Source organism: Parasteatoda tepidariorum, chromosome 4 (genome assembly GCF_043381705.1).
Source record: "Parasteatoda tepidariorum isolate YZ-2023 chromosome 4, CAS_Ptep_4.0, whole genome shotgun sequence".
NCBI classification, from domain to species: Eukaryota; Metazoa; Arthropoda; class Arachnida; order Araneae; family Theridiidae; genus Parasteatoda; species Parasteatoda tepidariorum.
This window is the reverse complement of record NC_092207.1, coordinates 48,303,992-48,376,080: the sequence shown is the minus strand read 5'-3', so window position 1 is coordinate 48,376,080 and position 72,089 is coordinate 48,303,992. Positions and strand designations below refer to the sequence as shown.

The following is a 72,089-nucleotide window of genomic DNA, read 5'->3' as shown; positions in this document are numbered from 1 at the left end:
AAAAACCTTAAGTACTTTTTTCATCAATTTTTGCTTTAATATCTGTTAATTAGTTAATAATTTTTTAAATGACTTATGTAAAATTGCAAACCCAATTTTCAATCATTCAACTGTCTTAAGCAAAAAATATTCTTCAAAAAATTTGGATATAGTGAACCATCGGTTATAGTGGACACATTACTGAGTTCGTCGACGGTTCACTATATTTTTAATGTATTCAATATTTTTAATGTATTCTATATTTTTAATGTTCAACTGTATTTTTAAAATTCANAAAGCCAATTTTCAATCATTCAACTGTCTTATGCAAAAAATATTCTTCAAAAAATTTGGATATAGTGAACCATCGGTTATAGTGGACACATTACTGAGTCCGTCGACGGTTCACTATAGCGGGGTTCAACTGTATTTTTAAAATTCACATTTTAAAAATACTTAAACCTTTAAAATTCAAAGTAAATAATAAAATGGTGTAAATAGGTGCTAAAGAAATAAATAAATAAAAAGAAAGAAAAATTATTAATTCATTAAAAAGAATAAAAAAACTACATTTAAATAATTTTCTACACATGGAGAAAATGGAATCCTTTCTCTGACTGCTAAGGAACATATGGAATTTTCGGTAAGTTTGCCAGTACACATGGAAAATGTTTACAGTGTACTTTTTGTTTATTTTGTTAGTAAACTCTTTATTGCATTAGATTGCCAAAACTATTCCCAAGTGGTAATTTGAATTGATGAGCTCATTCATTTTTCTCCCTTTAAAAATTACTAGCTAGCTAGTCTTCTTTTTAATTTATACAGGTTTTATTTAGCTATTTTAGAACTTCTTTCAGCTTATTTTGCTTGTATGGGGACAAATTGCAATAAATAGTAGCAGCCACTATTTCCTTTTAATGACTAATACACCATGTTTTTTTTTCTTAAACCAGCTAAACACATACTTTAAATTTAGAATTCTGCTGCAGGATGTGGAATTATAATCAAGCAATGATGTATACAAACGTTCAATGCAGAGCAAATGGTCCCATTATGAATGTTACTAAAAACTTACAACTAAGATTCTTTTTTAACAATTATAACATATATATAGTGGACTATTTTTTCTAACCCAAGACAAAGAAAAGAGTGATGAATAGTTTACAATTAAAAACAGTAGATTTCAGGACGAGAGATCCCCACCACTCTGTAATATAAAATATTTAGCAGTCCTATTGGCAATATAAAGAAAATATACTACCAAATAATATTCTTTTTAATTATATTTTATTGGAATCTAAAATTTTGATATTCAATACTAATTTTTTTACTTTACACAAGGAGTATATACGTCATACTTATACAATAGAGATTTGCTCTAATGTGTATACTCGTCAAACACACATAACTAGTTAAAAAGCATTAATACTGATCACGGATAAATATTCAAGATGATTACATCTTTTTCTAAAGTTATGATTCATTTTAAAGCTTGACCAGTTTAACTAGATATGATTTTAGTTTTTAAATACTTTGTCTTTACACATCAAATTTGAATGCAGAGAATTTTAATAACTGGTATACACATATCAGTTCATAATTAAGAAATCCTAATACTGAATTTACCTGTGTACAGCAGTGTGATTTCCTGTATCCTTTAAAGAAAATTTTTATTAATAAGTACTCTATTTTACTAATACGAAGTAAATTTTAAATGTAAAATTTAATTAATAAAAACTCATTTGAAAAAAAAATTTTTTTAAAAAGAAAACATTTAAGATAGAAAAAAAATCAATGCAGATAAAAATATTCCTAAAATATAAACTTTAATGTTTAAGTTTAAAAAAAAAGAAAGAAAGAAAAACATGTGAATGTATTAGATTTTTTTCTACTAAAATATTTCAGTGTGTAGAATTTTCTTCGAAGATTACTCCAAAAATTCATAAAAATAAGCTTCATGGGGAAAAATATGCATAACATTAAATAAATAACAAAGTAAACTACATAAATACTCACAATATGTTTCTGATAAATATTTTCAATTTCTTCTAACTCTAGAAAAGTGAACAGCTTTAGATAGTAATTTATTTCCGTATCGGGAAGCCTCATAAAAAACTGAAACAAAATAGCAAAATACATATGTTTCGAAGTGTAATATAAAAAATTATAACAGAAATATATGAAAAATAATTCATTTACATTCAATTCAAGGGGGTGACCCCCTCAAGACATTAAGATTGAGTACTAGTACGTGAAGAGCCTATCATCAGATCAAAAGTTATTCAGTATGATTATTATTGTGTACGATACATCAGTCTTTACAATAGGATAAGATTAGATGTTTACTTAAATCAGATTAGCAAATATGAGGTGCTTATAGCTCCTCCATTGAAATTTATTAAAACAAATTAAGGGAGAACAACACAGTAAAGTTTGCGATAATTGAAGTTGTTGTTGTTGTTAATTTACGTCGCACTAGAGCTGCACATTGGGCTATTGGCGACGGTCTGGGAAACATCCCGAAGGATGATCCGAAGACATGCCATCACAATTTTGATCCTCTGCGGAGGGGATGGCACCCCCGCTTCGGTAGCCCGACGACCTGCGCGCGAAGTCGAGCACTTTACGGTAGCACAGTTTAACGAGGACCAATACCGCACACCCTCGGTCCCTACGCAGACTGATCCAAGTGGTCACCCACCCGCACACTGACCGTAGTCAGTGATGCTTGACTTCGGTGATCTGCTGGGAACCGTGTCTTAACGATCAGTCCACTGCGGGACTCGCGATAATTGAAGAAAAAAAAATAATAAATAAAAAAATAAAAAAAAATTAATAAATAAATAATTGAAGATAATTGAAGAAAAAAAAAATTAGATGCATTTTTCAAGTTTATAAAATTAAGATTATTGTACCAAAATATTGAACTGGTTTTCAAAAAAATATAAAAATTACATAATAATTTGCCGAACACGACGTTCATCTTGAGATGCGCTGTGACATGCATGAACAAGCGAAATTGCGCTCTAAGTTGATTAATGAATTTGCTCACTCCTATCCTTAATACTATCATTTTAACTATTTTATAGCAATAATTTGTTTAAATTATTGTTAAAAAAAGAATTAATAGCAATTCGAATATAAATAGTTAAAATTTTGACTAGTACAACTGTAATAATTTTAAATGAAGGTTGCAAAGGATTATTGGTAGTTTTGAAACAACTAGAAATGAGTGTAGGTCCAGCAGCCAAAGAACATGCTCAAAATGAAAATGACTGCAGAATTTCTGCTGCTACTTTAAAAATTTATGAGGTGTCACATGAGGGTAAATTTGCAAGAAAAAGAGCTAAACTAGCACTTAAGACAACCGAAAATGATGAAGAAACATGTTATGGACCTGGTGTTGATGCATTGCAGTTAGTTTGAAAATTTCATATACTTATATGGATTATTGATCACAAAAACTTATTCGCAATTTGCTCAAAACTGTTTCTCGTACTTACTGTAAATCTAATTAGAAATTTTTTTAATAAGTTTCATTTAAATTTTGACACAATGTACATATAGGGATTTTATAATTGATTAGACAGGTTTTAAGTAATCCATGAAAGTGTTAATTATTTTGTCTTTTCTTAATTTTTTTTTTAAAGACACAGCCATTTCCCGAAAAAATTTATTTTTTAAAAAATCCTACGAGCAATAGAAACTACATTCATGCAGTTTTAAAAAATCAAAACAAACGATGATTTTTTTTAACTTACAGCAAGTTATGATAATTTAAAAAATAATTTATAAGCATTCTATTGTATAATCTCTACTTTTTTTTTACTTTTTCTATTTGTAATATAATAAAATGAAGATTAAAATGTGTACAATGTACAATGTGTGAAGATTAAAATGTGTATAATAAGATTAAAAAGAAATGTATTAAGTTAAATTCATTGCAATCATTGAAGAATCTTTCTTTTTTATCTGCTTCTATTGCGTTGTTCCCTCCCTAGCTGTAAAACATGAATATTAAATTAAATACCTGATAGAAGTCAAAAGGAGAAGTGCGATGAGATGATAAACAAACAGCATTCCCTGCACTTTTTCCAAATTTGTCGCCAGTCTCAGATTGGATAAGTGGCAGCAATGCTCCTAATTTAAACAAACCAATAATATAACTATCTAAAAATATCTAAACTTATCAAAACTAAAACCAATTAAAAAGAAACATAAATTGATATCTAAATTTAATAACTAAATAAACATCTGGCTTATATTCCTAACAAGTAATACAAAAGTCTGCCATTTATTTTGAAATTTAAAGCTTAAATAAAACTCGAAAATTTTAAAACTATTTATTGATGCGTAAAAAGCATACATGCATACATATATATATATATAGAGAGAGAACAAGAAATTTATGCAAAAATATTTTAAAAATTATGCGACAAGGGTCTGATAACATGTTAAAAGTATTCAGACTGATTGCAAATGGCCTAAAAAATAAATAAAACAATAAAACTCATTTTTTAAAAAAAATATTTCATTTCTTATCCTGTTTTAATAAAAAAAATTTATTGTTATTGTAAAATTTTTACTACCTTCTATTTATTTTTTATTTTTCAACATCAAAGTAATTGCTAAAATTTATTAAAGTGAAGCTGGTACAGAAGCTGAAATATGGTTGAACCATTTGTTTAAGATTTAAAATCAAATGCTAGTTGTGAAAAGAAGGGATGGTCAGGGTAGGAGGAATTGTCTTAAAATTGAAAAAGCTGAAGTCGCATGAGAAAAAGACTAAGTACACATTTATCAGGCAAATGAAGACATTTAGACAAAAAATAAAAATTATGCAATGATGCAAACAATTATAAATTATGTAGTTTTCTGCTTCTTTGCACAACTCAAAAGGCATACTATATACAGTACAGGACCCCAAATCCGGCTCTCACGGGACCAACGAAATTCCATATTTCGGAATTTGCCAAATTTCGGATCTCTTTAGGAAATTCCAATATGACGAACATATATTATAATTCAATTATACAGTTAATTTCAGAAATTCATGTTTTGATCGTAGATTATCAGGGATGAATTTAAAATTGTCCCATCTTAAGAAATTTTATTAATTAAAATAATAAATCTATATAATATAATCAAGGAGAAATAATCCAAAGTTGAAATAATTGAAGAAGAAATAATCTGAATCCTCCAAAGAAGAAATAATCGTTTCTAGCGAGATCATTGTTCTCGTTTTTACTCTTAGATAACATTTTGTTTTAACGAAAGATGCTCACCTCACAGAAAAAGAAAAAAAAATAAGCTAACAAGGAAGTACAAAAAAAAAACAATTAATGCTAAGAAACTAACAATGAATAACTACGAAAAACAAGCTAACAACTAATAACGATAAAAAACTAGCAAACAACTAATAACGATAAAAAAAACAAGCTAACAACTAACAAAAAAAAAATTAACACCCAATAACTAATAAAAAAAAAGTTGCAAAATAAAGAATAAATAAATCGAATAAAAAAAATGCAAAAGTGATAGAATTCATTTTGTACCCCACATGGTAGTTTCAATGTCAACTGAGTGTAGCCAATTTGTGGTCAAACAGGAGAGGGAAATGTGGGGACAAACACAGATGTCAAGATTGATTGATCAGTTTCTCCCAACTTGCATTTCCTTATTTTGTTCATTGGAAAGGTAAGTGTTTTTATTTTTCACTTTGTTTTAAACTGCTTTAGGAACAGATGTTTTGTTTGACACATATTTATTTTTTTTCTTGCTTTTTTTATTTTCAAAAGATAAAATAAAGTTATTTACTTCAACAGAATAAAATTCCAAATAAAAAGAGAATATAAATGATGTTTCATTTTTTGGTCTTATCAATAAAAATTTATTTAAAAAAAAAATTAGATTGGATTAAGTGCCGAATTTTAGGTCCTGTCGGATTAGGAGTCCCATACTGTATACAAATACTGCCTGCCTATAGCCGCTGGTGGATTCGCTTAGACAAAATGACCATTTCACCGTTCCACATTAGTTATCTCAACCTTAAGTAGCGTTGCTTTGATTTCATGTCATGAATATTTTAAGTAGAAATTGGAGACTTAGAAATTGTTCATGAGATAGTCATCTGGATAGCCTACACATACTCACAGTTTAACTGTTTCATATAGTTGCTAATCTGCAAAAACACACTGCTACATAGTTCCATAGCTTTTCATTTACATTTATTTTTGCACATGGATTATGTATGCATGTGTTAAACATTTTCCCTAACCTCTATAGTTTTGTGTCATTGAAACAAAAAATAGCATGTAGGATACACAATTACAAATAATTATTTTTCTTATTTAACATATTATTTAATAGATAGAATATCTAACTGAAAGCTTGATCTTAATATTAAAAAAAAATTGAAAGAATGATACATTACAGAAAAAACTTCAATAATTAATTTAAAATGTGCAAAAAATTAAAGGCTGCAGAAAAATTAAGATCTACATTTGCCTCAGATCTTATTTTTATTTTTAAACATTCAAGAATCAAAATACTGAAAAATCAAGTCAAAAAGTGATCCCTAAAAACTATATTTAAAAATATGACAGGAAGCCAGGATAAGGTAAGACAGAAATTTAAAAAACAAAACAGGAAGACAAAAATGGATTAAATCTACAGTTAAATGTCACAAAGTTCATAAATTGAATGTACTCTAACAAACTTGAATTTGAAAATGGATTGATTCAATTGCTTCATAATTAAAGTGAAAAACTCTTGAAATGTTTATAACACTCAAAACTATTTAACTTAAATATAAATGTTTATAACTTAAAAACTATTATATTTAAAAATATTTATAACTTAAAAACTATTAATATAATATTAAATTAGAGTCCAGAAAATGATGATACATCAACAAAAATACAAAAACTGAAAATAGGTACAAGTTACAATATCTGATTTCATACACTATTTATTCCATGCAATAATAAAAATCAAACACAACAAAAGAAAATTAGGAATGTATACCATACACTTGTTGATAATGACAACCAGATATGAGATTGTATCCAGAAGTAATGTTTCCTAACTGATCATTGCCACCAAACTAAGCAAGTAAAAGAAAAGAATAAAGAACAGTAAATAATAAAAAAACAGAAAATACATATATTGTACAAAGGTTATTTCCATTTATTTAGCATAAAATACATACCGTTTGATAAAAATAATCACCTGAACTATTTTTATTGAAACATAAAAATGAAGTCCTTAAATTAAATTATTAATTTTTTCAAAGAAATGAAAAAAAATTGATTTCTTACTTGATATTTACAATTATGCTCTTGAAACAAATGTAGCCAATCATATGACTGAAAAACTTGGTAGCTAAACTCAGTAAAATTTATACCCGCTTTACTTTCCATTCTAGATTTCACACTAAAAATAAAAAAGTTTAACTAGAATTGTAGTTTTTTTATAACTAAATCAGAAATTGTTTTAATGAAAGCATTAAATTACGATGCAATATAAACAGCAAAATATTGCGAAGAAATTAAAACTAAAATTATAGATAAAAGAGCCCTAATTAAATATCATTCCTTTGTTATAAATACATTTCATCATAAACTAAACAAAAGCAATAAATCAACAATGGCAATTCAAAAAATCAGCTTTATAAAAATATTCTAATTTCTGAGAATATTTAAAACTTATAGTTTTTTCAAAGAAAGTTTTTATTTTACGGAATCTAATTTATCAAACTTTTGAGAATATTTTAAAATTTGAAAAATTACTTGTAGGTAATTTAGAATAAAGAATTAAAACTTTTTTTTTAAAAAAATGAAAAAAGTAAAATACTTAAAGCAAATTGAATAGGATGTGTAGTTGCATACTCAAAAGCAAAATCATAATTTATATATCTCTATGAAACAAAAAAATAACAGCCTAAAACTGTTTTGCATCATTTTTGTTCTAACAGCAGGCAATGTACTTTTCGTTCTCGACCTCAGTAGATGCCAAAAGCATTGCTTAATTAACGTTAACCGATGGGCATCTGCAGACCTAAGTCAAGGAGGCACGTAACATTACCCATGCCACCTTGCCACAAATCCAATTATAGGGTGAGTCACAGTCACACAACTGAAGACAAGACTGAGAGAAACATCCATGTCTTAAGTGGGATTTGAACCCGCAATGAATGGCTTTGCAGTCAGACACATTGGCCAGCTGTTTCTCGTTGTGGGGGCATTTTTATTTCCAGAAAATTAAATGCTATGGTTCCTTAATTAACAAACAAAAGAGATCCAGATTTGGTTAAAAAATTGATCAGCATAAAATTAATTTAAGTATATTTTATCTGTAAAATAATTTTTCTTTTACCTCTTATTAACAATATTTACTTACTTAGTAATTCCTTATTATTAATATATTTTTGATTCTTTTATTCAAAATAAAGAAGAGAATTAAAAAGAAATGTTCTTTCATTAAAAAGATATCTTAAAATATTACGCTATTATAAAAACTTTACTTTGTTATGTTTTTACGCTATTATATTATGAAAACTTTAACACAGTAACAGATAAACAGTTTTAAAATTATGAAACAGTCAAAAAAGTTATATCTGCTTTTATAATAATCTTTACACAAAATTGTTTACAGTTAACATATTATTTATATTATAAAGCTTTCATTTAAATAATTTAATTTATTTATCACTATTTTTTTTTCCATTCCTGCACAACTGCAGAAATAATAATACTTCAAAGATGCACAACGATGTTACAGATGGTTCTCGGTTAGAGTAAAGAACACAAATCTTGCTACTTAAAATCATTACAGAAATGCTTAAATTTTTAGATACCTTGTTCTTGACAGCATATCTCCAACTCTAATCTGCCTTCCAGCTTGAGTAAAAAAGTCTACAACGCTTTTGTTACCATACCACTCACTGTTTCTAAATAAACTGGAAAATATAAGAAATATTAATATGAATCTGGAAGATGAAAAAAAATTCATTCTTAAAGCATATATTTAAAAGACATTAAAAATTATTTTGTATATTAAATGACTGATCTGATGTATTGCTCTTAAAAATGATAAGTTTACGCAATTTTAGTTCAGGTGAGAGAGACATTTGTTTATTATGCCTTCAGAATAATAGTTCTCAAAGTTATTATTACAAAACATTTGAAAAAGAATAGTTAAAAACATTCGTTAGGATAAATTTTATTCTAAAATGTTTTATAACTTTAAAGAAAAAATTATCTTAAAAATGTAATAAAAATTATAAAATGAAATTTTTGAAACATTTACAGGATTTAAATAATACACAAGATATAAACTTTAAATCAAATACGAACTAGAGTTATCCAAATTTGAAGAGATGCACCTTATAAATAGACAACTTATGCAGGGTAAAGTTTCATAACTAGGCACATTTCAATATTTTATTAAGCGACCATTAGTAAAACAACAAGAGAGAAATTTTATTCCTTTTTTATTTAAGTTTCAAACAGAATAAGTTACGTTTTATAAATACCAGTAGAATTTCTTCTTCCAATTTGAATTAATGTCAGTTAAAACTAGATTATATCAATATCAACAATTCATGTGTTAAAAATTAACCAAAAATGAATACTATGCATCATAAATTGTAGGATGCAAATTCTTATTTTGTATGGACACAATTTTATTTTATTATCTATATCACAATGGTATGGACACAATTTATTATCTATAAGTCATTATTAATTTTTTTTATCTTCAAATGAGAATAGGAAAATAACGAACATTTCTTCCCCCTCCGATGCATGAGATAAGCATTTTTTTAGATATAACTTTGCAAAAACAATTTTGCAGTAAAGAAAATCTAAATTTTTTTTATTTCCAAAAAGAAAATTCTTTCTGCAAAAACTCTGTAACGATAACATTCTGCAAAAATTTTGCCGAAATAATCACAAGAATATCAGTGTAACTAAATATTAACTTTCATTAAAACAGAAACAAAGTTTCCATGGTAAACTATTTATTTAAAAATATATTTAACTTGAAATATGCAGACACATTGCATTTTGATGAACAGAGTAACAAAACAGCACAGAATAGTAAGAATAAATTTAACTATTTTCAACAGAAGCGTAAGTTCTCTCCTACGACAGATAAGGAATGAAAAAGGTTACGCCTGATCAATCAACAGCAAATGAGAAAAAAAAACGGCCAAACACTCGCAGTTCCTGATATCAAAAACATAAGTTGAATGCATGAGAGGGCTACGTCACAAAAAACGGGTTTCACAAAACTGAAGATCTAAACTTTATTACAATTGATCAAAATACAATTTTAAAAAAACTTTTAGTATTTATTTATCTAACAGACATGTTGCTGTGATTCTGCCATGGGGGATGTCTGCTATAAAGAATTTTTGTAATACCTAAATATGGAATTATGAATGTTTAATAACTTTTAATTATATTATGTCAACTATCTTCTATTTGCAGAAATATTTAGTACTAAAAGAGACAAGACAGCAACAAAATATTTTTAAAATTACTATATTTCTCACTTGTTTCTTAAAATTTTCTTCATTTTATAAATAAACCTTATAATGTTTACCATATTTTGAAAAATGCTCCAAACGAAATGCCTTACATTATTAATATCAACAGCATTTTTAGTTGTTTAAAGTTTTCAATTTTTGAACAAATGACCATATGTTTTAAATAGTGACCACTGTTAAAAATAGTACAACTGGCCAGTAGCAAAATGTTTTTATTTGATGTGCCACATTTGATGTAGACTTCTTAATAAGTCTTTACTCATTATTTTATAAATTCTGTTGAAGTGGAAAGTTTAAAATTTATACATGGAAATGTTAATACAATTCAATGAACTTACATCAACTCTCCTAATTTAGTTTTCCTTTTAGCCCTTGGATATAAATATCTTTCATGATTATCAAATATCTTTAGAACATTACTCTCAATTGCATCACAGTTGGCCTTAATTACATCTTTGGAGAGTATTTTCCTGTCTTCTTTGTGTTCACTAGGATCACCAATTTCTGCAGTTGCATCCCCGATCTATATAACAGAAAAATGGAAAAAACATCTTTAAGTTATAATCTAAAAATCTCCAAGTATTTAAAGTTTAATTTTTAACTCAAAGTTATTATTTTAAAAGTAGTTTTTAAAAAAATGCATATTTTTAACATTTAAAAATAACCAATGATACATTATTGATATAATATAATTTTTAATATAAAAGCAGTTTAATAGCAATTTTTCAAAACCCTGACTCAAAAAATAAAAAAACAGGCATATTTAAACTTAGTTACTTTTGTTTTAACTTAAATTATTAGCAAAAGAAATTAAATAACAATTTATTTTATAGATTAAATTTCACATCACATTAACTTATAAATATTTTTAAATTATATCAACATTTTAAACTATATTAGAAAATTACACAAGTATAGCAAATTTAGAAACAATACATTAGTAACTTAGTGTACAAACATAACAAGTTTGTCAAAAACATATATTTTTGGTTCATATCATTGTTCAAATTCTATTGAAGAAAGAATTGATTGAAAAGCAATCAGAAAATAATTTTATTATTTGAGGTAACTTTATTATTTTGAAAAACAAATATGTATTACAAATATAAACATGTTTTGCTTAAAATAATAAACAATAACTGTCAGACGTACACGTAGCATCTAAAAATAGTTCTTAAAGTGAATATTTTTATACAAAAATATGAAAGTAGTGCAAAGTCGGTTAGCTACTGACATCTTAAATATGTAACTCCATTGATTTCATATAAATTTCAATTCTTCAACCAAATAAAATTCATGTTTTCTTTCTACTCCTCAAAACAAATCATTACTAAAGAACTGTTAATTTGATTTTAATAAATACACACTAAAATAATATGCTTACTACTAAGATAGTTTTGTGACCAGCTCTTTGCCAATGGAGAAGAGAAACTATAACTAGGAGATTACCAATGTGTAAACTGTCAGATGTAGCATCAAATCCAGCATAAGCACTATAAGAGCCTGGAATATCAGCTATGCTATAAAATATTAAAATAAAATAATTTTAATTGTATATCTATATCTGGGGTGAAAAATATTGTTACTAAAGAGTGTATCATACTAAAGCATATGCCAATGAATAAATAAAAGTTAGCTATGTTTATGCATCATTCTAAAATCATAGTTAAACACTAAATGGTAATATATAGTTTTACATACAAGTAGAATGCTGATTATCTGAGCCCTCCCCCCCCCTTCCCTATCATTCAACCCTTTCTTTCCCTTCCAACAGACAGTTCCCTATTATACAGTTGATGTTATTGTTACTCAATGGCAATTTAATTTCTAGACTTCACCCTTTCCCCCTTCTCAAACACACATAGTTCAGTTAAAAGGAATTTCTGCTGTGAAAAACAAATAAAACAACACTACATGATTGTAAAAAAGGAAATTAAAAGTCATAGCAAAGAGGAAGAGAGTAAAAGAGTCCAAATAAAAGCTAAAAGTTGCTAAGTTAAGTTTTGAATGCCCAAGATCACTCAATGTCCTTGATAACCACTCACTGGTTAACCCTCTTTATCAAGAGAGAATGTAGTTACCACAAAAGGATTGAAAGAGAATTCTGAAGTAAACAAACTAAATAATAGACTGAATGCCTTGACTATTCAATGAAATAAACTATATCTATTTTGTTAAATGTTTTATCAAACAAAAATAGTGGGTCAGAATATACATAAACAATTTTAAACCATTTGGTGGTCATATTATATAATTCAACTTGGTCACATTATCGGAATTAAGATTGAGATAACATTGCATTGAGGTTGCAAAAACTTTTACAAATTATTAAAAGACATTAAATTTTTAATTGAAAATTCTGCTAATCAAAATATAAATTTTAAGACCCCTCAGTAAATTAAAAAAAGGTAACTGAAGTTTAATTAAAATGTGAAAAGTAAATTAGTAGTTTAAAAAATATTAAGGGTGAAATTAATTTAACTAGGTATTATAATATTTTCAATAGGGTTAATAGATAAAAACATTTTTTAACAAAACCTTTCTAAAAAGTTTAATATGCTTGAAGTACACACAAGGCAACAAATGTTTATAATTTATTCAGCAAAAAAAAAGAAAAGAAATCCAAGCCATTTTATTCAAAGGCTTTAGAAATCGATAATCTAAGTTGTTTTTAATACTTATTAAGATTAAATCAGAGCAAAAGAATTTTAATTAAGTCAAAATTGCTAGAGAAAATATTAAGTAAGGAATAAATATTAAGTAAGGTCACTGCAAAATGAAAAATGCTTTAATTTTTCATAATATTTATAATACCTATTGGTTGGGAAAATTTGCTTCACTAATCCTCTTCTTACTAAGCCAGAAAGAAGATCATTGCAACTGTTTCTCGTTGAAATGTGAGGAAATGAAAGTCTTAAATAACTGAAAAACAAAAATTTTAACTACATAACATTTGACAACAGAAACAGAATTTAACAAACCAGACAACAATTTTAACAACAAATTAACAAATTTATTTTCACACCAATTATCCAAAAAAGAATAAAATATTATTTCTATTCATGTGTTTAATTATTACTAAGATCAAGTCTTACAACAGTCATTTGTATACTTTTATCAATTAAAAATATTTTCCAGAGAGTTTCCAGAGACTCCAAAATTGAAAAAGAACTTTGAGCTTTTAGTAAATATTTCATTAATTGAAGTATTACACTAGTAAATATTACACTAGTTGAAAAATATAGAAATCAAATTTCTGATACTGATTCTAGATAAACTGTATACAAATTTCTATCATTATTGTAAAAATAAAAGTTTTATAGAAATTTATTGCTTCTAAACAACTTTTGGGAGAAATAAAACAATATGTAACACATTTACTATCACTAACATAGCTACAACAAGAAGCAGGATTGTGATATTTGGATCACATTGATGAGAACCAATTAGATAAATATTAAGGAAGTAAGATAATATATTAAGGAAATAAGAACAATGATAAAAGATCTTTTTTTCCCCAAAAGGATATTAAATTTTGAATAATGAACAAATTATTTATTACAATGAAAGCACTTTTATAATATTGCGATATCATAATCTAGGTTAAAATAATCCCTGAGAGAAAATAAAAATTCACAGAAGGGTCCAACTCAAAGGATATAACTTATAGCCACAAACATGCATGTTTCTTTTTTCTTTTTCTAAATTTGCAAGTTTAAAATCCGTTTGGCATGACAGATCATGATACAGAAATATCTCTGAGTAGAGTCGAAGACAAAATTATGTTTCAGAAGATTATACCATATCATAATCTGCAACAGAATAATCTCAGTCTTGGCAACTTCTAGACAGAGGCTCACAAGAAACTAGAAAAAAAATCACAGAAGGAGATCAACTTAAAGGGTATAACTTATAGGCACACTCCAGGCCAACCTCTACATGTCTAATATTAAATAATTTTCAAGTTCAAAATTCATTTAGTGCCTCGACAATTGCATTTGACTGATTCGACAGTGATACGGAAATAGTATCTAATCTACTTTCTAATAACGAAAATAATTAAATAAATATAAATTTCACTGTTTACACAAACAAAATAAACAGATTTCCATATTATTTATGAAACGTATTTCGTCTTTACATATAATTGTTTTCTTCCAGATGAAAATGCTACGTCACCCTTTGGGGAACTGCCCAGAAATTGCCAAGACATCGAGATAATTCAGCCGCATATTCCAATAGAAAAATCTTCCCAGCAGACTAAGAACAAAATTTAATATAACCTCCATCCCATGCGAATTTTAAATCAACATTTAATCCAATATTCCATGACTTTCCAATCAGCAACAGGAATCTAAGAAATTTATTAATTATAAAAATGTGTCAACAATATTTGTGAACAGGTTTACTTCTATATTTATACTTCTCCCAACTTCCATACTTTCAAGTTGTAACTGTTACAAAAAGTGTCTCCAAGAATAAAATTGAGATTTGGTGCCATACTAGAGCAGAAAAAATGAAAAGAAAAATAGTAATAAATCGGAAAAGAATTAAAACCATTGTGTGAACTCATTATAGATAATTGGGTTCATCCAACTCAAAAAATAAAGAAAGAATTTATTTCCTTACCATTTTAATAGTGGAACTCTACACGAGAGCAAAGGCATGGCCAAAGTAAATTTTTTATTTATTTACAAACAAATGCTAAACGTTACAGTTGCAACTATTATCAGAATACTTTATGATTTATTCCTGGGCGATATCTGATTTGTGCATCTTAGCGATCATAACGTCATCTGGGAAGAACACTGGTTCCATGTTTAATTCTTTCCCATGCTTTTTTAATTGTGAGTACGAGTTTAAATAACATATTGCCGTATCGTCAGCAAAGAAAAAGTTACAGAATCCGAACATAAAAATATTAAGTGGCAAAAAAATTTTATCACGCACAGTAAATAAAAAAGAAGTCTTAGTAGATGGATTCGATTTCCATAAACCTACTAAGTAATCAAATGATTGAAACTGAAAGAGGGTACTGATAATTTAATAATTGATAAATTTTGATTATTTTCCTGATCTGTGTCACTGATGGAGCACTTCTTGATTCGCGACAAATTTGAACAATGGTTATTAGAAATTAAGGAAAAATCACAAAATGAACCATAACTCAAAAAGTTACTCATAGAATTTAGCAAATTGGCACACATTATAGTGCACATAATAATGACCAGACGATTATGGTATTACATAAATTAACATATGATTGAAATAAACAAATCATATGTGCCATCTTTAAATATAAAAAAGTACCTTCAGTATGTAGTACGATCACCTCCAGCAACAATATGGCACATACAGCGATGCGTGATGCTTTAAATTATGCGGTCTGCCAGTTCCGTTGGAAGTGAGAGTCATTGTTCTTGAAAAGTAGTTGAAAGTGTGGTAATAGTCTGAAGTGGTGGATTGAAAACAGCTACGCATCACATCTTATTAAAGCTTCCTAAAGATACAACCATCTTTATCTGTGGGGGTGGTATCCAAGAGATACCACTCCACACAGAGTCTCCTCGGTATGCATCTCTTTCACTGATTTTGACGGATGATAATAGTCATCCAGGTTCTCTCCTTATCAAATAATCCTATTATCGCTTTGGAGGCTGAGCCTGGACTCATCTGTGAAGAGAACAGCCCTCCATTGTTCAGCCATCCTGTGAATATGTAGCTGCTCCCACTTCACTCTTTTCTATGCCAAGACGAAAGCAGACCGCTTTTGTGAAGAGATTTATGCAGGGCCTGATTATAGCCTAGACCCAATAGGCATGGGCCTAGGGCCCACAATTTCTGAGAGGCCTCAAAAATTAGTAAAAAGTCTTATGAAAGGTGGGCTAGCTATGAGTTGGTTTAGGTACTAAATAAAAAATTGTTACAGCTTACAATAAAAAATAATTCAGCTAATCAGTCACTTTTAGCTAAAATCACCGATTTCAATTGTTTATAACTATAGTCACCAAACTATTTATTTCGACATAACATTGTTTCGTTGTATTATATTTTGCGTTAATTTATAGATGCATAAACTTTATCTTAGAAAGATAACCTTCAATCGTCTGCTTTCAAAATATTTTAGAATGTTTCTCTTGAATCATGCAGTTCAATAGATTCTTTTCTTATTATTAGGACTACTCTTCAGTAATTTAATTTCAAAATAATTTGATATAAGCCCAGAAAATTTGGTGGGCCTTGGGCCTGAGTTTGTCTTGATCGGACCCTGCATTTACGCACAGAAGACGTTGACACCTATTTTCCGATGGCTACACTAAGAGAGGATCTATTTCTTCGAGCACATAACGATAGATATCGGTCATCGGTGCTGAACCTGTAGTTAGAAATTGTTACTAAAGTCTATAAGCCACAGAACTCACATTTGGCTACTTTTAACTCTGTCTTGATTCGAGTCTTCCACAAGATCTCCATTCGCGATCGCAACACTCGAATACGCCATCTGGGGAGAGACCGGTTTCATGCCTTTAGCCCTTCTCCCATCCCTCTCCTCCTCTTTTCAGTTGTATAGGAATGTACTACGATATTTTCCCTTTTCTTAATATTTTTCCTTTTTATTTAATAAAAATATTTCTTAAAATTTCCGTGATACTTTTCTCTAGAACTATGTTTAATGTAGTTTTCAGTTCCATATAGTTTTTCAACTTAAAAGATTTTAATCTATATAAAAATCAAGAGAGAAACTAACGTACTTCCTTCCTCTATGACTTTCCACACGCTAATGGGGAAAGCATGTGAAGTGTTGCCATAGGAAAAGAGTTCTGCTCTACGCCACCTGCAGCCCATTTCGATCGCCAATCACAGTTCTTTGGACAAATTATGCCTGGAGGTCATTGTTATAAATTGGTTATCGCAAGTTTCTAATTTTAAGAACTCAGCTAAATTTATAGGCTTTTGATCAGACATACAATTTTATGCTTATTAGCGCGATTTTATTTCTAAGCCACTAATTTGCAAATTGCAGTTCTGTGAGCAACTCTTATTTGACAATAAATTCAAATTTCATTGGGATTGGCTTATTACTGGGAGAGTCATTGCCATTTTTGTTCTTGTATCTTAATTTAGGTTAATCAGTGTTTTAGCTTGCCTAAGACTGTCTTAGGCAATAACTTAGGTAACTTCTTGCGTTTCTTTGGAGCTCTGTTATGTGTTCCATTTAAATGGGGGGGGGGGGAATAAAAGGCTGCTAAAATATTTACAACTATGAAATTTTGTCGCATGCAGTATGCAAATAATGTCTCATGCAGGGCTCTGAGCACAAAACTTCTTGCGGGTCCTTTAAAAGAGACAAGTTTTAGTTAAGTTAGTTAGTTCAGTTAACATGAATCTTTTTAAGAGGTAGGTGCTTAGTCATTGTTGAATGGTGGGTGATTTTTATTCACATCTGAAGATAAGTTTTTAGGCAACAGCGAATTGTAATCAACCTGAAATCTTATTTAGAAGTAAATCATATAGAACATCAAAATTTAATTTAGTTCAACTATGAAAAAAAAATTAAAATTTAATTGATAAAGTAAAATATGTAAATGAGAATGAAAATTTGTAGCAAATTAAATATTTGTACAAAGCATTAGGAGCATTGTAAAAATCATTTGTAAAATTTAAAATTTACTTCAAAAAGAACTATTTATCAAGTTTGTTAGATGTAATGTTAATTTNCCGGTTTTTTGGTTTTCCGGTTTTCTGAATTCCGGATAACGGGTTCTGTACTGTAATAATAATTTTATAATATATGAGCAATGTAAATGTATGGAATAACATTATTTTGGTAGATATGACAGTTTTTTTTTAAAGAAAAAATATTTTTATTAAAACAATTTTAAAGAAAGAGTTTAAAAGTTAAAGGCCAAACTCGTACAAAAAATAAAAAATATTGTTTTATACATAACTTGGAATTGGTCTATCAAGTAAGATCATTAAGGTCCAAAAGGACAAAACTTTGTCGCTAAAAAACATTCATTTGCTATGGTAGATGAAATCGAAGAGGCAAAAAAGGGAAAAAGAAATATCTTACTTAAGGGGCCTGGTGCAAGAGTAAATTCAGTATGGATTCTAAAATTGTTGGTAAGAGAAAAATACTAAGCAAATACAATAGGATGATTTTTTCTCACTCTGTTTACCAAACATAAAAGAACTGATGTTACATTTCGGCTGGGTTCCTGTGCTAGTTCAAACAGCTTTATTGTTTGTGATCAAACTATTCAAAATTTTTATTTGGGAAATTTGGACTTACCCTGTTCTTTTACAAGGTCTCTCAATTGCTTTTTTTTAGTAAGTTTATTTGTAACCGTTACTGATAAAGACATTATTAAACATTGCGATTTTCTTTAGAAGAGAGTGGTTCAAAGACTATTACCACCTGCTCCTCTAATTTAAATCGATAAACTGCGTACCTTTACCAGAATCCTTTTTACATTGTTTCCAATAAGTAACTTAATTAAATCAGTTAACTGCAACTGACACATACTCACATCAGTCTATGCCATATTGGTGGAATAGAGTGGTAATTCTAGAACTTATATTTGTTTCCTAATTAAAAGAATACTTTATACTCAGTTTAATTAGATTAATATTATGTTCGTTGTATTGTTACAGAATATTTCAAAATGCTTTGTATTATTATAAAAAGCCTAATTGTGTGTGTTCAAAATTAGAATAATAGAAAGAACTGCAAATGAATCCATAATTACCGAAAAACTTCCAACTTAAAATTTGGTAAAGTCTTAGTAGCTTCATAAAATAAAAATTTCAATTTAAATATTTAATAAAAAAAAAGCATACAAAAAATTTAATTTAGGAATTACTAGGATGTTGTATAACAGAATAACAAAGAGAATTTTCAATTATTTACTTATACAGGAATGAGATTGCCCAAAAGCTGAATTTCCACGCGAGTTAATCTTACGTGATTTATAGCAAAAATATCAGTTACATATTCTTATCCAGATCACTGACGTTGTAATGCCTATATATAGCAATAATTGTAGATAGAAAAACTGTCACATTTATAGTAACTAATTCAAGAAAAAAAGTTACTTTTTACAAGAATTGCGATAAAGGACTTTAAAATCGCGTGAATACAAATAGCAATCTTGGATTTTAAGATCGTGTGAATATAAATCCCGATACTGAAAACACGTGAATGAAACTCTATATTGGATTTCAAAAATGTGAAAATAAAATCATGATGCGTAATTTTCAGATAGCTTAAATACGAATTATGATGCATAATTTCTAAATGGTGTGAATACGAATCCAAAGCCTAATTTTTAAATCACGTGTAAGTACGAAAATAGATGTTGGATATTACAACCGCAAAGGCGAATCACGACATCGGATGAACTCGTGTGAATACGAATCGTTACATAGAATTTTAAAAAGGCCTCAATACAAATCGCGATACTGGATTTAACGTAAATAAGAATTGTAATGAACGATATTGAAATCGAGTGAATAAGAATAGCAACTTTTAAATCAGGTAAATAAGAAAATTGATGTTTGATATTAAAATACAACGGTCTGGATCACGAAAATACCAGCTATCTAGCGAATGGATAAAAATGAGAAAAATCTTCCTCTCTGCCAGTAAAAGCTAATAGCTAAAATAAGTATATATACGGAAGGGTTGGCAGCTACCTAGTTTGAATTTTCTATACATCTTTTGATATATTATATCTATATATCAAATCGGAAATAGATATATTTATTTTATTTCAACGGCTGAATTTTTAGAAAAAGCGGAATATTTATTTTTTAAAAAAAACTTTTAGAGAATCAGAGTTTTGGATCAAAAGGCTGAAATTCGATAGACAAAAGCGAAAAAGGCGGGAATCCGCTAAAAAGAGAAAAAATCTCAACCCTGCTTATAGAATGTGGAAACAAATTAAAATACTTCTACAGAATTCAAAATCTGAGACAATGCATTGAAACTTTGTTATTTTTACAAAGAAAAAAATCATACTGCATAATTGTCCATTTGAGATTAGCATTATTTTGTATTTTGAAGAAAAAAATAAATTTAAGAACTAAACAAAATGAAGAGAGTATAAATTGAAACTGTTTCTTTCCTCAGAATTACTTACATACTACATAAGCATTTTTTAAAAAATGACGACACAAATTTTTGAATCTTATTAAAAATTAAAACTACTTAAAAAACTTGTACACAATATTTTAATTGCACTTTTTAACATAATTAGGGAGATGACAGTAAAACACACAGCAGTTTTTACTAGATTTTTAATAAAATATTACAATTGTTATTCTCGAAAATTAAGTATAAATTGACAAAAAATTGTCTTTAAACACCTCATTAAGGTTACATCACAGCAGTAAAAATGCTTGTCCGTTGAAGTAGGCTTGTCGACACAAGTTCACATGCCCTTAATTTTGAAATCAAAACAAAAATTAGAGCACTTCAACCGGATTATTTTTAAATATGTTTAAAAAACAGCATTGCCACAGTTTTCACCAGCACTGAATGACTAGTAAAACAATATATGTCTTTCATAATATACAGATGTCAGTATTCTGGTCTTTTAAATACAATGTCTTGGTTTTCACAGAAATCGGCAGTCAAAGGTATACAGTTAAGATATTTACAGAATGAACACTCATATATAGGATGCACATAAAAGAAAATAAGCAGAACGACACAAATGATGATGACGACAAAGAGACACACCCATATCAGCACAACTTTAGTTGCTTTGTCATATGTCCCGAAGGATACAAAAGGTAACAAAGCATAAGAGAGTAGAAAACCAAATAAAAATCCGAATATATGAGCGTAGTTATCAATCCACGGTAAAAGGCCCACAAGAAAAAGAACTAAAGCCACACCACCCAGTCGAAGGAGAGCCATGCCTGGATGCTTTAGCATTTTCCAACAATGAATTACTTCAACAAACAGACATGCCAAAAGTCCAAACTGAGAACCAGCTGGGCCAACCTGAAAAATATAAAAGTATATTAAACAAAATGAATCTTATGAATATTTCAGAACCAGTAACAAAATAATAAAAATTATTGCTTTTAAAAAAAAATAATATTACAAGCAAAGTATTACAGACTTTATTTTCTATTCTTATTCTCTGTGCTTACATAAACAAAGCTTATTCATAACCTGGGAGAATCAGAGTAACCTTTCAATAACTAACCAAAAAGTTTGTGGCTCTCCTAGCAGTGTACAAAAGATAAGACTCATTCTTCAACCAAAAGAAATGTATAGTACAAACCAAACAAATTCTTTAAATATTGATTAATAAATTTGCTCCCTAATAACCCCTAAAATAAATTTAATGAAAAGAAAAAATTTTAATCCAACTAAGAATTTTCCTAAATATATTTAATTTATTCAAATCATGATTTGACCAAAAAAATTACTAAATGAATAACCATGAAAAGTATTTTAAAATAGCAAATAAAAAACATGTAATAAAGACAAGACGTCAAATTACGTCACATTTATGTAGTGAGAAATTTACATTAAGAATCCATATCAATATTCAAAACAGAAAAATATAAATAATATTGTGATACACACCTCAGCTCTGTATGGCACAAAAATCGCACTTGCAAGGTTTCCTCCCACACCAGACATTATATATATGATGCTAATTCTTAAAGCCCCTATTAGCTTTTCTAAATCGGTCATTATGAAATATTGTATTATCACAGTTATCAGCAGGTGTAGGATGCTGGTAAAATGAAAGAAAATATATTAGTTGTACATCATAATAAATTTCTCCTTTAATTACTATAAAAAATATTGAGAGAAGTGTCATAATACCACTGATTAAAATGTACTTTTATGGCTATGAAATGCATAATAACTTTGCAAAAAAATCTAATATAAAGAAAATCAAGAAGAGATGAGGTTAATGAGACAGAAATGTTACCCTGCATGTAGGAAAAGGGAAGTCCAGATTCTATAGAATTGGTCAGGCACATCAGGATTATGAAAAGGGATCATACCACAAATGTCATCGAGGCAAGATACCTAATTAAGATTAATATAAATATCTAATTTTACTCCAGGAATAATTTTTTATAGCAAGCAAATAACTTCATAATTATTATAACTATAAACTAACTTTATATCACAATTATAAATTAGATTTGGAAATAAATTAAATTTTCAAGTCATTATAATTAAAAAAATATTTTCATGTAATAAAATAGGATAACATGCAATGTTATCTTTAGGGAAAATGTAAGATGCCTTATAGTAATGATTTTTTTTAATAAAAATATGGCAGGAATCGTATGATATGGAACTCATAAGCAAAAAGATTTATTTGTACATTCATAAAGTTAGATAACACACTCTCACACATATATATGTATGAAAAATTATTTTTACAAAATCGACAGAATAGTGTTCAAATACAATGAAGAAAAATCCCTTTTTCTAACTTTTTTTTATAAACAAATATACACTTAGTAGAAATTATTATTTATAAAAAGATTTGATTGTTGTTTGCTTAAGAGAAGTACCAGACTTTCAACATATTTTCTTGAAATAACAATGGCAAACAATACTTCTCGATTGCTTTATATTTTAGATTTGTTGTAGTATTCATTCAACCTGAAATATCAAACTCTAGAAATTTCCTTTATTTTATTTAACCTTTTTCTAAGAAATAATTTGCTTTTCCACTTTAATACGCGAATTTAATGATGGTTATGAATGATCACAGCAAATGCACTGCTACAGTCTGAAGACAGATAATAAGGAAACAATAAATAAGAATTATCTCCCCCTTTGGAAAATCAATAGAAATTTAGTATTACCATTAAATCACCAATATTCCCTTTTTTTTAAACATTATGCAGGTCATTTTCTGATCATATTTTTGAATAGTTTCTATTTTTTGGGAGTTTTCTACGTATAAGGATTCTTCTTTGATTCAATATCTACTGAACTCAAGTTATCAAGGGAAGAGTAAAATAAATGTCTTTTTGTAATTATAAAAAAAAGTTTCTTAAACATTAAACGAATCGAACATTTTTATTTCAGGCATTGAAAAAATTTGCAAAACTTAGTTTGAGTTAGCAAGGTTTGACTGTATATGTTTAAAATTTGTAATTTGAAGGATGTTGCTTTCAATAATTAAAAGTATATTATAAGTTGCTAATCCTATTTTCAATAATAGAGAATTATAGCTTTTATAATTATAAGCTAACATGTTTTGAAATCATCCAAATGGGTGCAGACATACACTGTACAACTTGTATTGTGTGAAACAAAGCAAGAAAAAGGTTCCAATTAATAAAATTACTTTAATACAAGGCAATAAATAGTAAAAACCCTGATAACATTAAAGTATGTAATGATAGCAGAAAGCAATAGTTTTACATACAAAAGAATGGAGAAAAGCTTGACCTTGAGTGATTTTGATAACAATAAGTGATTTATAACATTAATGAACATTTAATGGTGATTCAAGTACAAATAAATATAAAGTGTTAATGTACATTTAGATGCAAACCCAGTTTATATAGGTATGCATATTTCTTATTTGCAACATTTTTACACTTTTGATTCGCATGTACCATTGTACTGTAGGAAATAGAGTAGATAAAAAGTTTGCTGTATGGCACATATGAAAGATGATTGAAAATAGTATGATTGAAAATAGTATTAAAATGATTGAAAATAGTATTAAAAATATTTTGAACTATTTTTTTTTCTCCTTTTGCAAAAAGGAATTTCGAGCTAATAATTTTCTCAAAAGTTCAAATAATAAAAATAGAAATCTTTTAGGATGTTGAAATTGTAACATATAAATTACCTGTGAACAGAGAGCTGCCTCTTCATGAAAGAATCCCTTTACAAAATCACAGTACTCTTTCGTAGTGATGTGGCATTGACCATAGATGCCAATACAACAAGGCCTACCTACTATTTCACATGACATGTGAGGTTCAGCAACTTGACCTGGAACTACAGCCCTACATATCTGAAAGTATTTCATATTTTTAAAATTTGCAGAGATTTATATTAATGGCAATTTATATTTATGGAGATCAAAACATTTCTTAAGAAACTTCACACAAAGTTTTTAATTATAAATTAGAATATTTGTGGAATGTTTTATAAAATAAAAAATTTATAATGAAAGCTCTGGCTCACAAATTTTGTATAAAATCTGAGTTTTTAATGTAAATAATTTTAACCTATGCAATTTAAGGCAAATCAAAAAATTTCAATTTAATTTAACAAACATTCAGAAAGATACTGACAATTCACTTTTATAACATTTGTGACCTCACAAAAGCTTGAACTGAAATAAGTCTCCAACTATTTATCACTCTAAAGCAGACACAATATTTTCTTCATGTAAAATTGTTAAATAGAAACGATAAAAATTAGCAATAAAGCCTAATTGTTAAAACTTAAAATAATTTTAAAAAGAAATTTTTGTATTTATTTATTTATTTTACTTTTTTACTCTAATAACTTTTTTTTAAAAAGATAGATATTTCATTACATAATATTGGAGATAAATAGGTTAAAAAGGAGTAAATTATATTGCAATGCTGAAAATTATTTTATCTCAAATTTATCATTCATCATTTTTTTCAAATATGACTCTAAAAAAATTCTTTTCCTTCAGTTTTTTTAAAATTCCATCAAAAAATTAAGTGATATTAAAGACCACTTACGAAATCGTAAACAATATGAATACAACAAAACAAAAAATGAGTTGGAAATACATACTGGCCATTTAGTGATATCATCTGGCCATTCATAAGGAAATACTGATGCAGGCTCATTGCAATACCTACAATGAAAAAAAAAAACATTAATGCTCACAAAATCAAAATAAATGACATTAATCTTGAAAAAGATACTTCCAAATAAATATTATAATTCTTCAAGAAAAACTCAGCAAAATTACAACTGAAAAAAAAGTTTTGTATTAACTTTATAGCAGAAGATATTGGAGAAATTTAGAACTTGTATTTGTAAGACCCAGTAGATGGTATTGATGGCAGAAAGTCTTTCTTTTTTTTAAATCAAGTGAAGAGAATTGACAATTAAGCAGCCATGTTTCAGAAAGGTTTTACCACTCATAGTTATTATTTTATTAATCGCTATAGTTATTAACCTTCATGCCTGAACTTTTAACTTCTTACATCAGCAGTAAAATACAATTTACTAGTAAAAAAATGTTTTTGGTAAAACTATCAAATTGAAAATAAGATATTTTTTACAATATTTTTTGCAAAACTAATTTTTTAAGTTTTAAAACTATAATTTGCCTCAAATTGCTTAAATTAAAGCAAATAAAAAATTCCGAAAGGAATATAAAAACAAACATCTATGTTAAAATATTAAATCTTTAAAAAAGTTGATTAAAAACTCCTTACTAAATACTAAATTTAAAAATATAGAGAATTATAATATGCAATGCTAAAAATCTGAATTTTAACGTTTTTAAGGAATGAAAATTTTTCATTAAAAACTTTTTTGATTATCTTCCTTAATGCTATTTGCACATACCTATTCATTGTCTACGGTAAATCAGAGCATCAAATATATATTTATGGCTAAAATGTTCAGTAAAAACTTAATTTGAATTTTGAAGTTATAACCATTAAGGAAAATAACATTGCTATATATGTATCTACATTGATTTAGGTGTATATCTACATTTATAGCCACACGTGTACCTGCATTGAGAGTTTTACACATAAAACATATATCACACATCAAGAAACTTATACTAAATAAAACCACAACAGAGAAGCATACCTTACTTAGATATGTTTTGATACTAGTTAAAAGCTATTACTAAAATTCAATAAGATATAAACCATGTGTAATTATGACAGATAAGAAAATGCTTAGGCATACCTTGGGTCCTGTCCACACACAGAGCCCGAAAGCCTTTTATGAGTGCCTAAATGATCTTTTGCTATAGAGTTAGGGATCCCCATCCATCTAGGAGGACCAGGTTGCATAGTATCCCATTTCTTCCAAGATGATATCAACTCCTATAGAAAAAATCAATCATTTACTAAAACATTCACTGCATTGTAGTTAAAAATATATTTTAAAATACATAAATAAAAAGGTTAAACATTATTTTAGCAGGATACATTATCGAATTAATATTCAATATGAGGATAAATATTCGAATTAGAAACAAAATTAAGTATATATTTAAGAATTAGATAAATATCAAATAGATATAATAAAGCTATGTTATGCACAGACGTTAATTATTAAAAACTAAATAATATAACTTTCTGAGTATTTTACATAGCAGTTAACATATTTGAATGTAATCATGCAACATTCTGAAAGTGGGATACATTTAAAAAGACAGTTGATGTTTGATAGCCCTAATTAATAATGCACCAGTTATTAATAAAAAGCTAATATATATATTTATATGAATAAATAAATAAGCAATACATAACATATTCATGCAAAGTAAAAAGTCAATGCATACCCCTGAATGAAGTCCTTGAGCCAACTTAAGAAGCAGGTAAATAAAATATTTTTATTAATTATGAACAATGATAAAAATTACATCTGAAAATTGAAAAGCATAAATTGCTTCTTAGACATAATATTTAATGTGCTTAATATAACATAAGACATTGAGAACAGTTTAAAGAAATCAAGTTAAAGACAAATATTTGAGATAGAACACACGTTGAGAATGTGTAAAATTTGTAAAAACAATTTCAAAAATCTAATAAATAAAATAATTACTTATATGTTTCAATATGAAATCAACAACATTCACATAAGTAATATCACGATTTAAAGGGTGAGATTAAAAACAACAAATAACTAAGCAAAAACATGCCATGAAATTTAGAAAATTATACCGATTTAAAAAAATTCTGAATTTATTATTATATATTAGAGCCCATGTTAAAAGAGGCTAAAACATATGTTGATTCAACATTTAGATCATGTTTTCTTAAAAATATTTAAAAAGTTTTAGCACTTAAAAAGTATTGTATAAACTAATTGTATATATTTACACCTCTTTCCTCGTTATATGAAAAACAGTAGATCAGTACATACCATAATAAATACTTAATGATTTACTTAAAACACAAGTAAACACAGCATGACATCTTATTAACTTTAATATTTGAAAATGCAGGAAAAAAATCAATTTTAAAGGTATATTATTTTTCCTACCCTATTACAAAATTAGATAAAACTTTTCAACATATATGATGCTTTAAATCTTCTAAAAATATTAAGTGTCATGCTGTAATAGGCATAAGAACACAGAAGTGAATTTGCTTTACAAAAAAATTAAAATTAATTTCGATTAATCAGTGAACATTTGAAACACATAGTCCTCTATTTCTTCAGATATTTTACACTCTCTTTATTATCAAATCAAGTAGACCAGCATGCTTTGTTACAATACAAAATGTTTTTTTTTCTTCCTTTAATGAGCATAGACAAACAATTTGAAAATATTTTTAATCAATAGTTTAACAATTAATGGTTTAAATAAATAATGTTCAAATACAATTTATAAATGGTGTGTAAATTAAAATCAACAACTTACAGAGCATTTATCCCGAGAAGTTTGTACACAACCAGATTGGTCATTCCGAACACAGCAAGCAGTGTCTCTTTCTTGTTCCCTGTCTCGTACGATTGAGTCAAAAATATTTTTGTCCCTTCGCATGCATGGTGTAAATTTGGCCCCTAAATGCACCAGATCAGCCTGCAAAAGATAGAAAATTCATTTTAAACCAGAAAATAAAACTTGAATAAAAAAAAAGTAAGCATTTAAGAGTATATAACAAATAATTCTATTCAATTTTACTACGCATCATAAATATTTTACTCTGATTACCAAAATAAAGAGAGCTTTATACAATTAATTTAGAACATCAAAAATAGTTTTCTTAGAAGCAAACAAAAATCTGATAGAAATTGTTTTACTTAAAATAACTCGTGAAAAAATAAATAAAAAACCTCCAATCCAGGCATTTTTAAGAAGCAAGTTATATTCTGCATAAGAGATAAAAAATATGCTTACTGATCTTGGTCCAATCCAAAAATTATCTGGCTCAAAATAGTCTACTTGTTGCAAATGAAGACTGGTAACCATTACCTATTAAGAAAAGATAACTTATAAGAAAATCCAGGATTTTATATATCTTAGGAACAAAAACTTAATCTGAATATTTCTACTTTTTATAAATATGACTATGTGAAGTACAATTTAAAAAAAATTTATGAATTTGCAGCACTACTTCACTGAACTTTTTATTCTTTAATCATTATTGCAACAGTGGATCCATTAATTGCTCATAATTATACCTATAGACCAAAAATAACTATGAAGTCGATAAATATTTTAATTTTTCTATGCTAAAAAATTAAAAAGAAAGTAAAAAAGCTAATTTTAAACAGACTGAATGAAAAAAAATGGAAATATTGTAGCATAGAAAATAGTGTACAACTGAATTTAACTTATAATCAGAACATTAAACCATTAGAATCAAAAGAAATTAGGTCAACAAATTAATATTTAAAATGGTAGATAGATAATTTCTAAATTAACATTATATAGAATTTTTAGAGAGATCAGGGTGTGTAGTCAAACCTTTCAACAAAAAATAAGCACCATTTAAGTACATTTTAAGCAATCAAAAAATATTTTTAAACACTATATACATTAACAAAATGCAAAATGATTTTCAAAGACTTTACATGATCAAGATAAAATAACTAGTTTTTGACAAAGAACTCTTTTCTTGATTATATTAGCCACGATAAAATGATCAAGGGATTTTTCATTAAACCTGTAAAATGATTGGCTCTTTCATACGCTATGAACTTACAGTACGCTGTAAGTTCATAGCGAACATAAATATGGTAAAGAAAAAAAATCATTTTCGAAAGGGGAAAATTAAGGACTTCTTAAAAACACCCAATGAAAAAAGCACCTTTAAGGGCTTTTAAAAAACGAAAATCGAAAATAAGCGCCTTTAAGCACTTTTTAAAAACGCTATGCACCATGGAGACAATTTTTAGTATAGATAAATATTACTAATAAGTAGCAAAAAATAATCATAATTCAAACATTGAATTTTTAAATATTTATATACCTCTCCAGAACGTTGAGTTTTTCGCACACCAAATGGGCCAAATCCATAAACTGCAAGTGAGATGACTAAAACCAGAATCTGGACAGTTGTAACCCAATATGTAAAGAAAGGTCTGCAAAATATTAATAAAAAATTACAAAATTATTTAAATTGTTTTTTAATTTATCTAAAAACAATTTAATGAATAGTAACATAAAATTTCAAAAAGTTGTTAGGTCACTGAGTACATAATTAGAAAGGGATTACGTGACACATATACTTCTCTTTCCTTTTTGATTGTAATTTTAAACACTGAATAATTTAAACAATAACAACTGAATTAAATATATTAGTCATAAGCATATAACAAGCACATAATAGAATAACATGTTCAAATTAAATTTTGCGATAAGTAAGCATAACTTCAGTATTTCAACTAAATTAAAACATAACAAAAAAATTAAAACAGACTCATATAATGCAAGAGTAACTAAAATTGTTTGTCAATTAAATAGAATAAATAATAAGGTTAATTTACCTATGATCATCAATATCTTCTAATTGTTGTTTCACATCAGAAGTGATTCTGTCCTGCCTGATCTTTCTGTGTAACGATTTTCCTATGACACCCATTCCATATTGTCTTCGATCAAAGTTTTGAAACTCTTGGCCCAGAAGCTAAAATAGATTGGAGACATATAGACACATAAAATACACTTAAAGCAATAAAAAAAATTTATATTAAAAATAGTATAGAATCTTTCTAATTTTTCCATTTTGAGTATAGTTTGAGCATTAAAAAAAATATATATATATACTAACTTTGTTCCAAATTCTTTTCATTCCTATATTGGAACTAGGAAGTTCAATTTGAGGAGGAGCCTGAGACCAAGCAGGACTACTAGTTCTAAAAGAGAATAAAGTAATTATTAAGAAAAATACAATATATATACATGTAATGACAAAGGAATTTAATACAATAAATCTAATTGATAAATTGAGCTTATATCAAATGAGCTATCAGTTAAAGCTTCTCCCACAAAGAGTGGAACAGTGCTGATATTAGCTTAGAAAATTTGATGACATGGCCTTCAGTAGCAGAGGAAAGTGAGTCGAATGCTTTCTTCTCAGTAAAGCAAACATCATGTAAAGTTTTATCTCTCAAACCTTTAAGCTCTTTTCTAAATAAAATCTTATTTTAACAGATTGTTGATGGGTGACCAGTTAATATATCCCTTCACGCTCAAACGTTGTTGACCAGTGACAAATTACTTCATATTTTCACGCCCAAATGTTGTTGACTGAGGAACAGTTGAAATCATTGCACTTGCATTATCTATTTCAATTTATGAAACTCAGGATGATATAGAATATTATAAAAGTTTGTGCATCATGTAGAAAGTTTTACTTTACTTCCAAATTCAATTACAAAATAATAGCCTGTGACATGACATAGTTTTCTGTGTAAAATTGCCAGTCAACAAAGTGTTAATATCAATGATCCTGTAACCATTGTTAAATGCAACCACAAACTATATACCAAAATTAAAATGTTAATGTTTTCAAATCATCACACACATATATACAAGAGAAATTCACATATTATAATAATATTAAAAAAATAGGATTTTTTTAAAACCACGTGGAATTATGTATAAAAAACAATAAAAACACTACATAGATTTACTATGGAATTTGCTCAAATTGAGGGTCCAAAAGTGGTGACTTAAACGTGCCATGCAAAATTATCCATTGTTTTTTTTTTTTTTTTTTTTGTTACTTTTCAAAATAGTAATTTTTTCATCATGTTCAAATGCTGTCATCCACAGGTCAACAGATGGCTGGTCGCAGGTTGTGCATCCTTTAAACATAAAACAAAACTAGCCTTGTTTTTGACAAATACTTTAACCTAAACATAGCATTTCTACATCTTTTTACTAAATGATCGAACATGAATAAATTATATTAGTCATTCATTTCTGTCATTAATTCAGTAATTTAAATTTTTTTTTTAATTAATCTTACGGCAAAAAAAAAACTTCAGTGATTAGAGTTGTTTGTTTTTTTTACCACAGTACTTGAGCTGGAATGAAAATTGTTTGAAAAATGTTTATTAATTAAGAGTAAAAATAAATTTTCATACCTTCCAGCATCTACTGTATCCATAGTAGGTGTTCCTGTCGTTTGAGGCATATACAATCTGGCAGCTAAGAGTTTTTCACTTTGTGCATCAACTGAGTTGGGTGGTTGTTGCTCAAAAAATACATCATCGACAAGTTGACTAGTATCTGTAAAAAACTAAATAAAGGAAGAATAATTAGTCTAACAACATAAACTCTTTTATATGGACATAAACAAGAAAGAGGTTTAAACACACCCATCCAGATTTTTTATTTCGTTATTTGATTATTTTCTCTAACTACAAATTTTTTAAAGCATTTTCACAGCATTTTTTTTATCTTTCGATTTTGTAACTCTTTTATTAGGTACAAACGAACACTTTATTTATTTCACCACACTATAAACCTCTCCTTTGTCATCTAAAAATAATAATAATAATTGTCCCTCCTCAAAGGAGCAATACTCTAGGGTTAGGGGCAAAAACTTATACAATAACTTCTCACCCTGATATTTCTATTATTTACTAACATGGATAGTTCCTTGTTTTTCATTATGGGAAAATGTTAACGAAGTTAAATTGGTGTGCATTCTCTAGTCAGATTTTGAAGGCTATGAAGATCACTTTTAAGGGACAATATGAGATATGATTTTAAAGGATGTTGGATATTATAACTTGCTTGTCTGACTCTGGGTCAAATGGTTTAAAATATAAAATTTCCAAGAATTTCTGTGATGCCTTTATAATAAAAAATATAACGGTTATAATAACAAATAATCAGCGAATAGAGTTAGGGACAAGAAGAAGAAAAAAAAGGTGTGACACTCAAATTGAAGATTCAGTTTGTCAACAACCTTTTTTTCACATACTATTATTAATTTCAAATTTAATTTGTTGTAGATTTATTTTTATTCGCATTTTAATTTAAAATAAATGCATTTTTTTTATCAAATTCAAAAAACACCCTCAATGAATATTATTCATTTTGTGTTTTCAAGTCAGTTATGAGTGCAAATTTAAGAGAATAACTGTTAAAACTGAATTACATTTAAAATACAAATTTATTTCATAAATTAGTGTTTTCTACAGTTTCTTTTATCAAAATATTTATTATAAAACAACTATCATTAAAAATAAGACTTAAATAAATTTCATTAAACTTAACTGTGTATTATAACTGTATAAAGATATAGAACAAAATTGCTCAGGTACAAAAAATAAAATATTGTTGTACTATGACAACTGAAAATATGTTCTAATTTGAATAAATCCAACATAAATAAATATAAAATTTAAATAATTTTAAGTTATTTAAAAAGTTAAAGTGCTTGAAATCGAAATATGTTCTGTTAGAGTCAGCATTACGTTAATTAAAATTGAGATACTATGAAATTTTGCATATGATAAAATACTAACTATTATATATGCAAATTTACGTTTTAAACTTGAATTTTAAAAACAGTTCAAAATAGATATTATTTTAATTTCAAGAAACATATAATGATTGTAAGGATGAATTTAATTAGCTAGAAATGTTTATTATTTTGCTTTTATTTTTCATAAGTTGATAACATAACATTGCTATTGATATTTTTGTTTTTAAATTCTTGATTAAGGGTAGATTAATTTTGAAGCATAAAGAGACTCCATCTCCCCATTGCAGGTTTCGCAAAACCTAAGAAAAAACAAAGCCCATGTGGGTTTTTCATAATATATAGATATATAAATAAAAAAAAGTTGCCTGGGAATAAGTATTTTTATTAAAAGACACGATTTTGCCAGAGATAAGCAGGTTTTTCAAATATATTTCACATGCTTATATGTACTAAATATAAGAATAAGATGTAGAATAGACTGCAAAATACTGCTTGATTATTACCAAATGGATTAATTAAATAAATACTTATGACAAATCTATTTCAGTCACTTTTCAACTTTTTAAATGCATAATGAATTGCATAGAGATAAAGTTACTGAAATGATTTTTTGTAAAATGTAAAGCATAATATGTTACGTCAGGTCATATGTTAAGTGATAAAATTTAGATTAGTAAATAAACACATAATCTGGTTAAATGCTTAACGCATAATTTGCTTAATTTGTAAAATTAATGAATGGAATCTCTAAACACCTTGTATACATTCGTGAAATGAAATGCACATAGCTCTTTGTAGCAAATGGTATGTTTAGTGTCAGTATTTTTGTTAATAATTGTGTAAATTTGTTAAATGTCTTACAATGTACAAAAAAAATTATCAACATTCAACTTTATTATATTTTTTGCTCTACTATATAATCTGCATTTATATTCCATTAATAAATAACTTCATTATATGTTCATTATATAATTTAATTTTTCTCTTGTAATTAACAAAATATTTACCAAACAAAATATTATTAAACAAAAAAAAATTCACAAATATTAAAATGTAAGCTCGATGAGACATAGGCTATAAATTTAATCTCAAATGTGATGATAATTTCATTTAACTAAAAATTTAAAATAGAGTCTCTTATTTCTTTTTATTGAAATATATACACACAATCAGAAAGTTTTTCTGCTTTTCAGTCCCTAAACAATTTCACAGTTTGAACTGAATTCATAAAAAAATTAGAAAATATTCTTTCTGGTCCAGCTGTCATTAGATATTTTGGCTTCCAACTGGTTTGAATCATAATTTTCTGCCAAATTAGGGGCTCAATACTCTAAACTTTATTCTTTTACACAGATTTTTGTTACAAAAAGTACAGTAGATGGAAACAGGTAAAATATATAATAGAAATCTAAAATAAAATAGAGATTTTTTGATTTCATACTCATTACAGATAATTTTTTTACTGAAAAATTTATTTCAGCATTCTTTGTGTAAAAATATCATATTCATACAATATAAACGTTGATGTATTTTAAGAAACCTTAAAGGTTTTTGAGGGGTTTACAATCTAAATAAATTATGCATTAAATGTAATGAGCATGCATAGTACAAACAAATTGTTTTATAGATAGGCAATGTATTATAATTTAGCAATATATTTTTCCAATTATAGTACATTTTTTTGTCAAAAACCAGATTACTGATATTTGTTTTACTTCATATAATTTTGACTAGAAATGATAAAACGTGAAAAAACCAAATTGGTGAGCATTAAAAATCTTCTTTTTCCCCCAAGTGGGGCCAGGAAAAATTTGCCAGGTTTTTCTGGGCTGAGTCTTGCCAAATTGTTAAGTAACTTTTAACAATACAGCATTAAAATGCAATATGTCAGGTCATATAACGTACAGTAAAAGTGTTATGATTGGCGATTCTACCAATTAACTTGTCTTAAAGTGTTACAAATGGACATGGTTTTGTCATAGTCTGAAAAGGAAAATAGCCAGTGCTCTAAAATGTTAGTATCTTTTTTGGAAGAGGGAACAGTTTCAGTTCATTTTAGAAAAGAGGGTGCAATTGATTAACTAGATATTATAACTGAACTGATTGTACATGAAATTTAATTTATTTTTTATTCAAAATTAAATCTTAAGCATTAAACAAGTTTAAAACAAAATATTACATTAATTTGCCAATTTTAAAGTTCTGAATACCTTCAATAAAAAATTTATAATAACAAAATTTTTTTTTAAATAGAAACTTACAGCTTATATCTGAAACATGAATTATTTCTAAAACTATACCTGCTGCGATGGAAGCCCGATATCTTGTTGTTCATCATTAAAAGCGCCATCCACATTTGTAGCTGAATAATCACTTCCAGCATGGCTTGAACGAATAGGCCAAAAATTTCGTGTAGAACACCTCCTGACAATTGTCTAAAAGTGAAAATTTCAAAGCAAAGTTTAATAAAACTGAGTAAAATGTCTGTGATTAAAAAAGATCAAATAGTAATAACATAAGTCATATTAATCTTATACAGTGAAACCTTCAAGAAAGACCACCTTCGAGTAACGACCTTCTCTATTTACAACCAATTTTGGGAATCATGGAATTTTTCCGATAGATTTTGTGTTGAAGAAAATGTTCAAAAGGGACCAACAAAACCTCCCTAACGACCGCACAAACCTACGCACCAAATAAGGAAACATGGAAAAATATCAAGACAAAAAATATTAACAAAACAAATAAGTAGATTTAAATGTATTCAAAATATTTGCGAATGGCTCTTATTTAGAAAGCTCTTTTTGACGATTTCTGAAAGAAATCGACAACCTCATGTTTCAATCAGAATGCTCTACAAACGATGATATCGATGATTTATTTTTAAAAAAAACTAAGCATCTAAAAAAAAATTCTACTTATGTTTTAAAAGCTAACTAATTTTTATGATAAAAAATTTAATGAAACTTAAACAAAAAACATAATTCTTTATTTATTTAAAATAGTTCCATCATTCATAATTAATAAATTTATTTTTACACATAATTATATCGCTAAAGGTAATTTTTATTGAAGATATATTTCATTCATCGATCCGCTTTTCATGACATTAGCACAAGGGGCATTTCCGCATCAAGAAAATTACACTTAGTAAAATAAAAATCTCTTGGGAAAAATCATGCACCTTCGAAAAAATTTTGAATTCAATAGAGGCAATCCCTAAGAACTACCAACCTCCATTAACGACCATTTTACTGTGGAACAGAGAGTGGTCGCTCCCGAGAGATTTCACTGTATAAGAAACAATATACTTGTTTACTTAATGAGGAAAACATATTGCTTAAAAAGTAACAATTACAATAAACAATATTATTGGGGAAAATATAAATGAAACTGAATGATAATTAACAAAATTTAGATAATAATAAAAAACTGAAAGACAATTTCAACTTCGTTTTTAATAATTTGTTTAGCTGTAGGGAAACTCAAGTTATTTATAAAATGAAACTAATTTTAACAATTTTAAAATGCAATAAAAATATTACTTCTAAACTAAACTTAGAATACTATGTTAGTTTTTAATTAAAAATCTTGTGTTAAGATAATAAGTTAATGTTATAAGAAACAGTTATTTTAAAAATAAACAAATTTTAACAGAAAATAATTCATTTATCAGCTATAATAAAAGGTTTAGTAGCCATAAATAGATTGTTTTGCTGTATTCTATTTTAGGTAGTTAACAGGAAAATAAATTTTTCTTTTAGCACAGAATTTAAGTGTGTTTACAGGTATAAATAAGCAATATATTTTTAAATAATTTTATTGTTATATAAATTTTATAGTTATATAAAATTATCAAAATTAAAAAAAAAAACTTTGAAGACAATGAAAAAATTAAGATCCTATTACATACATTTGATATAAGTCCTAAACCATCAACCATAATTTTATGAGCAGGCTCTTTTCTTCTATGTTTTTGAAACAAAGTAGAATTTCGATTGGCTTTGCTATCACTTCTTTTAGGTACAGCATCAACTGTATCTCCATCTGAACTTGCTGGTATTCTTAAAGCTGCAACTTGCTGAGGTTGACTTGGAGCTTGTTGAGGCACAGCAGGACTAGATGAAATTTCTTCCAAAGGTGGAGTATCATCTTCAGACTGTGAGCATCAAAATTTGTAAGTTTTATTAAAAAATGTACACTTAGAAAAAAAGAAAAACTTTTAAATATCCTCATTAAATGTCCATCATAAGAAAATATAATTTCCTATTCCTATTAGAAGGTACCTTCACAGTTACATTTTTTTTATTTCACATTTAACAACTTTTTAAATTACTATTAAATCTATTACTATCTTAGTTTAAAATAAAGTAATTAATATAATTTTAACTTTTTATAATTAAAATTATAAAAATATTTTTTGGATTTCTTCTTAATTTTAAATGTAAAAGAAACAGATAATATCTTAATAGGAAAAAAACTAAAGCATGAGCTTCGAATTCACTCCACTCAAAGATTAACTGAGATCTTTTCTCAAGAATTTAAAGAGCAATTTTATTGATATACTTTATTCAAGCTTGCACAATAAATAATTAAATTTTATATATGACAATGAGTAGCTTAGATGGAAATGCAAAACTATTAAACGAAACAAAACATATCACCCTGAATAGTTTCGTTAGAAATTTCTTAATTATAATTGTTTATTTAGTGAACAATAAAAACTAATTCTTTTGGAAGTAAGTTATACCTTAAGTTCACCCCATCTTTTACTGAGAAGTCTTCTTCTCCTTTCCGTCCATCTTTGAAAACTATTCTGTTCTGTATCTTCATCAAGACCAAAAAATGAAGCAGTGCTCTTAGCCACATACCTTTAAAAAAAATAATTACATGAAAAAAATTTATGTAAATATTTTTCAATCTGCATATCTAGTAGTATTTTTTTAATCTACGCAGATATATGGCATTAATTCCACAAAATCCAAAACATATTAGAAAATAGATGATTTAAAAAAAAATATATCAAAACATTATCTTTAATACATTAAACTATTGAATTATCATCAACTGTTCCAGATTTTTAAACCTTACTAAACCTTAAATACAGGGCTCGGAATTAACAGAGTTCTATTGGTCCAACACCACTATTTTTGAATTCTGATCATAATAATATAAATCAGTGATGTCCAGTATCAGCAACTGATCGCTGATGTTTAATTATATGTTCTATACTTTTGTTACAAAATTACTCCATAATTACGAATATAACACATTATCTAAAATTTTTCCACAAATTAACACTTTGACACTTTTTTTTTTCACTTTTAATATTTGATATAGTAATTTATTTATGATAAATATGCAACCCCATTAACTCACTGACGGTTCTGCACGTAAAAAGTGGTATTTTAACATGCAGTCTTCATAACATATTTATAACCGTCGTAGAACAGCCAACCTAATTTTGGGTTTATGACTAGTAATGTCCAACTCCGTAGCCTTGTAATTTCGAACCCAATCCAGAAGACAAGGGAACTCCTTGATCAAGCATTGACAGAAATTGGCCTTCTTGGAAGACTTTTTTGATAGAACTAACCCGCATTTGCATATTTTTATCCAAACTCTGTTCTATGGAAGCATTTAAAAAATGGCAGATTTATGTTGATGTAATGTATCTGAATTCGCATAACGAATCAAAGTCATAATTGTAAAAACATGTGAGAAAACTTCATCTTTGTTCCACTTGATAATATTCATACTCTCAAAATTCACATAAATAGTATAAAATTTATTTAAAGATTTAGAAAAAAAAAAGTATCTTTAAATCCTAACCACCACAGAACCTTAAAAATCATAGCTGGAGGCTCCTAAAAAGTGATCCTGCATTTTTGTGGACCTCTGCAGAGTTCAAATATCTTTTATTTAAACTTATGGATTTTGAATTGTGATTTTAGTCATATTTAGATTTTAATTTTATGTATATATCAATGAAACATAAATGTTTTATTTTAAATTATTGAAAATTGGACAAGATAACTTACTCTTTTACAGACTTAGATCTTTGTAAACTGCGCTGAACAAAACTTTTTCTGCGGTCCCTCTGATTTTCAGACATTTCTCTTAGTATTCTGGGAGGACCAGAAGGAGATGTAACATCACTACTCCTTTCAAAAAGGGGGTTTTCAATTACACCATGAACTTGAGAAGAAGTTTCAGAGGGTTTTGGAGAACCAGCTGTATCATCATGTAAACTGGTGGTCCCTGTTCGCATTGTGATCAGAGGCGTACCTGGAAATAATTAAATGATTATTAAAAATTGTTTTCTCTCCTGAAATTAAGTTATATGAAAAATCTTAAATATTTTTGTTTAACACAAATTTCTTCACTAATTTATTTGCCAACCGAACAACTAGCAAGCAATGGTTTTGCAAGGAGGAAATAAATCATGTTTAAAAATATTAACTTTTTATAGCAGGCAGCAAAATATTTTCTTTCATTCCAAGCTCTACTTTAATAAGCTATAGCAGGGATGGCGAACCAATGGCACGCGTGCCATTTATGGCACGCCACATAATATTTTGGGCACTCCACCGATCACGAAGTTCACTGTGAAGCAATTTATCAATTAAATTAAAATTCACAAAAACAAACATAAAAAAATAAGCAATTATTAACAAAAAAAAATTACAATTAATGCCAAAAAACAATTAATTACCATAAAAAACAAGCTAACAATAAATAACTAGCAAAAAAAAATTAACAGACCAGCTTAAAATAACATCTTACAACCTAATATAAGTTATTTGTCATCTAATCTGCAACAACAGTGATGTCACACTGATGTTACTTTAAGTTGAATTACGTGTAACTGAGACATTGCGAAATGTATTCTTTTTCATAGTAAATAAAGAATTTTGAGTTGATAGTATTTAGTGTTATTATTTTCCCAATAATCACGAAGTCAAAATTGTTTGACGGCACGTCTATGACCAAATTAAACAATTTTTTAGAAAAAATGGCACGTTGGTGCATAAAGGTTCGCCATCCCTGAGCTATAGGCTAAGAAATATAGTTTTAGTCCTATATTCATTAGGATACAATACAAAAAAGTATAAATAAATTTTATGATTTGCAAAATTTTGAAATAAATTCTTCACTTTCACATAATTTATTTTCTACCAGATCAAAAAAATTAAAAATAATTAAAATTTTTAAATAAAAAACTAGGTGAACTATAGAAATAAAATAATTGTTTTCAAAAAGAATTTGATTTAACATACCTTATTATTATTTTTTCACAATTTAATTTAGTTGCTTGTTGAATCATTTACAAATAAAGTTCAAAAAAATACTTTTTCACATGTTCACACTCATTTTTTATTTCAGAACCCCTGATAGAACTGTGCCAGTAGAACATAATTGAAGTCTTTTTAAAAAAAATTAAAATTTTTCAGCTAAAGACCTTATTTTATACTTTAATCTTTCTTAACAACACAAACTACTTTTAGTTTGCTGTCACTTGACTTAGCAGATCTCTGTGGAAAAAGGTACTAATAAAAGGTCTGAGTTTTTTCAGAGAGGAATAAGATTATAAGAGCATTTGGCAGCAAACAATCGGGGGGGAAAAGGCTATATTATATCTTCAGAAAAATACCACCAAAACAGAGCTAATCTTTTGTTACTGCACTGATGAAATAACAGAAAAGAGCAATGTATAAATTTTAAAGCTAATTCACAGAAATATCACTTAGAATCTACATCAATTTAGCTCTTTAATTATATTTTATAACACATTTTTTTTAAAAGTATATTAAACAAATTTCAACATTCAAAATTTTATTATTAACTAGATATATTTAAAACTGACTGCTTAATTTTCTACTTTTTTCTTTTCATCATTTTTGTCTATTATGTTATATTAATGTGATTTACAATTATTTTTTTTTATATTTTTATCTCTTGAAAGGAACAATATCTAAAAATAGTTGGGGCAGGTTGTACGAAGTTATAAACAATATCTAAATTATTGAAATATAGTAAATTAAAACATACTACTACAAATTCATAATAAAAAAGAGGAAATGTCTAACTGAAATTTTGCATTTATCTTGATGGGAAAAATAAGAAGCATTGCCAACCTAGCAATAATCTGAAAATTTTCCATTGGAGTTGATATTTGAACTAATGACCAACTAGATCATACCTGGCACACTACGTAAAACTTTTAAACTTCAGCTAAATTGAGATGAGCACTCTTACCCATGTGGATTAGGGCATCTGACTACTGACCTTAATCATAACTAATGTCTCATAAATATATTTCTTGTTCTCTTAATGGCGAATTTTATTTTTCATAAAATTCTATTGGTAACTTAAAAATTTTAAGATTTACTAGTTCATGTCTTAGTAAAGAAAATATATATGTCTGGGTGATTTTCTCAAAATATCAACTTGTGCCAAAGACAATTAGGAAAAAACCGCCTCATAATTAACTTAATGTTGACAATTTTTACAATAAAACCAAACATTTAAGTTTACAAAATGACAGGAATGAAAAACTTTAAAGATAAAAATTTAGTGACAGTTTTAAATTGTAATTGTATGGGAAAATGTAATTACTATCTACTCAATTATACACTTTAAAAATGCATGAAGAAAGGATATATTTAATTTTTTACCTGAAACAAAAATTAATAAATAAATAAAAGAAAATGTTTTAAAAATATTTAATAAAAAAATGTAAATTTTTTTTAATAAAATAGATTTTATATAAGTCTGTTTTCTATTTAATCTATTTTAATCTTTTATTTTGAAGAAATGTAAAGAATTTTTACTTTTTCATCACAAAAACGTCTTAGTATCACCTTAAGATCATGTTTTGTAAGCAAACAATTAATAATTTAAAACCATAACTCTTGGTAGTATTTTTTTTAAAATCTGTATAAGGACAGTAATTTCAAGATATTTTTTTTTTCTTCACATTTCATTTGCTCTAGAATAATATTGTTTGTTTTCCATTTTAAAATCGAATTTATAGGTATCTAAATTGTTTATGGCTCAGAAAAAGTAGAAATTGGTGTTTGTGGCATTTTTAAATGACATATAATTTTATTTTTTTGTACATCTTAAGGCTGTGACCAAACTTTTTAAATTAACAGTTCACTTAAATTTTAGTGAACTTTTATTCGGGTCGATGTTGTTGTTGTTGCTAATTTACGTCGCACTACAGCTGCACAATGGGCTATTGGCGACGGTCTGGGAAACATCCCGGAGGATGATCCGAAGACATGCCATCACAATTTTGATCCTCTGCGGAGGGGATGGCACCCCCGCTTCGGTAGCCCGACGACCTGCGCACGAAGTCGAGCACTTTACGGTAGCACAGTTTAACGAGGACCAATACCGCACACCCTCGATCCCTACGCAGGCTGATCCAAGTGGTCACCCACCCGCACACTGACCACAGCCAGTGATGCTTGACTTCGGTGATCTGCTGGGAACCATGTCTTAACGATCAGTCCACTGCAGGACTTTATTAGGGTCGAAGTTTCATTCTTGGTATGTTTGCCGCCTAAATTTATTCAATTTATCAATAATTTAAGTGACCTTACTCTTATTTACTCAACCACAATTTTTTAAAATAAGAACTAACAAAAAAAAATTGCAAAATTCAGATATTAATGTTGTTAAAATTATAACTTAAAGCAATTGTGCAGATATTTTAAATTATTCAACTCTTAATAAGAATAAAAAGATAACACAAAAATGTCAATTAAAAGCTTAAAAAATAAATTTATTAAAATCTAGCTAAAATTTAAAAAAAATTTTTTTTTCAGTTATTCAGTTCTATTTTGCAAGGCTAATATTTTAACTTTCGAAATAAAACTATTGTTGGAACACAAAACATACTGTGTTCATAACTATCGGTAAACAGATTATTTTAACTTAATCTCAATAATATTAATAATAAACATAAATTTACTCTTAAATTTAAAAATTTTGTATTCTTATGTTTACTAACAATTTTCTTATAGTCAAATATTATTCTTTGTCATTGTTTTAAATCTCACAAAAAAGGAACTAGATATGTAATAATATAACAAAATTACTTTAAAGGTTTTTCAAATAGTGAAGTAATTATACAGAGTTCTCGTTAGGAATAAAAAGGACAGGGTGCTTTCTCACAGAAAAGGGCAGTTTGAGTTGTTGAAAGAGCACTCACTTACAACGTTAAAACTTATCAAAAAATGTAATATTACATATTTCATTAATTTGAAACAGAATTATTAAACCACCCTCTTACACTATTTATCTGTATATTTCACAAAGTAATTCTCACTGATTGTCAAAATGACAGAAAAATTTTAATGCCTTTGAAAAATAATTAAAAGGCAAGTTAAAAAGACTATTTTTACAAAAAGGGAAAGGAAAGCACATCTATAGGGATCAAAGGGCAAGTGAGACAGGATGCTCTTCTGAAAATACTAAGGGAGAACACTGATACAAAGACTCTTAGGTAATTACTGTTCCGTTTAAGAGCATATCTGATAAGGACAGTAATTACAAAACGATAATTTTGCCAAATAGATTAAAATTCATTTAGTATCTTTAAGTTAACTATCCATGTTTCAAAGTAAGTTATTACATTTTGTATGCATCAAAAATGCTTTACTTGTTTGTAATTTCTTAGAAGAAAAAATGATGGGAACAATAATTACATTCAATAGATTTACCCCCAAATTTTCTAAGATGAAATTAAGCTTATTGGATTGAAAAGAAATTGTACAGCAATTAAACTTCACTTTTCTATTGAGATGAGTGTTCTTTGTAACCTGAAATATTTTATATTTTATTCAATTATAAGCATTTATAGTGTTTTTTGGCATTTTTCATGGGGCAACAATTACACAAAAGGTGGGGACATGTAGAAAATGATGTGTGGAACAAAATATACAAATTATTCTATAATTGATTATGCATATTCAAGTATATAGTCATACTATATCAGAATATATATGCATTTATCTCTGTAACACTTTCATAATATAGTAAACTACTTAAAAAGTTCAAAAATGCATGTCGAGAACATGGGACAGTTACGACATTTTAAAAAAATATATATATATAATTTACAAGGAAAATGAGCTTGATGCATATTTTTTTTAACTTTTTGTGAGTATTTTAAGCAAAACATACCATTATGTAATGAAAATAAGATAATAAAAAAAAGTGGAAACTTCAAAGTAATAATTTTGAAAATTTTCAGCTTGAAGCATATTTAAGTTTGGATTATATTCTTCAGTAATAGACAGTTCAAATGAAAAATTTTAAATACAATAGAATCTAAATTTTTAACACATCAGATTTAACAATAATATAGGTACAATTTTAATCTAACCTCCAGATTCGTTTTCTGTAAACTTTCAATCACAAGAAATGTTTTTTGATAACGGAGCTGAAAAGTTTTGAATTAAAAAGAAGTTTTAAAAAATAGTCTGGAGATTTCACAATCATTAGTCAATCATGAACAGTTTAAAGAACAATTTAATCAACAGTCACCTAAAAACCCTACAATCCAGCAGCTTTTGGTTTATTAAAATGATTATAAAGAACTAATGATTATAAAGAAAGTTATAATTATGAAGAACCATTTGGTAATAAACATATAAAAATTCAGGTTACATTATAATTAAGAAATTTAGTTTGTCGGAAAAATCAAATTTTCAGAAAAGCAGAAAGCTTTATCTGTTACATTTTCTTGTTACATTTTCTTATCTTCTATACAATATCATCAATAATCTTATCATTCTGATACAATATCATCTTTTATAGATTTTAACTTACTAAACAACAATTCAAAAGAAGTTATTTGATAACTTTTTAATGGACACTTACACAGAATCTTCGAAAAATGGCCAGGAAATTAAATAGTTTAGTCAATGATATCCCCAGCAGATGTAACAAAAAACAAATTACTGTAGCAGGATAAGAAACCCTTCAAATCTTAAAAACCTCTATCTCAATTATTAAAGTTTAATTAATACATCTTATCAATCTTGGTATGTTAAAGATATCATAACAGTATCAAACAAACTAAAATTGCTAGATGCAAATAGTCAGTAACAAAAAGTAAAATAGTAACTGTACTGTCTAATAGTAACTGTACAGCATAAGTTCAGGCTAACAGCAAAACAAAATAACACTATTTGCGAATAAAATACTTAGTAAGCTATCATAAAATCTAAAAACCCAAACATTGATTAAGCTTCAGCAATATTTTATCACAGCATTATTGAAATAAACTAAAATTAGCCATACTGGAACTTACTAAACAAGAGTTTCTGACAAGAGAATGGGCTTTAGATAAGATAAAATTAAAAATAAGATTAGATAATATTAAAAATAAGATTAGATAATATTAAAAATAAATTTATTAAAATTGTTTCACTTTAAATAAATAGCCTCAAAAGGCAGTTCTTCTCAAGGTAAACTTTATGGTAAAAAGAACTGGATGATTAGGGAAAAAAAAAGCTTATTATCTTTACTTCTTTCTCCCAAATAAATTGATGTTTGATATTTATTTTACTAGTACATATATTTATAGTATTTCAGATTATATACTTTATTTTGCAGTATAAAACTATTAATCAAAAGTTATTAACCACATAACTTTAATGACATAAATTTTAAATTAAAAATTTATTGAAGTTCAAAAAGTTAATAAACCTTATTCAAGATTACAACACTCGAATATGCAATCTGGGGAGGATACCAATTTCCTACCTAAAATGTACCCTGTTTTCTTCTGCTCAGTAGTATGGGAATGTATTACAATATTTTCACCTTCCATACAATTATTCGCATTTAGATAGTGAAAAATATTTTTTTACACTTTTCATTATGCTTACTTTAGGCACTGTGTTTTATGCCTTTTTCAGTTCCATATAGTTTGCGAACAAAAAAAATTTCAATTAGTTTGAAAATTAAGGCAGAAATTAAGGTGCTTCCTACTCTTATGACTATCCACACGCTAATAGTGAAAGCATGCAAAGTAATGCCATAGGCAAAGAGTTCTGCTATGCGTAACCGTATCTTATTTCGATTGCAAATAGATTTTTGTATTTCTCACATTTTTGTTAAAAGTATTATGCAGTTGAATGATATTATCACTGAAAATTACCTAAAATTAAAGATGGAAAAGGAAGAAAGATCTGAACACGATCAAAAATATCATAAAATGCGTAAGATTACAAGCTTATTCAAATTTTTTTCCTTTTTTTTTTGAGAAACTAAACAGAAGTTTATATTTATTTTATTTAAATTTCTTATTTATTTTATTTTTTAATTAATTAATTTACTTATTTTTAGTATTTTAAATTCCTTATGGGAAAGTGTTACTCCGAGCACTTTTGAATTTTTTATTTTATCAATGTAACTTATATTACCTTCGTAATACTTAAAATAATCTATTCAAGATTTTTCAAAGCAAATTAGGTTTAGTTTTTCCATTTCTAACATTTTAGCAACAATTTTTATTCAAAGAATATTAAATAAAGCAAACCTTTTTAATTTATATGACTTCCCGCAATAAATTTCCCATTTCTTTTTTTAAAAATTTAGGTGGGTACAATTTTTTTTTTTTTAAACATTAAGATTTCATTTCAATACTCAAAAAAGCATACAATTCATATTTCATAAATTAAAAAAATTTCTTAACACATATCAAAATACTTTTTTAAACCAGGAACTATAAAAATTTTAAATATTCTAAAAAAATTTATTTGAGGGATAAAATATAATGTGTTACGTAACTTACATAAAGAACTGTGTTGCCCTACAGCTGCATTTCACGAAAAAAGTAATCCACTTATCAGTCATAGATATATTTTTCAAGACTTGGCACCTGTATAAGAGAAAAACAACGCATGTAGACAATACAACCAATGAAATAAAAATGAATGAAGTCATGTGATTAAAAAAATAATTATTATAATTTATCAGCACATAACTTAAATTTTCATAGTATTCCTAATAGCAGAGATAATTTAAATTGCCAAATTTCATAAAATTCTAGCAATTTTAATAAATAGTTCATCATTTTTAATAGTTTAGTTTTCTAGGATTGACAAGTGTTTCTTCCATAGCAATCAAAATGTCTCAAGTTATAGTTAATGTTGTATTGTAAAAAGACAATGCTGTTGATTTTTGTGACAGAATCTAGTTGCTGTAGCTTCTGCTCTCTATTTTTGTGTACTCTGCATTGCTATTTATAATTTAAGATACCAATATAAAAGACCACAGAGTTCTCCCTAGGAATAAAAAAGGGCAGGGTGCTTTCTCACGGAAAAAGGCACTTTGAGTTTTGAAAGTGCACTTGCCTCTTTTAAAATTTATCAAAAAGTGTTAATTATGTAATAACTGAATTTGATCATCAATTTTTAAATTATCCCTTTTTACTATTTTATGTGTATATTTCATAAAGTCATTCTTACTCATTGAGAAATCAAGAGAAAAATTTGAAGCTTTTGAAAAATAATTAAAGGCAAACCAAAAAATTATAAATTTTCTATGTGTAAAAACCAATGTAAACTAAAAAAAAAAAGGATTAATTNTTTTACCGGTATTTACCATGGTTTTTTCCACCTGCGGCAAAATCTTGCCAACCCTGGTAAAAACCAATGTAAACTAAAAAAAAAAGGATTAATTCATAAACAACCTTTTACTATTTTAAACTAAAAATTATAAGAAAATACACATTTAAAGGTGTATTTTCTTAATAAATAATAAACATTTAATTCTTTTAAAAAATAAACATTAATTAAAGGCATATATTTAAAAAAAATAATGGTAACATTTAAAATTACTAAAAAAAACTCATTATAACCTCGAAAATAAAATATGTGGATATTTATGGAGCCGAACAAGAATTTTAACAGTTTAATTAGACAACACGATAAAAATTGTACAAGTAAGAAATGAAATTAAAATGGATAGTTAAAAATTAAAGTTAAATAGCTCTGAATAACTAAATAAATAGTAATGGATTTTTTAATGATACAAATGGCTAAGAAAACAACCTTTTTCTGAAAAAATAAAATAAAAAGGCAGTGTTTTAGGGATGGATCCTTATTTTCATAAAAAGGAGCAAGGAGAACACATTTATAGGGATCAAAGGACAGACAAAGCTTAGCACCCTTCTAAGAATGCTTAGAAAAAACACAGGAGTCAACCTTATTAATATTTTTTTTTTCAAACGCAAATGTTCTAATGCACATCACATAACTGATATATTCTTATAATTTTATATAAATAATTTTCTAAGTCATCAACAAAAAGAAGTAACTGCATTTGCAGAAAATTCTTACTGTGGTATGAAATATTTTTTGTAATTCACTATCATATCAGAAATAATTTTCCATTCAATTGTGATCGATTTTCCATTTTTTAATTAGTTGATTTTATTTTGCTTCCGAACTTTTTTAAACAAATTGAATTATTATACTTCAAATTAAAGAACACTTTTGCAGAAAACTTTAAAAGGTGTTAGCATTTCTATCTCAAATACAAACAAAAGTCAATTAATTCAAATATGCTATTTGCTGTTAACAATAGATAATAATACAATAATAAATCTATTATTTTTATGCCATTACCACATGAATATCGAATCTAATCCTTTACCTTCAGGATTCCCTTAAAATATGCCTCATGTATTCACTTTTAATTAATTCACTTTTTAAAAACATAATTTTAATACTGAAATTGAAATGTGAATTGCTAATTATAAAAGTTTGCCAAGACACATTTGAAAATGCGTTTTCGATTCAAAATTTTATATTTCAAGAAAAAATGAGGAATTTCAGAGAAATCAAAAATCAATTAACAAAATCGTATAAAGAGCAATTGGCAAAATATAAATTAACCATGTATTATCGTAGGTAAATAGATTGAGCACATAAATTACTGATTATTTATGTTATCTAAGAAAAAATTAGAAGAATCTTTTTCATCAGTTGACATTTAAATTTTAACAATTGTCAAAAGCGTTTTAAGCAAGCATGATTATATGGAGGCGATCGATAAGTACCAAAATAAACAATCCATTATAAGATTCAATTTAAAGTTATATTTCCAAAATAAATTTGACACATAAAAAATAATTATGTGTTATAAACAAATAGATGTAAAAAAAAAATGAATTATAAACAAGACTATTTGGTACTATTGCACTGACAGTTCATTTGTTTACGTTTCTTCGAATCCAGGATATGTAAATAAAATCAGCATAAAACAATAATATATAAATAATATTACCTCTACGTAAACTTAAATGATATAAAACATTAAAAAGCATAAAAATTTTGTACGAAATTTAAATAATTACATTTAAAGCATTATCTAAACTATAAGCCTAAAATTAGATTAAAACTACTTACATTTATTGCGCGATGATAATCTATTTCTTTCAATGGAATACTACATATTTAATCCTTTAAAGTACTTGGTCTTCCATTAAAATATATTTTATTTATTTTCTTCTCATTTTAAAGTTCGGAGTTGTTGATAAGGACTCACTGATAATATGTACACATATTTACATTTTCAATGCAGCACACGAAAAGAAATTTAACACTGAAAGTAATGTTTCTTCGATGAACATTCTTTTAATAAAATAAAATCTTTAAAAAAATTACGTAAATATACGAAATTCAATTGTCATTTCGGACATCTTTGGCAAACAGAAACAACACATTCACGCACGGTTTTCAGTTCAACCACTACGTAGCTACAGCCCTCTCAAGTTTTCTCTTGTTATTTTCTAATAAATCGGAAACAATTTTAGAAATATTACTCATTGGATATAAATAAAATAAAGCAGGAAAAAAAATTAAATAGTGTTTTGAAAAGAGCAAAATTTATTAACAGGAATTTAAAGGGAAATAATTTATTGTGAAAACGAAACTATTCTGCTAAAATTTTTTAATCGTTTTCATCATTAATTATTATTTTTTCTTCGTTGAACTAAAAGTATTAAAACTCACTTAATGTACTTCTAATTTTTTAAATATTTGATTTCAATCAGGCTATGTAATAATTTTTTTTTTTAAATTTCACCTGAAAGTAGTATGGCCCAGGAGGCAGCCTTTAACAAAAAGCAAATGAATTAATCATCTAAAACAAATTCATATCTCTAATAAACATTATGATTCTGCATGAAATATTTTGTTACTTACTCAGATAAATATGCTTGATGTTTATGTTTATTGCAAAAATTCTTCAGCTGTACAGCCGTAAGAGAAAAGCGCAAGTACGTTTTTAAGTGATGCCGAAATTTATCGATTACGCAATTAATGCAATTGCGGAGATTTCATTGCTTTTGTTTTACACGCGCATGAAACTTTTGAAAAATTCACGCATGCAAATTTGGATCTGCGAATGAACAACCTAATAACTTTACCCACGAAAAATTCATCATGATCTGATATACGGAATTTTTTTGTATGCAGTGAGAATGGTCCTTAAAAGCAAGTTGATCTACGAACTACTCACATATGCGTAAATGGATGAACAATGAGAGAATCGGCTTCAACGGCAATGCGCTAATCTACTTTCGCTCTATTAGATTTATTTTAAGAGACAAATCAAATTAACTTGCTAGTTCTAATATAGTCTGTAATTCTTCATACTTTGATAATCTGAAAATTGCCCCTTCAATGCGATTAAAAGTAATAACAAAATTATTAATTTTATTGTCATTTAGAATCTCTCTTGCCAAGAGAGTGTTAATTTATCAACTTATGTTTGAGTTAATAATTAAGATATTAGACAATTACTTGTATATTAGACGTAACATATATAAATTACCATCTAATATCGTAATACATATAAGACAATAACTTGTATATTAACTCCCAAAATTAAAAGGGGAATTTCGGCTGTAATCATTACTTTTTGAGCCACTGGATCCTTAATTTTTAAGTTCCGTTTATCTTGTTTCTTTTAACTTTTGTTTTTACGTCACTAACAGCTCATACCTAGAACACAGTTTAATCGAGTTAACTTTATTGCATAAAGTAGTATTGAGTACATTATGCAATACATTTGCATTTATGAGGCAATTTCAATTATGCCACTTTTAAGAAGGAAAAATCTACATGGAGGAAAGAAAGAAGATACAAGAAAGGCAAGGAACGAAATTAAAATTGAACTTTATAATGAACGGGAACAAATACGACATTCTTATATACGCTTATTGTATCTTATAATTTATATTTGTTGCAGTTCATTTACGTCGCACTAGAGCTGCACAATGGGCTATTGGCGACGGTCTGGGAAACATCCCTTTTTATTTGTTGAGCAATATTAATTAAACTTTCGCGTATTTTCTTGCATTTTAAATAACAATATTGAAAGATAATAAACCTTAAGATAAGGAATTTTTTTTCTACGAGAAGAGTTAAACTCAAGTTTCTTCAATCTTTACAAAATTTGAATTTGGTTGAAATTTAACAAAATTTGTAAATTTCACTGTTGTAAAAACTAGAACAAACTGCACATGAATTTAATTTGGAATTCAAACCATACTATAGTGCGACTTTCAGGAGAACTCCAGACACCCGTCGTGGTGGGTGCTATCGTTACGAGGAAAAGTAACTTCGAATAGGGATATGGGCTGAATAGTTTTGTCTTAATCTTAGCGTAGGTCGTCGTGAGTAAACTAATCGACACATTCTTTCCTCCATTTCACCCCCCATTAGAAATGTGCTCTCGCTTGTTACCATAGCAGCAGACAGTTCCAAGAAACAATACCAAGAAACTTACCAAGAAACAATAACATCAGTCTAAGTAAATAGAAAAACGTGAAGTATTATTTCAGTTACAGCCAGCTTCTTATAATTAAGCTACTTTTTAACTTAGAGTAGCTGAATAGTTTTTTAAAAATAATGCATAAAAATTCCCCTACCCTACTAACGCACCTCCTAGCTACCTTTTTGTGCAAGTTCTCTCTTTTAACATTGAAGTACTTCAGCAAAATCCAATTGAGGTCAGAGGAGTCAAAACCCTAAGGAGATCATGAAGGTTAAGACAAAATTTTGTAACCATGGACTACATTGTCTTTATTTCCATAAAAAGCTGATACCTATGATTTTGAAGTGGAGTGGCCTTAAGACACCAGCAGAGATAGAATCCAAGGTACTTCACAATGGCAGATTTTTTTAAAATTAAACTAAATGACGTTACAAAATCACATCATCCCAAATTTAAGACTGCAGCAAAAATGAGAAGGTGGGAATGAAAAGAGTAAACCAAATGAAAATAATGCACTTGAAAAACAAGTACATAGACTATTTTGTTTAGCAGTTAATTTATCAATTAACAAAAGTTTTTCAAACTTTTGATGACAGAGCAGATACAATCGAGACTCTACAGTAATTGGAAACATTATTATAAAATTAAGAGGGAATAAGTTGGTAAAAATAATTGCAAAGGAGACAATTATAATAAAAAAAGAATCCTGTAATAAATATTTTCAAAAATGTTATAAATTACTGATAAAAAAAATTTAGCATTCTACACTCTTACCATTTTTTATTTTTCAAATTCAAATTGATTCAAAATTAATTGCTAAATAAAACTTTTTAACAATACTAGAAATTTCAATAACAAATTAATTAAAGTAATAAGAAACTGCATTTAATCAGGTAAAGAATAATAATTAAGAAGAATGCAAAAAGTAAACAAATCCACAACCTTATATATTTTGCACAAAATAAATTATAATAAAGGGTTATAAGAACTATTTATTAGAACAAAAAATGTATTTCTTAAAGTAAAAATACTTTATAAATCTTAAAAACAACTTTTGTATTTTCCCTGAAAGTTAGGAAGATTAATAAATTCCTTGTCCTAGAAAATATATGGCATTTGACTATTTTGCCCAACCTTAATTTATTATTGTAATGATTTCTCATAATACAGTCAAACCTAGCTACAATAAATCTGGGATATAGTGATATTTCTTAAGTGGCTCTTTCTCAACTTCTCTTAAACTAATGTTATTTATTACATTTATAGTGGCCATCTAAGAAATTGGTAGTTAGTTTAAGGTTGACAGCATATTTTTTCCTTTTTTTAACTTTAAATTGGTACGAGTTGTGATAGCATTTCTCATAATTATATCATATCTTACTATGCATATGCTTTTAAATTATGGTGAACAAGTTGTTTATCAGCATAATAATCTTTTCACCCCTCCCCCTCAGGTTTACAAAAAATTTGAAATTTCGTCAACTTCTAAATGCCATCACATTAGATATCCGAATGCCTTTTTTTCTTCTTCAGTAGATAGTGGATGCTTTACTAACAGTTGATATGAAAATTGGAGAACTCAACTTATAATTGAATTGTAGCAAATTTAAAATAACTGATTTTTTTCATAGAATTTAAAAAATTATTTTTCTATTTAACATTGGATTTATCCATTATTTGAGCAGTTAATAATTTATAAGTGAATAATGCGCTATGGAACTATTACCAACAACAGTGTAATGCTAAAATATAATTTTCAGATATAGTGAGCCATCCTGTATAATACACTTATTGTTGGGTCTGCAGACAGTTCACTATAGAGGGGTTCAACTGAACACACAAAGAAGTGATATGAAATTTTGTAATACAAATTTCATATCTACTAGTATAAAAACTAGTACAAATTATTTTTCTTAATGAAATTGAAGAATATAAAAGCAACTACTACTCTTTCTAGTCAAGGTTCATTGAAAAAACACAGCATTTGAAAAAAGTGTGCAGATTTATCAAATAGTCAAGTTAACTTGGAATAATGGAATGCTAACAATACAAAGTTTCACCTAAACTAGATAAAATTGCTGCATAAGAATAAAACTATCGTATTAACAATAAAAAATTTAGGTAGTAAAACTGACAATAGGAACATAAAGGCAAAACTTTTGACTTTCCAAAATAAATTAATGAACGGCATAGCAAGTTACTTTGAGAAGTCCAAATTACCAATATCTGATCACAGGGTTCCCACTCTATGATGAGATTGAAATTCAAGGACTTTCCAGGACTTTTCAAGGACCTCAACAAAATTTTCAAGGACCTTAATCTAAGACCAATTTTAAAAATTATTCTCTTCTATTTTACTAGAAGCAACAATGCTTGTTGTGGCAATAATTAATTTCAAATATAATACCTAAATGCTTTGCCTATATAGAGAGAAGAGAGTATATGTATTATGGACTAAAATTTATATTTTTTTAAAAACAACCCTACTGGTTTTACATATTAATTCACAAAATCATTTTCAGCACAATCTATAACTAATGGTAATGAGGTGTTAATGGTGAAATCCTTTAATCNCGGGTGTTTTATAAAAAGGGCCGCCGGCAGTATTGGACAAATTCAAGGACCTATCAAGTTTTTCAAGGACCTAAGACGTTTTTCAAGCACTTTCAAGGACCTAAATTTAGCACAAAAAAATTCAAGCACTTTCAAGGACTCTCAAGGACCGTGGGAACCCTGGATCACAATTAAAGTAGTTTAAGCTTTGTTTAATTAATATACAATTTATAAAATATATGATGGAAAATTATAAACAAAGTGGTTATTTCATAATACTTTCTTCTAGACTGTAAAATTAAGATTACTCTAATGACTTAATAGCCACTTTTTCCTCAAACTTAATGAGCCAGTTGACCGATAACAAGTCCTTTTCATTTAATAGCCATTGGATGTTTTAATGAAAATTCTGCTTTTTTTAGAGACTACATTGATGAACTTTTATTGTTAAACAATTATATATACATGGAATATTAAGAAAAAACATGGAGAAAAGTGACCAGTTTTTTTTTATTTAAGTCACCACTTTCTTTTGTTGATTCACTACTTGGTGAGTGGATATTTTCAGGTCAACTTTCTTTTTAATATAGTATCTTTAACTTGTGAAAACTGCATTATTAAACATATTTTATACTTTTTATAAATTTAAAATAATTTCAGTCAAACCACAAGCACATAAAATTTCAAACTGCAGGCACCTGATCTTGATCTTCATTATTCAATGGGAAAAGTTTTAGTTGATATTAATGTAATTGGAACCCCGCCAGTAATAATAATATTAAAAAAAATATATATATTTTCCACAGTTATGTAAAAGAAACTACTACTTTTGATAATGATAGATAAAATATTTGATAAAATGTGATCATATTTGATATAATTCGAAAAAGTAAAACATCAAATAAAAATATATCACCGCTGTATATTTTTCATTTCAAATGAGAAATATTCCAAGTTCTACACAATATATAAGCAAAACTAGCCCATCGTTAGTAGTTAGCTCGTAGAGGGGACGGTAATTGTTAACTGAGAAATAGATAAAATTTTTCTGAGTAGAAATTTTTACATTTGGAATCTAATTATTCAAGTAAATAATGTTTTGAATAAAAATATTACCTATATACATAGTTTATTCATAGGTGAAGATGAAGTGGAAACAAGAAAAAAACAAGGCAACACAAAGAAAAATTATAACATACACTCTTAGAAGAAATTATTTAATAAAACCTACTAAAACAAATTTTACATTCAGCTATATTAAACAGAAATCAGATTCATCAAATCTCTTGTTTACATATATACCAAATGCATTAAATAAAGTTCTTGACACAATCCAATCTTCCCAAAATCTATCGCTTGTTGTTATTGAAGGGAATTGCCCGAACAGGAGCTTTAAAGTTTGCACTAGCTTGCTGCTGAATTTGATATGCCAAAGGATGAATTTTAAAACCATACAATCTAGAATCAAATAAATTAGTGAATGTATAAATAAAGAAATAAGTTCAATTATTAATACATATTAATTAATTAAACTATTAATTATGTTATTGTTATCATTTATTGTGACACATTACTGTCATTAATTTCAGAATTGCAAATTTACTCTTGCAGTAACTTGAAACTGAAGAAGTAATGAACATCAACTAAGTAGTTTTAGATCTTGTATAAACCAGATAGTTAAGTATTTCTTGAGTAAAAAGATTTATTTTGTCTGAAATGCAGAAAATTATGTGCTCAAGCAAACAATTTAACAGGTTGTTAATTTTTTTTTTTTTGGTAAACATTGATAAAAGTTTTAATATGTGCAGAAAACAGTAGAAAAGTCCAAAATATTAGCACTAAGATCTTATATCCTAGATTAAGGTTTAAACATCAAAAAAACTTTTTAGTTAACAAAAATTTAAGAATTTTTAAAAATTTTGCGTATTTAAGTTGCAAGCTTAAATAAGCATCAAATCTTTTAAATTAGGTAACAACTTATTTGAATGAAATTGTTACCAAAAAGTGATAAAGAATAAAGAAGGTTACTTAAAGATCTATAGTTAATTTTTTTTTATCACCTTGGAACAAACTGATTTGTAGGTCTTTTAGGCCTGTAGTCTGGATGAACCATGTACAGCATATGAGGAAATCCTGTCCCAAAATAAGCACCATCCGTTTGATTATGACGTGAAGATTTAGGATTGTAAACATCAGTGCATTTTGGACAGTATAGTTTCACCATAGATTCTCCTGGTACATCAGATAATCCTTAAAAAAACCATAAAATAAATAAACTATAATTTTCTTACATAAAATTCCTGAAAAAAAATCAAATTTTTTAAATGTAAACGTGCAACATAAAACAGAGTTAATATTTAAATAATAATTTGCGAAATATTTATTATTTTTTAAAGTGAGTGCAGCACTTCAGCAACATTTTCAATTATCAACTTTCTTCAAAAGCTAATATTGTAGATTACCAGTTATAAAAAAACACTCAGAGAATTCTTTAATATTTCCTGTCCCATAATATTTTTGCAAATATTACCAGCAACAAATGTGTTGCAATGTCACCATGCTCACATGAGTCCTGCATAACAAATATTATTATTGAAGATAGGAAATAAACAGAGTTAATAAAAAATTACCAATTGGAAGCATAGGCTGATTCTCACAATAAACTCTTGGGCAAGTACCAAAATCTCCATTTTGATGCTTCTCAATCTGAAATGGAAGTTTGGTTACATATATACACACAAATCTACCAGGTATGAACACAAAATCAGATAATTTATTTTAATATCACTAAGAGCTGGACTGTTTAAAATATAACTAACCAGGAAAGATCAAGTAACAAGAATTTTCTGAAAGAAAAAGAAAATGCATCTGACACTATTCTTCTAAATAAAAAATTGACTGGGATGTTAGAAAAACTTTTTCATTCACAGTAAAACAATATCAATCCAAATTTCATCAAACTGGAAATTGTCTATTTTGCTTTAACACCACACAAAAAATTTAATTTCAATAGTTAGAAAAATATATTAGTACTGACTTAAAATACCAGTGTATCAAAGAAACTGGATGAATGGCTTGTTTCTATAGAAAGAAAGGGTCTAGGTTAAACAAAAGTATTACAAGTAAAAGAAAATGAACACTTTTTCTTCACAAGTAGCAACAAACTATAATTGTGAGAACAATACCAACTCTTTGAGTAGTTAGTTGCTGATCCTATTTTCAAAACAAAGATAAAAGTTATCCAGACAATTTCAGTGTTTAGATAATGATTAAGTAAAAGTTTAGAATTCATAAAAAGCTGCAAGTTTCTATGAATTACACTTTCAATTGAAAATCATTGTTGTCAATAGTTTTGGTTTCATGAATTCCTAATTTTCCGGCACTAAAACCTTTGAATAGAAAATTTATTTGTGAATGTATAACTAATTTATATATATCGTAGCCCAAGCTGCAACTCCATCTTAAAAAACAGGCATACAATAATTGACAGAGCAAGTTTCTTTTCCTCTTTATTTAAGATCTGCAATTGGCTGCCAACCAAAGTATAAAGAAAAACTTAATCTAAAATATTGAGAATTCAATAGACAGGAATATTGAGAAATAATAGACAGGTAAATTAAAATGCTTCTTTATAGCCGTAAATTATAATTAACAACTATGTACGAGATTAAGTTTTATTGTATAAATAAGATAACAAATTATTCGTGCATTGAAAAATAATGTTTTTTCTTTGAAAATTGAGAATCACTATTAATTTTAAAAATGTCTATAAATCATATTTACCATTAGAGCTATTCCACGGTTGGTCAAAATATACCGAGCATGTATTAAGCCATACAGCATTTCAGCAGCTTGTTCAATTAAATCACTCTGGTTGGGATTTTCTTCCAGTTCATCATCTATATGCAAAATTAAATCAATGGGATTACCAAGAATTTGTAAAATTAAATTTTCCTTAGGAGCAAAAAAAAAAANAAAAAAAAAAAAAAATTAAATGAAAAATTAAAAAAAAAAAAATCACAAGTTCTGTCAAAGATAAATTATTCAGTGTAACTAAATTTTAAAACTAGAACACGATTTTTTTCTCTCTCTTTTCTTTGGCGTGGAGGAATGGTGGCTGAATATTAATGGATACTGACAAGTGCAAGAAATAACTCTTTTAAGAATCACGCAATCTTAAATGATCAGTCACTGCATTCACTACATAATTATTACAATCTTATAACATCATTTATGTTTAAGTACTTAAGTATCAAGAAAAAGATTGTATTCTGTTATGATGCTAATGGAAGTAAATATTATTTGAATGTGAAACATGATTATCTAAATAAAGAAAATAAAGCATTTAAAATTAAAATGCGACTTGAAAGCACCAACCTGTGAGCACCCGTGGAACCCATTGGATAGTATATTCGATTCTGATGGGGTGAACATTATTCAGCACTTAACCATAACATGCCTCAATTTTAAAATCAATACACAATTACTTTTGGATGGGAGGACTACATATCAAATAAGTCCGGCAAATACTAGAAATAAGTACATTAGTAAAGAGATCTTGTGACCTTAAACCACTGTTCAATGCACCTATTTTAAAATTATTTCAGTTTTGAAATAATACTTATGCATAAGTACTTTGGTATTGCAGAGTTCTCCCTTGGAATAAAAAATGACAAGGCATTTCATGAAAAGGGGACTCTGAGTTTTGAATGGGCACTCACTTAAATATTTATCAAAATTTGTAACATTATGTAATAACCGAATATTATCCTCAACAATTTTTAAAATACCCTCTCATACTATCTTAATAGTATATTTCAAAAAGTAATTCTCTCTCATTATCAAAGAAAAGAAAAATTTGTAGCTTATGAAAATAGTTAAAGGCATGCTAAAAGGCAATCTATGTGCAATATTGCTTTTCCAAAAAAAAGTAAAGTAACAAAAAATTATTAATTGACAATCAGCTTAAAAGATTTTTTCAATAATTTAAAATAAAAATTATGAGAAAATTAACTTTTAAAGGTGCACTTTTTTTTAAAGAAAGAAATTAGTTTCAAAATCACTCAAACAATTTATTAATATCCTCCCTTCCCACAAAAAAATTAAACCAGTTGGTGAGAATAATCCTAATGAAGTAAATGTTTTAATAGTAATCAGAATTTTACCTATAAATACAGATAATTTTTCCAATACATAACTATTATTTAAACAATGATTAATTTTTTTTTTAAATAAAAAGATAGAGTTTTTAATGGGTGGCGGCTCATTTTTACAAAAAGAGCACATTTATTGGAATCAAAGGGAAGGCAGGGAGCCCCCCTCAAAAAATTATTAAGAACACTGGGTACAGGCAAGGTAGAATGTGATTTAATCTCTTTTTGAGCAACTTAATATTATTTGAATGTGATATATGATAAAAAGATGAGGCTCTTTAATTTAAAACTGAAAACATCAGGTGTGGTATTTGCTGCTGTGCTTTCGGCTATCTTGTTCATTATTTAATATTTAACTAAAATTGACCTTAAATTAATAAACTAGTACATCTCTTTTCCTTAGGTAGTTGAATACCAGCTTAAGAAGACAAGTGTAAGAAATAAGTACGATTTCATCATATTGTGACTTTTGTCAAATTAAATACCACTCTATGATGGAACGTGAATTAAAAAATAAACTATTTATATTACACGCTTGAGTAGTAAATGACTGTGATATTAGGTTTTGATTTTAAATTAAAATCAACTCTTGAGAAAGAGCAAAGCTGACTAGTTTTCCAAGTAGTAGAGTATCATCGAAAGCTGGTAGAAAAAAACTTCAGACAATTCCAGGGATGCCAACTGCTCTGCTTTCTGGAATAGTTTTAATAAAGTGGTAGCAGTGGTAGCCTACATTTTAATAGAGTAACCAGCAGATGGATGCTTTAACGTTGCATTTCAGATGATACTTACAATTTCTGATATTTAGTGGTGTGAAAATTACTTAAAATGAAAAATACTAAACTAAAAGTAACTTAAATTTCGCTACCACTAGAAAATACTATTTTACAAAGCGGAGCAAGTTGGCATCTCTGCAATTCTGAAAGAAAAATATTTTATAAATAATCATAATTGTTATAATTACTATTACTTAGCATTAACATTAAAGTATAATTCTATCTTAGAATTTGTTTGAAATTCTGTAAAATTTCTAATGTGTCGATCACGGACTGTCAATCACTTCACCCTCACTTCTCCAAAATAGAATTTTATCACAAAAATGCCTTTTTATTCTTAAAATATTTTAAGAAAATTAAAAAATTGGTTTTGTTTCCTGGTGACCTTGAAAAAACTTTGCATTTCTTACGCTTAGTTGGTGGCAAGTTTTCTTTTCAGAACAGGTTCATAGTAAAATTATTCATTAGCGTGTCAGTAAACTTAACTTTCAACTTGTTCTTACCAGGTTCTAGATCTAAAATCATGTCTAATGATTGACGATAATGAGGAACTTGTTCACTGAGTCCAGTGAGATTGAACTTGTCTTGAATATAATCTTCATCAACCTTAATTATAAGACAAAAAATAATTATTTAAATATTTATACACTAGGCATTAATTTATTATTAATGAACTCCATCACAAAATCGAACACACATACCTCACAAAAAAATTCATTTCCTCTCAAACCACAGAACCAGGAGATCCATGACACTTCCTCAGATGAACTCATTTCTTCACTCCCCGGGGAATCAATTTTTGCTAATATAAAACATTAAATATTACCAATTGCAGCAAAAAAATAGTTAATGAAACTAATTTAGCACAATTTATGTAAAATATAAATTGATCTTAAATATCCCTAAATATAATAATATGAAATTACAATGATTTATTATTTGTTGCCCCACTAAAATGTGGCAAACTAAGTGAAGATAAGTTAAGAAATTATAACCATTAACTCATTTATTGATCTCTCTTCTACCTAACTCTCATTTCTCGAACTTAACAATTAAATTAACAAATTATAACTCATTATAAACATTAAGTATATTGAGCTCAATTTCCGGAAATAGGCATAGAGAGGTATATAATATGTACAAAAGTACATCTTATATTTGAAGGATTTTTAGCTATCTATGATTTTTCTTAACTGTTAACTAAGTGAACTTTAAGTTCACTTAGTTAAGCTCTAAAATTTTTTTACGAACTAAAATAAGTTCTTATCTTGAGTGTATTAGTTTTATTTGTAATTGAGAAACGATTCGTCAAAATTGGTGCATTTGCATAAGCTTTTGTTATGAACTTACCAGTTAACAAACTTAAGAGTTGTAAGTCGAAACAATAAATCTGTTAGTCTGAAACATAACTTTCACATGAACTAGTTTTTAAAAAAATATTAAGATAAGTTTATATTTACCTGTTTAAAGGAAAACAGTATTCAAAAATGGAAATCCCTGCTATCTCGTAGCTTACAATGCAAAGAGTGAGTGAGCTATAAAAAAAAAAGTAAGGTTACATGAACAATTAAATGAATTAGATATGAACAGGGAAAACATTAAAAAATAATTTGAGAAATTACAAATAATAAAGCTAAATCGAAGTAATTTAAGAAATTGACAAACCAAATAATAAATAACTCTTCTTTTCACCACTCTTCTCTTCTTGAAAAATGTAAAAGATTGTTGCCACCAGCGGATGCAATAAATAAAAAAAAAGTAATTAATTCTTAGTTTTTTTTAAGCAGATTTTACAATAACAGAAATAGGTAGCTAAGAGCGTACTAAAAGTATTCAAAACAATTCATTAAAAAACAACAATTTATCTATTTGCCGCATTTTGTGCAAGAGTTCTCTAGTGTTTGTATTTTTCACTGTTTGATTTTTAAGTAATGTAACTCGAATAATAAATGCTGTTATTGATAATTGAATCATAAGCCGTATTTTGTGAGCTGAAATAATGGTCTTCGTTTTAAATTTTTGTATGAGTTGTGGTACAGTTGATTCACTAAATAATATAGAATTTCGTTTTATTATATTTAGTTGTAATTTATTTATTTTCAAATTCAAGCTGTATCATTAAAATTAAATATTACCCTCTGTTATATATTTTTAAGCAGCCTATATGTTCGATTCCGGATAAATTTCCGTATTAATACCTGAACAAAAATGTTTTTGACCGGGAAATTGAACACAAGAAACAAAAAAGATTCATATCAGCCAGCAAACAAATCGCAACATTTTTTTATAAAAATAATTGCAACTTAAAAAATCCCTTTGATGCATTAGCGAAGGTTTTTGGCACAAACTAATACGAAAATATTCCCTGGATGGCCACTACTTTTTTCCACCTACATTTGCGAAGATTTCTTTATTAGATGTGTGGCCCAAATTAATTTCCAAACAGATCATCAGAAAGAAAATTAAATTTACATGTACTGCCCATATTAATGTTTCACATTTATCAGAGTTGTAATAAAATTAAATATTTATTGTGTTTGAGAGTCATATTATGATTTTTTATGTGTGTTATTGATACTTTTTAGATAGTGTAATTTATTGATAGTGTAAGGACCAAAATTAAATTGCTCTCTCTTATATTTTTCAAATCTTACTGATGAATCATGTTAAGTCGTTTAATATATTTTATATAAATCAATGGCATATGAATTTCTTATCAATATAAATTGGATCTTAACATGCGAAAAGATTTGATTACGTATCTAGTAACATTTTAGGTGTTGATTCACTATAAAACAAACCAGATTATTTTGCATCTGGAGAATTATTAAAACTTGTTTTGATAAATGTCTCTATTGTACTTGCTTTAATAATTTCTATAAATTTTTTTGATTTTTATAATTAAGTTTGAGTGAAACCTATAATTAATTTCTTTATTTAATTTACAGTTTTGTTATGGCACAAAAAGCAGAAGATTTTAACCTACCTTTATCAGCTATATCTAAAATAGTAAAAGAGGCTGTAAGTTTATTTTTATCTGTGTATTATTTTTATTATGTATGCTGTTTTTATTTTTTAAATTGTAGATTATTGTAAAACCTTTAAAAAAGTCACATGTCTTATAGGCTTTTTTTTATGAACACAAAGCCCTTCTGTAACTTTAAATTAATAATACAGTCGATCCTCGTTAATGTTTACTCTAAGGGGGCAGAAAATTCTAAAGTAGTTATGTTATCAGTTCAGAAATTTTTATGATGAAAATGATACAATATTCAAACATTTTATATTATCTATATCAGTTACGTATTGTTTTGATTGATGTTTTCATTTTGCACATCATATTAAATTAATATCTTTTATGCATCTCATAAAAAAATACTAGCATTTAAAAAATAAAATAAAGTTATATAGGAAGAGAAAAATATTATAGTTTGGACAAAATTCAAAAAGTGTACTTTCAATGCTCTATTTTTTTCTGCAGGAGTAAATAAAAAAATAACTGTAAAGTAACTAACAGGGGTACACTGATTTGTTTTGCAAATTAGAGAGGATTAATAACAAAATAATCTGTAATAGCTCACTGTTTTGGTTTCTTATTTACTTATACTTTCCAAAAGTCTTAACATATCAACTGTATCTAAAAATGATTTTTAATTTTCATTTTCCATTACAAAAGAACAAACAGTTTCAATTACTTTGTAATTAATTTGTGCATGAGGAGTTTTAAGTCGTTTAAATTAAAAAAAAAAAAATTACTTTGTAAGCATCCATCAAAAAAGTAAACCAAAGTATTTGAGAAATTTTTTTAACTCCAAATAAAATAAACCCAAACTCCAAATTTAATAAACTCCAAACGTCTTCACCTTCAGAAATGCAATTGAGTTATATCAGTTTCTTAGAACAACCTATGAGGTGAAGTGTAGGGGAAATGACTACCTATGAGGTGAATGAAAACTCTATTCATATTAGAGTACAAAAATGCTTATGTTTCCTTTAATGCCCCACAAAATCAATTCTTTTAGGATTTAAGTGATTTACTGGCTTCTTGCCTTAATAATGATCTAAAAATTGCTTTATTGGGTGACATGAATGCTTAAAGTTGGAAGAGAAAATTCATCCAGACTTACTATTGGAAAATTTAGGCTTGTGAGGGATCAAATGATAATGGTTTAGTGTTGATACATTTTGCTACTGAGCATTGTACAATATTCACCCATGAAACCATACATTAGGACTCGGAAATCACCTGATCATAACACTTTAATCAAATTGATCATGTGCCATCTATGCAAAATAACTATCAAATATATTCAATGTAAAATTGTGCTGAGGTGAAAATTTCGGCTCAGTGCATTTCAAAGTTTCTAATATAAGAAAGATTAGGGTGAGCACTTTGTTAAATTTAGTTGTAGTAAATTGTAGGATTTAACAATTTGACAAAATTAACAAACTTATTCAGAAACGGCTGCAAATTTTTTTTTAATGGAAAGGCGTGCGTGAGCAATGACGTCTAGAAAGAGGCAAAATGGAAGAAATTTTTTTTTATTTCTTGTATCAATACAAAGAAATAAAAAATTATCACGATTTTGCCTTAGATCCTTATTAAAATTTTATCCTCTTATGTTTATAAAGTAAACATACGTAATTGACTACCAACCAAGTTATCTTCTTCCTTATGAAGAAAAATTCTTCTACTGTTTTTGAGGTTCCTGCTGTACATTACAAAAGTATCGCATATCTATACTGACGACGTATCTGCAATGCTTCCTTTTTGACAGCCTACTATTGAAATTTTCACTTAGTATTACCTATAATGTCAAAAGCTGTTGCGCTTCATTTTATTTTTTACTTGTATTCTTATAAAAATTTTTTATGATTTAGAAATTTATTGATGCTAACTTGTTTGAGTTTTAATGCTAAAGTTTATTGGGAGGACTAGAATACAGTACCATGTAAAGAAAATAAAAACTCTAGCATTTAAAAGAAAACTTCAAATATTAATTAAAAACGGAAACATACTTCTTAAAAAAATTATATAACAAGAAAATATGAACTTCATACAGTGCCATTGTTTATGATTCTGAATAACATAAATACAATTGAAGAGGAAGCTTTGAGAAAAAAATTTCCCTGGAATTATTACATTTTTAATATTAAATTTGTATTTGTACTTAATCTTGCTATAACGTCTATTCTTTTTGATATTGTGAATTGTCATTATTATAACAAACTTTTATTAAAATTTTTTACTATCCTATTATTTCTTACTTTTTCCTTATTGCATGTATTATCCAATATTTTAATTTTTAAAAGATTAATAAATTGAAAACTCTAATAATATATAATATAAAGTATTAAAATAATATTGTAAAGCTTTTTTATGTATTATGTTTTGTAATTAATTTTTAGATTCCTGAAGGTGTTCAAGTTACAGATGTTGCTAAAGTTGCCTTATCCAAAGCAGCTAGTGTTTTTATATTGTATTCAACATCTAGGTATGAGCTCTAATGCTGTAAATAAATTTATCATCTTGTATAACAAAAGTAAAAAATTTTTAAGTGACTTGTTCTGTCATAGAAATTTCAGCATTCAATTTTGCTATAAACTTAACTATAAACTTCAATTTTGCTATAAACTTAAACTTAACCTTACTATCTAAAATTTTATCCTGTTTAATTAATACTTTAGTTTAACTTAAACAAAAATATGACCCCTTTAACAACTTAGCAGTCTATGAATAAGACATTATAGTTGTAATATTTTTTTGCTAGTATGTTTGTATATGCTTCTGATTTTTCTAAGAAGGGCTACTGATACTTTTTCTATTAGTTTACTCAGCTTATAAAGTAAAAGCTGCATGCACTAAAATTTTTTAAAAGACTAACAGTTTGTTGAACTATTTATAATGAAATTTATTTTGATATTTTTTGTTTCAAATCAGATCCTTTGGGCTCAAAACTGACCATTAATTTTGATTTGTGACTAAAGTAGATTTAAAATCCCTTGTCTAATGCATTTAGACTATGACACTTAGTACTTACTTTTTACTATATTTAGAGGCATTGCTATCTGAAAAATAGCTTGCCAAAAATATATAAAATAGCCATGATCTGTCAGCATTATTTGCAGTAATTTATTACAGATTAACATTTTGAATATGGTCAAATGAAAAGGTAGTTTTTTTAAAAATTAGTATTTATTTATTTTTTTAAATTAGTTCTAGTTGAGCTGGGTAACGTAAGGTATTAGCAATATTTACGTACATAAATTTTTTACAACTGTTCCATATTGATTTAATTTTTTTCATTAAGTGTTCAATATAAGTTCACTTTACTGATGACAACTTCCTTGAGTTTTATTTTGAAGTATTTTTGTATTAATTTTTTTTCTACTGCATCAACATCATCTATTGCTCTATATATTTTATATTTAGACACAAATTATAAGATTATTTTAAACAGACATATGTTATCTCGGCATCATTGAAGAATAAATGTAAAAGTTATCTAAGATATAAATGACTTAAGAAATCTTGTACGTTTTACATTTTCAAAAGCCAATAGTTTTTATTTTTTGTATAGTCAATTAAGATTAAGGTTACCCTTCATTTAATTATAAAGTTTTGAAATATTTTGAGTGGCACTAATGTCGCAAGAAATACTTTGGAATTTTCTTTTTAAAAATTAATTAAGTAATTTTGTAAGAATATTAAATATTTTCACCTTGCAAATTTATTTTTCAATGATAAAGATATGACACACATCTGTTATCTCTGTATCATTGAATGCAGAGGCATTAATTATTTAATTATTATTCTTTAATAATTAATAATATTTTGTTTTAGTGCAAACAATTTTTCACATGCTGCCAATAGAAAACGTATTCTAGGCAGAGATGTCTTTGATGCCTTAAAAGATATGAAATTAGAATTCTTAAATCATCCTTTGCACAATGCTCTTACAGGTAAATTAACGGTTTTGTTATAAGTTTAGAAGCATAAAACGTATACAGAAGCATATGTTTAGATATAAGAAAGATTATGATAAAAATAAATTTAAAAAAATTTATCTTTTGATTTTTTGAAATTATATTGTAATACAGATAATAATTAAGAAAACATAAAATTAGTTATCTATAATATTTACATTATATTAATTCTCAACTTTAAACATTTCTCTTAATATTTTTTTTATCTTGCTTAAATTGTACAATTGATAAACTGTAGTCTTTTATGCTCATTTTATGGTTTATGAATGTGAAATAAATGAAAATATCTTTATTCAATGTATAGCTGTTTCAAAATGTGTTAGTCCTAAGATGGCACCTTTTAGTCTTCCTTGATTTACCATCCCATTAGGAGCTACAACATTTCTTTACTGTCGAGTCAAATCAATGGTTTTGTTTTGTATTGATGTGATCATTGTGCCTTTTAATAGCTTTGTGTGGCTTATAAATTTATTCTCCTTTTTTTCTACTTGATCTATTACCATGGTTTAGTTTTTTTTTTAATTGATAACTATTGCAATTTAATAATAATATTGATTAAATCAGAAACAATAATTTTGTGTTTACAAAGAAACTTAAATTTAGACAATTCGCAGTAGTTTTAATTTCACATTTATGAATCTTAAAAAAAATATAAAAACCTATAATATGTCGATCGTAAGTCTTTAAGTTGCTATAGAAAATTAAAGAAAAATGATCAATTTTTATAAGCTTTAATTGCAATGTGCAACTGGAACCTATCAAAAGAGTTTAACTAATCAACAGTGAAACTTGAAAATTATTAATATTCCAAAAATTATCCATAGGTGTTAGTTACAAAATCTCTCACTTAGGGATGACGAGTTTCTTTTATAAAGAAAACAAAAAACATTTTAATAGAAATAAGATCCTATGAGCCTGAAAGAAACTCTTTATTTAAAAGATATTATTAAATATTTGGATGATTTCTATAAAGAGTTTATAATTGCAACCTATATAATTACGTTATATATTTAAGCCGTCATTTTAAATGAATGAAATCTGAAAAGCAACAACTGAAAGAAAAATAAATTTAAAACATTCCTTAAAAAATAAAAACAATTGTAGTTTCTTTCTATTTTTCATGTAAATGAGTATGACTAAATGATCATTTTATAAACTGAAAACTTTTATGCGCCGAAATATTTTTCAGAACAGACTCTATGTATTTGAAGGAAATGATGATATCATATCCATGACATATTTTATATAAATTATATGCAAATGAATAAGAAGACACTAATGTTTGTACCAATAAAAAAATTGAAAAGTAATTCTATGCCTTTATGATACTTTTAAATTATAGTAACATTAAACTAACATAATTTAACACATATTTTTGGTTCTGTTAACTTTCGTTTAAAAAAATGTTTAAATAGCAGTATGTATTTACAATTTTAGAAAAAATGTCAATTTGTGCTGCTTTCACAGGAAACAATATTGGTATTCTTATTTATTTAGTTAAAAAAAAGTAATTTTAAATTCTGTAAACTAATTCTAATGTCATGCTGAGGAAAAGCTAACGATTCGATCATAACAATTGCCTGGAATTTTTCTTTTAAAGTTTATTATATCTAATAGTGGTTTATTTGTGCTTCTAACATTTATTGTAAACGTAGTTAATTCATTGAAAATTTTTTGGAAGAGCCTTATTCAATAAGGCATACTTGGGAGCTAAATACTGGAGGTTCCGCTTTGGGCTGACTACCCTACCAGAACATCTGCTCTTGCACCTCAGAGCCCAAAGGTCAAGAGAACTCTGGTGGGTATAGTATGCCATGGCCCTTAGTGGACTGTCGCGCAACTGAGTTTAGTTTATATTAAACATCATAAGGATTTCTTCCTTATGCAATGCTGCTTGAAAACATTATCTCTTTACCTGTCTTTTTATTTAAAAAATTAAGAGTAAAAAAATTCATACAAATTTGGTGTCATACAATCATATAATATAGAGCACAGAGGTAAAACATAGCCCTTTTATTGAAAAATATTTAACGTTATTGCAACTAAAAAAGACGAATAGAAAAAATAATGATAATAAATCATGGTGATCATATTTTTCAGTTTACATATTTAGTAGCTAAAATATTTTATTGAAAATTTTTGTTAATTAAAAGTTCTAAAAAAAATTATAATGTAGGTGCCATAACAAAAATATGTAGTTTTTGTGATACTCACATTTAGAAAAAAGAAATGTTTCTGTTTTAATGTTGTTTTTGCAATTATTTATATTGCCTAAATACTGGAATAGATTTTAAACAGGAGCAACTTGGTAACGAGTTTCTTTCGTTAACCTGGTTATATAAACTGTGCAGTAATCTTTGGAGTGGGGGACAGAGCCCACTAAATGTGTACATTATGTTAATAACAGTTAAAATTATAACGAAATTTTAGAATTGCAATCAAATTAGCAGATCATAAACTAAGCGTAAGCACATTTAAAAATCACATATATTCACAATTACAAATTAATAACATACTAATTTTAATAATCATATACTGTTAAGTATGAATTGTCAAAGCAACTGTTTAATATAGGTTTAATTTTTACATAAACAGAGAATTATTAGCTAATTTTAACTTATAAAATAAACATATGTATTTTTAATTAATAATTTTATTCATAAAGTACCGAGTTTTTATTTACAAATTACCAAATTATTATATACAATTGAAAACATTTGATGAATTGGTAAATAGCTTCAAAGCTCGTGATTCTGAACTCAAACTCTTGTTTAATTATAGGTTATTTATTTAATTTTAAAAAATAAAACTTGTAGTATATTTTTTTCATTTAATGGAGAAACGGGATGACTAGTCACTTTCATTTACCAGTGGCAAGAGATCATTTGCAATTTAGATCATATGTACATAATGGAAGTAAATTATAGTTTTAACAATATGTTATTAAACTAAGCACGAAAAGTGATTTTTCAAATAATTTCCACTCTTTGTTTTAGCTTATAAAAATACAATGGAAACAAAAAAGCAAAAGAAAGAGAATAAAAGAGCATCTACTGCTAAAGAAGAAGAACCTGAAGAAGAAAGTATGGAAGTTGAAGCTTCTACAGAACAAGAACTTGATGTCATCACTCTTGACTCTGACTCAGGTAGTGGAAGCGAGAGTGTGCAGGAGGAAAGTGGTGCAAGTAGTAGTGAAGACTGAATCAGAACAAAAACAGTTCAGAGATTTAAAGCTGTGATCATGAAACTCTTCATTTTTTNATTTGATGAATTGGTAAATAGCTTCAAAGCTCGTGATTCTGAACTCAAACTCTTGTTTAAGTATAGGTTATTTATTATTTACAAATTACCAAATTATTATATACAATTGAAAAAATTTGATGAATTGGTAAATAGCTTCAAAGCTCGTGATTCTGAACTCAAACTCTTGTTTAAGTATAGGTTATTTATTTAATTTTAAAAAATAAAACTTGTAATATATTTTTTCCATCTAATGGAAAAACGGGACAAATAGTCACTTTCATTTACCAGTGGCAAGAGATCATTTGCAATTTAGATCAAATGTACATAATGGAAGTAAATTATAGTTTTAACAATATGTTATTAAACTAAACACGAAAAGGGATTTTTCAAATAATTATTTCCACTCTTTGTTTTAGCTTATAAAAATACAATGGAAACAAAAAAGCAAAAGAAAGAGAATAAAAGAGCATCTACTGCTAAAGAAGAAGAACCTGAAGAAGAAAGTATGGAAGTTGAAGCTTCTACAGAACAAGAACTTGATGTCATCACTCTTGACTCTGACTCAGGTAGTGGAAGCGAGAGTGTGCAGGAGGAAAGTGGTGCAAGTAGTAGTGAAGACTGAATCAGAACAAAAACAGTTCAGAGATTTAAAGCTGTGATCATGAAACTCTTCATTTTTTTTCCAAATGCCATCTCTTATCATTTCCCTGTATTTGTCAATGAGTTGTACTTCATATTATGTACTAAAAGTTCATTAAAGGAATTTTAACTTTGTTTTGAATTATCTGATTGGTATCTATAGTATTTATAATGCTTGTTAATTAATATTATTGTAAGGTTATTGTTTAATTTAAAATTAATTCTTTTTTACATAATTAATATTCTTATTCCTTCAAATATTTTAGGTTTTTGAGAAATAGTTATCTATTGGTAGTAAACTAAAGCAAAAATTTTTTAAACAAATAGAATACAACAAACAATTGGAAGATTTTCAGGTAGTATGATTATTTTACTATACCATAGTATAGGTAAAATTCAGTATTTTTTTTAAAAAAAAGTTTATTCAACTTATGTTGTTGTTGTCACTCATTAATGCAGAGGAGTGCCATCTATGGCCAAGAACTAGACTGCTGCCACACCCGTTCATAGGGTGGACACATTCATTCATCCACAGTTTGTAATTTTGATCTGAAAACAGAACAATCAATTTCCAGTCCAGCATCAACAGAGATATTATTTGTTATGGGACCATGGAGGACTTTGTGACGTGACAGATTTAAAGTGGACCGGTCAATGTTTACTGCTCGGGTAGTCTTCAACCGGCTGGATTAGAACTCCCAAACTTGAACGCAGTGCCCTGCCAACCAGATTATCCCAGCTCCTACACAAATG

General features: G+C 27.2%; 4 protein-coding genes across 10 annotated transcripts in view; 1 reads left to right on the top strand and 3 right to left on the bottom strand.

Annotated features, from left to right (window-relative positions):
- The window catches only part of LOC107441780 (Tyrosine--tRNA ligase, mitochondrial), a 23,164-nt gene extending 7,803 nt beyond the window's left edge, over window positions 1-15,361 (bottom strand). The window contains exons 1-9 of one of the 3 annotated variants that reach the window (XM_043040427.2): window positions 15,161-15,361; window positions 13,346-13,453; window positions 11,916-12,051; window positions 10,870-11,054; window positions 8,837-8,938; window positions 7,299-7,413; window positions 7,006-7,084; window positions 4,010-4,119; window positions 1,996-2,094 (exon numbers count right to left, since the gene is read on the bottom strand). In XM_043040427.2, coding sequence (XP_042896361.1) covers window positions 1,996-2,094; window positions 4,010-4,119; window positions 7,006-7,084; window positions 7,299-7,413; window positions 8,837-8,938; window positions 10,870-11,054; window positions 11,916-12,051; window positions 13,346-13,453; window positions 15,161-15,198 — 972 coding nt within the window. In that variant the 5' untranslated portion in view covers window positions 15,199-15,361. Of the gene's footprint in view, window positions 1-1,995; window positions 2,095-4,009; window positions 4,120-7,005; window positions 7,085-7,298; window positions 7,414-8,836; window positions 8,939-10,869; window positions 11,055-11,915; window positions 12,052-13,345; window positions 13,454-14,332; window positions 14,356-14,814; window positions 14,841-15,160 lie in introns of those variants that run through there. The other 2 variants (XM_071179748.1, XM_043040428.2) reach the window with 2 other exon arrangements.
- A 5,385-nt stretch (window positions 15,362-20,746) lies between these two features.
- Window positions 20,747-50,433, bottom strand: LOC107441770 (rhomboid-5). Of its 3 annotated transcripts, none has more exons than XM_071179747.1 (19): window positions 50,410-50,433; window positions 46,992-47,078; window positions 39,217-39,463; window positions 37,926-38,046; window positions 37,089-37,334; window positions 35,476-35,610; window positions 31,824-31,978; window positions 30,503-30,587; window positions 30,219-30,358; window positions 29,702-29,813; window positions 28,627-28,701; window positions 28,147-28,308; window positions 27,058-27,081; window positions 26,457-26,596; window positions 25,317-25,380; window positions 24,388-24,555; window positions 22,492-22,592; window positions 22,137-22,290; window positions 20,747-21,542 (listed from the first exon to the last, which is right to left on the bottom strand). In XM_071179747.1, the coding sequence occupies exons 3-19, from the start codon at window positions 39,444-39,446 to the stop codon at window positions 21,114-21,116; spliced, it is 2,541 nt and encodes an 846-aa protein (XP_071035848.1). In that variant the 5' UTR covers window positions 39,447-39,463; window positions 46,992-47,078; window positions 50,410-50,433; the 3' UTR covers window positions 20,747-21,113. The 3 variants fall into 3 exon arrangements, with proteins under 3 accessions (XP_071035848.1, XP_071035847.1, XP_015910629.1); XM_071179746.1 differs by lacking the exon at window positions 50,410-50,433 and adding an exon at window positions 49,612-49,981; XM_016055143.4 differs by lacking the exons at window positions 27,058-27,081; window positions 50,410-50,433 and adding an exon at window positions 49,612-50,072.
- A 5,306-nt stretch (window positions 50,434-55,739) lies between these two features.
- Window positions 55,740-62,202, bottom strand: LOC107441767 (casein kinase II subunit beta). Of its 2 annotated transcripts, none has more exons than XM_016055136.2 (8): window positions 62,133-62,202; window positions 61,928-62,002; window positions 61,169-61,269; window positions 60,971-61,073; window positions 58,322-58,437; window positions 57,169-57,244; window positions 56,599-56,788; window positions 55,740-55,996 (listed from the first exon to the last, which is right to left on the bottom strand). In XM_016055136.2, the coding sequence occupies exons 3-8, from the start codon at window positions 61,238-61,240 to the stop codon at window positions 55,888-55,890; spliced, it is 666 nt and encodes a 221-aa protein (XP_015910622.1). In that variant the 5' UTR covers window positions 61,241-61,269; window positions 61,928-62,002; window positions 62,133-62,202; the 3' UTR covers window positions 55,740-55,887. The 2 variants fall into 2 exon arrangements, with proteins under 2 accessions (XP_015910622.1, XP_015910623.1); XM_016055137.4 differs by having other exon boundaries at window positions 62,090-62,178.
- A 46-nt stretch (window positions 62,203-62,248) lies between these two features.
- Window positions 62,249-70,671, top strand: LOC107441768 (DNA polymerase epsilon subunit 3). Of its 2 annotated transcripts, none has more exons than XM_043040431.2 (5): window positions 62,249-62,366; window positions 63,416-63,488; window positions 65,877-65,962; window positions 67,312-67,430; window positions 70,451-70,671. In XM_043040431.2, exons 2-5 carry the CDS (start codon window positions 63,423-63,425, stop codon window positions 70,654-70,656), a joined length of 477 nt encoding a protein of 158 aa, XP_042896365.1. In that variant the 5' UTR covers window positions 62,249-62,366; window positions 63,416-63,422; the 3' UTR covers window positions 70,657-70,671. The 2 variants fall into 2 exon arrangements, with proteins under 2 accessions (XP_042896365.1, XP_071035846.1); XM_071179745.1 differs by lacking the exon at window positions 62,249-62,366 and adding an exon at window positions 62,438-62,500.
- The last annotated feature ends 1,418 nt before the right edge of the window (window positions 70,672-72,089 follow it).

Excerpts from the sequence above, each read along its gene's own strand:
- LOC107441770 (XM_071179747.1), bottom strand. The coding sequence starts at position 39,446 with ATGCGAACAGGGACCACCAGTTTACATGATGATACAGCTGGTTCTCCA. Across the intron at positions 25,381-26,456 it reads GTGTGTGGACAGGACCCAAG|GTATTGCAATGAGCCTGCAT; the intron begins GTATGCCTAAGC and ends TTTTCATTGTAG. Across the intron at positions 21,543-22,136 it reads TTGTGCCATACAGAGCTGAG|GTTGGCCCAGCTGGTTCTCA; the intron begins GTGTGTATCACA and ends TATATTTTTCAG.
- LOC107441767 (XM_016055136.2), bottom strand. The coding sequence starts at position 61,240 with ATGAGTTCATCTGAGGAAGTGTCATGGATCTCCTGGTTCTGTGGTTTG. Across the intron at positions 58,438-60,970 it reads GATTTTAGATCTAGAACCTG|ATGATGAACTGGAAGAAAAT; the intron begins GTAAGAACAAGT and ends TTTTGCATATAG. Across the intron at positions 56,789-57,168 it reads TCAGCCTATGCTTCCAATTG|GATTATCTGATGTACCAGGA; the intron begins GTAATTTTTTAT and ends GGTTTTTTTAAG.
- LOC107441768 (XM_043040431.2), top strand. The coding sequence starts at position 63,423 with ATGGCACAAAAAGCAGAAGATTTTAACCTACCTTTATCAGCTATATCT. Across the intron at positions 63,489-65,876 it reads CTAAAATAGTAAAAGAGGCT|ATTCCTGAAGGTGTTCAAGT; the intron begins GTAAGTTTATTT and ends ATTAATTTTTAG. Across the intron at positions 65,963-67,311 it reads ATATTGTATTCAACATCTAG|TGCAAACAATTTTTCACATG; the intron begins GTATGAGCTCTA and ends ATTTTGTTTTAG.